Raw genomic sequence first — 64,269 nt, 5'->3', positions numbered from 1 at the left:
ACTTCTTTGAAGGTTATGAAATTAGATCTAAGGAAAAAGCCTCTCAAATTCCAAACAAGGAAAGTAGAATCTGCCAGTCACGGAGATTATACCAACATTTACCTTGAAGAATCAGTTTAGAAAAGGTGGGGGCAATTGCATAAGTGACCTTTGGTTCCAATGTTTCTAGTAGCCAAACGTTACATTGATTTTAACAATAGCCTTTCCAAATTGGAATTTGTCATTAATCTCAATGAATGTCGATAATATCAACTAACTTGCCAGATCCCCCAAATTAAATGACCAATTTGCTTTTTCTGCAGGATCCTGGTTCTGTGCTAGAGATCTAATCCATACACCAGAACACAACCAGTTTTGATCCATGAAAAAGAGTTCCCTGAGATCAAATGATAAGCAAACTGCCTCTTCACACACTCAAATTTACTTAATAGTATTCAGGTCATATATTGGGTTTATATGTACAATATTTTATTGATAAGGCCCCAAATATTCATGCAATTTAATACGTATGTTTTAATTTCTAGGAGAGGAATTCTTTTCCAATTGTTCATGTGTTATCTGGGGACTTCCAGGATTGACAGTCTGCTATCATAACACGTGGTATCTACAGTATGACAATAATAGGTTTTATATAAGAGGTGGTTGATAAATTCCTCTCTAACCTCAGCAAACAATGAAAAACAATGTAAGAGCTAAAGTACAAATATACAATGGGCTGTTGTGTGGCACTTAAAAAGTTGTTGTTGATTAGTAGAATCAGCAGCAGAGATTAAGTACCGAAGCCACAGATTAAAAATGACCTGGGCAGGCTCTGTCTTCTATTCATGAAAGACACAGTGTGTTGTTCTTTACCTCTAATGTATTAAAAACAACCCAAACTAAAACCAAACAGAAAAGCCCCTCAACATAACTAGATTCTATTTGCAGCCCCTCCTCCAATCTCCTAGGCAGAATTATGGTAATGTGTATGTGCATTGCTAAAAACAAACAGAAGATATAATTAAGCAAGAACCAGAGGCCATTGTCCAACAAATAGTGATATACAAGAGAGCAGGCAGAACAAAAAGGAAGACTGCTTGTCTGGAATCCACACATACAAAATAAAAATATAATTTTTCCTCTCAAACCACTTTATTGAAAACAATGTAAACTTCAGAAATCCAAATTCCTCTAATTATTTTTATTTGTTCCTACTATAATTTTCATCATACCTCTGAATTTCATATAACCATCTTTATACTGTTAGATATCTGTTAGTGACATATTGTTATACACATTAGATACTATTCAGATACCGTCCTTGGTCATGATCTTAAGGCCACAGAAAACCAACAATCAACATTTATATCTCATTCCTTCGAGTCTTGAAATATACATCCAGTGTTAGTGTTGCTCCTCTAGTGGGGTGGATACTTGGCCAGAACTAAGAGCGGAAAGACCAAATGAACTAAATGACCAACTGGCCCTGCGGTTTGCAGCTGTTCAGTGAGTACATTTTTAGATGGGCTTGGTAGACTGAGTAAGCTACTTTTGCAAATCTAAAGCCAGACAAAGCGACAAGCAGCAAGCTGTTTCCGCAGCGGAAACTTTTCATTTATTCCCACCTCTACCTCAAAGAAAATGCTGTTTGGATTTGAAACTTTGAATGTTTTAGACAGAAAAAATGGAAGAAAACTTTGCTCATGCCCAAAGAGGCCAGCTGTTTAACACAGGCCTGGGAGAAGCATGGGCCCTTGGCATCAAGACATCTGCGCTCAGCCCAGCCATTAGAGAAGGAAGAGCTCAGGTGGCCAGGGCCTCCTTCCTTCCCCTGGGGCCTGGACGGAGGAGTCACATGGCTCCCTGACTCTCCCCAAGGCCACCAGCGCCCACAGCCCAACCCCTCCAGCGTTCAGTCTTCTGACACCTGGCGACCGAGAACAGGCTCCCCGCCCGCCTGTGACAGCCGCCGGCCCCGCGCCCAGTCCTGGCTTCGGCTCGGGGCTCGGGACTGGCAGCCGTCTCCCGGGTGCAGGAGCGCGGCGTGGGCACCGGCGAGGAGCTCGGCCGCAAGGCTTCCTGCGGGAGCCGCGCCCGCGGGCGAGAGGCCCTGGGACGCCAGCCCCGCGCCCCACGCCGCCAGCCCCACCAGAGGCCGCGGAGATCCCAGGCACTTTCTTTTTCTTCTTTGGGACAGCTGGACTCCAGCAGTTAATTTTGTCACTATAGATAAACATCCTACGACTTAACTTTTTAAAAAATTGATTTTAGAGAGGAAGGCAGAGGGAGAGAGAGACACATCAATGATGAGAGAATCATTGACCAGCTGCCTCCTTCCTGCACGCCCCGCACTGGGGATCGAGCCCGCAACCCGGGCATGCGTCCTGTCCGGGAATCGAACCATGGCCTACTGGTTCACAGGCTGACGTTCAACCACTGCCACCCGGCCGGGCGGCTTCCCCTAGGGTTTTTAAAAGGCGCGCCCCGCTAAGAGCGGGGAAGGTGAGGGGAACCCGGGCGCGGGCGCCGGCGGCCCCAGCGAGTAGCGCCCGGCGAGGTGTCCGCCCGTCGGAGCGGAGCGCCCAGAGCTGCGGCCGGGCCGGAGGGACCGGATTTGCGGGAGGAGGGAGCGTGGGCGCGCTCACCCCGCTCCCCGCGGCGCCCACGGCCTCGGGCCAGTCTGGGTCAGCGCGCGCTCCAGCCCCGACGTGTCCGGCAGGCGGCGCTGCTGCCCCGGCGGAGAGGGCTGAGCCGCCCCGCCCCGGAGAGCCCTGTTTCGGGGCCCTGACGAGAACCCGAGAGGCGGGTCGGGGAGCCCGAGGGCTGAGCGGGGGAGGCCGGCCGGGGCCAGCATCCCAAGGAGACCCCGTGGCCCAGCCCGCCCCGCGGCTGCTTCTGCGGCCCCGGCCAGCGCCCGAGCGGGGGTCGGTGGCAGGAGGCATCGCCTGAAACTGCGGGCGCAAACGAACCTGCACCTGTCCGCCTTCCCCGCCGCGTTTCGCACGTCCGCCCCTCGCAGCCGCCGAAAGGGGGCCCGCGGTCGGCTCTGGGGGTCGGGGATGGGGCGGAGGCCATCTCCCCTAGAACCGGGTCGGGACCGCGGATTCCGTCGCTCTCGCGTTCATCTCGGTAACAAGTCAACGTGCTCTGCCCCCACCAGCCTCCAGATTCTTTACGGTAGATGGTCAGTGGCGGTTCCAGGGCTGGTCCCCAACCCGCGCCAGCTTCGGGGGTGTGGGGAAGGGGGATGGAACCTTCTTTATCTCGGCTCACAGCTAAATAATTTACTCCACGTCCTCCAGGCCTGCCAGTTCCCTTCCCCGCACCACTGCCCTGGACTTCCTGCTTCGTGCAGCCCCAGGACAGAAAGGCCAAGTGTCAATAAAAGTTAATATTAATAGCGGTGGCGGCGCTGTGCAGGCACTTCTCCCACACTTCATCTCCGCTCCGGCCCTTTCTCTAAGCCCAGCCCCTTCCTCTGGAGGCGGGACTGCACATTGGGGTGCATTCCTGAAAGAAGGACCCTTGGGCCCCATTCTTTGCAAATCTCCTCCAGGTCTCTGAGCGCGGGGGTGGCAGGGTAGAGAGCGCACACAGTAGCCGCCACTGCAAGCATCCTCCGCCCACTGGCTCCGGCTGGAAAACGCAGAGTTGAGATAAGTGTGCGGGGCGGCGAGGTGACCCGAGGGGGACCTACTGGAAGGGAACGGGCAGAACAAACTAAGGAGAGGGAGGTGGGAGGTTTTGGGGAGAAAAATTTACCTGTAACTGTCAATTGTTCAACAAACACAGAATTAGACAACAAACCAATACTGCATAAAGAATACTTAACAGTGTCAAGGACACATTTTTCTAACCTGCTGTCTTTCCGGGAGCGGAGTCTGGTTGGGCTTAAGTTTTCATTCATGCAAGTTATTTTGTATTAAGAAATTACAATTCCTGACCTAGCCGGTTTGGCTCAGTGGATAGAGAGCGTGCGGACTAAAGGGTCCCAGGTTGGATTCTGGCCAAGGGCACTTGCCCGGGTTGTGGGCTGGATCCCCCACAGTGGAGGACTGCGCAGGAGGCAGCCAATTAATGGTTCTCTCTCATCATTGATGTTTCTATCTCTCTGAAATCAATAATAAAAAGAAATTACAATTCCTTCCAACGAATTTATATATATATATTGACTTCAGAGAGGAAGAAAGAGGAAGAGAGAAATAGAAACATCAATGATGAGAGAGAATCATCCATTGGCTGCTGCCTCCCGCACCCCCCACAGTGGGAATAGAGCCCACAGCCCTGGCATGTGACTGGGAGTTCGTAATTGGCTGCTCAGCCACTGATCCAGCAAGCCAGGCCCTTCAAACAAATTTAAACCATGCAGAGAAGTGAAAATGATTAATAATTTCTTTCATTCTATCAATCCAGCCCCCTGGGTTACCAATGTTAGTGTCCCGGTCCACATCATTGCAAGATTTTTTTCTGCTTACACAAACATATATTACATACCACTTTGTTCTGCCTTTATCTTTCCTTTAAATAAAAGCACCAAATAAATAAAGTCATACTTTACATTGTTATTTGCTTTTATCACTTAATAATATATCATGGGCATTTCCCCAGCCCATTACATATAAATCCAACCGATTCTTTTTAAAGGCCACCATATTTTATAAATTTGGATATACCAGAATTTTATTCAGTCATTTATTCAACAATTTCTTTGAATGTTTCTTATGTTCAGGTGCTGGGAAAACAGTATTAAGATCACAGATATGAATCCCTGTCCTTGTGAAACTTAATTTCTAGTGGAGAGAGATGTATTTCTTTAACTCCTTCCCTAATGATGGGTATTCAAGTTGCCAGAGGTTTGCTATTATAAACGGTACAGATGTAAATATCTTTTTACATATATCTTTTTGTATCTTTGTATTTTTTGAGTTTTTAAAAATATATTTTATTTATTTCAGAGAGGAAGGGAGAGGGAGAGATAGAAACATCAATGCTGAAAGAGAATCATGATTGGCTGCCTCCCAACCTGACCAGGAATCAAACCATGACCTCCTGGTTCACTAAGCCACACCGGTTGGGCTATTTTTCGTTTTTAAAAATTGTTTTTAATTATGGTAAAATATACATAGCATGAATTTAGCATCTTAACTATTTTAAAAATAATTTTAATTGATTCTTTCAGAGAGAGAAGGAGGGAGCGGGATAGAGAGATAGAAACATTAATGAGAGAGGAACATCATTGATCAGCTGCATCAGCTGCCTCCTGCATGAACCCTATTAGGGTTTGAGCCCACAACCCGGACATGCACCTTGACCCGGAATCCAATCAGTGGTCTCTTGGTTCCTTGGATCTCTTGATGCTCAACCACTAAGTCACACTGGCCAGGCTTTTGCTTTTTTGTGGCAGCAGTGGGATCTGAAGTTGACTATTTTTAAGTGTACAATTTAGTATTGTTAAGAACATTCACATTATTGTGCAATGAATCTACAAAAAATTTTTCATCTTGCAAAATTGAAAATCTGTAACCACTAAACAACAGTCCCCATTCCCCCTTACTCCCAAGTACTGGTAGCCACCATTTTACTTTTTGTCTCTATTAGTGTGAAAGATAATACACCATGACCAAGTGGGATTTATTCCAGGGATGCAAGGATGGTACAATATCAGAAGAAATAAAAGAGAACCACAGCGTTATTTACTACTTTATTTTATTTTATTTTTAAATTTTATTTTGGCCTGTAGTTCTCTTTTTTTGTGGCGTCTTGATTGGTTTTGGGATTAGGGTAATGCTGGCTGCATAGAAAGAGCTTGGAAGTGTGCCTTCCTCTTGAATTTTTTGGAATAGTCTGAGGAGGATAGTTTTAGTTCTTTGAATGGTTGGTAGAACTCCCTTGTAAAGCCGTCCGGACCAGGGCTTTAGTTTGCTGGAAGATTTTTGATCGCTATTTCAATTTCTTTGGTAGTTATTGTCCTATTCAGGTTTTTTGATTCTTCTTGGTTGAGTTTTGGGAGCTTGTATTTTTCTAAGAATATGTCCATTTTGTCTAGGTTGTCCTTTTTGTTGGAGTAGAGTTGTTCATAGTATTTTTTCATAATCGTTTGTATTCTGTGGGGTCTGTTGTTATTTCACCTCTTTCATTTCTGATTTTGTTTATTTGGGTCCTCTCTCTCTGCTTCTTGGTGAGCCTGGCTAGAGATTCATCAATCTTGTTTATCCTTTCAAAGAACCAGCTCTCGGTTTTGTTGATCTTTTGTATTTTTTTTTTTTTTTTTTGGTCTCTATTTCGTTTATCTCCACTCTGATCTTTATTATTTCCTTCCTTCTGCTTATCCTGGGCTTTTCTTGTTGCTCTCTTTCTAACTCTTTCGGTTGTAGGGTTAGGTAATTTTTTACCATTGTTTCTTGTTTTTTGCGGTAGGCTTGTAGAGCTATGAACTTCCCTCTCAAGACTGCTTTCACTGTGTCCCATAGATTTTGGATTATTGTGTTTTCATTATTGTTTGTTGCTATGATGCTTTTTATTTCTTCTTTGATTTCTCTGATAACCCAGTCATTGTTTAATAGCATGCTATTTAGCCTTCAGGTGTTTGATTTTTTTAATTGTTTTTATTGTAGTTGATTTCTAGTTTTATGCCATTGTGATCTGAGAAGATGCTTGATATGATTTCTATCTTCTTGAATTTGAAGAGACTTTGCCTGTGACCCAATATATGGTCTATCTTTGAAAATGACCCATGTGCACTTGAGAAGAATGTATATTCTGTGGCTTTGGGGTGAAATGTTCTGAAGATGTCAATTAATTCCATCTGATCTAGTGAGTCATTTAGGATTGATGTTTCTTTGCTGATTTTTTGTTTAGAGGATTTATCCAATGGTGATAGTGGGGTATAAAGCTGTCAATCTCTCCCTTGATATCCTCCAAAAGTTTTTTTTTTAATGTATTTGGGTGCTCCTCTATTGGGTGTATATATGCTTACCAGAGTTATTTCTTCTTGTTGGATTGCTCCCTTTAGTATTATGTAGTAACCTTCCTTATCTCTTTTTATGTCTTTCACTTTGAGATCTAATTTATCAGATATAAGTATTGTTATCCCAGCTCTTTTTTTCATTTCTATTAGCCTGAAAAACCTTTTTCCATCCATTCACCATCAGTCTGTGTGAGTCCTTTTTTCTGAGGTGGTTTCCTATAGACAGCAAATATATGGGTCATGTTTTCTTATCCACTCAGCTACCCTATGTCTTTTGATTGGGGCATTTAATACATTTACATTTAAAGTTATTATTGATAGGTACTTGTTTGTCACCATTTTTATTCTTTACGCCTGTGTTCCTTCTTCGCTTCCTATTTCTTCTTTTTATAGCAGATCCTTTAGGATTTCTTGCATTGCTGGCTTGGTGGTAATAAACTCCCTTAGTCCTTTTTTGTCTGTGAAGCTCCTGATTTCACCCTCAATTTTGATTGATAGCCTTGCTGGGTATAGTATTCTTGGATTCAGACCCTTCCTTTGCATGACTTTGTATATTTCATTCCATTTCCTCCTGGCCTGATGTGTTTCTGTTGAGAAATTAGTCGCTAGTCTGATGGGGGATCCTTTGTAGGTAACTTTCTGTCTCTCTCTGGCTACTTTTAAGATTCTTACTTTGTCGATGGTGTTTGCCAGTTTAATTATAATGTCCCTTGGCATCACTTTTGGGGTTCATCTTGTTTGGGACTCTGTGAGCTTCTTGGATTTGTGTGCATTTTTTCTTCCCTATATCAGGGAAGTTTTCTGTCATATTTCTTCAAACAGGTTTTCTAATCCTTGCTCAGTTTCCTCTCCTTTTGGCACCCCTATTATGTAGATGTTGTTTCATTTCATGGTGTCCCATAGTTCCCTTAGGCTCTCCTCCTGTTTTTTAAGTTTTTTTTTCTAGATGCTGCTCTGCTTGGGTATTTTTTCCTACCTTGTCTTCTAGCTCACTGATGCAGTCCTCTGCTTCTTCTAGTCTACTGTTGATGCTTTCTATTGAGTTCTTTATAGCAGCGATATCATATTTCATTTCTTCTTAGTTCTTCTTCATTTCCTCTTGGTTCTTACACATATTGTTGAATTTGTCTTCCATTCTTTTCAGCGACCTTATGACCATTTCTCTGAATTCTTTATCTGACATATTGCTTGCCTCCATTTCTTTTACTTCCTTTTCTAGTGATGCCTCCTTTTCTTTCATATGCAGGCTGTTTCTTTGTCTCCCCATGATCTCTCTTCTCCAGGTGTCTGGCTATGTAGCTCTCTCTCTCCTTTCCCTAGGCAAAATCTGACCTTTCTGTGAGAAGGTGCAGAGCTTGTCCGAGCCTGCGTATTCACACTGTTTGAGATCCGGTGTTCCTGGGTTTGCAGCTGGTGCCTGGGTGTTGTGGTTTTAGAGTCCCGGGATGTATAGGCCTAGTGTGGCTACTTTAGGTACCTCATGTATGTGTAATCATATAGTATTTGTCTGTTGTGTCTGGATTATTTCTTTTAGCATAATGTCCTCAAATTTTATCCATGTTGAGGCATATGGCAGAATTCCTCCCCCTTTAAGGCTGAATAAATATAGCATTGTATGCATATGACACATTTTGTTTATCTCTCCATCCATTGAAGGACATTTACAACTTTTGGCTATTGTGAATAATACTACTATGAGCATGGGTGTACAAGTATCTCTTCAGGACCCTGTTTTTAATTCTTTTGGATATCCTATATAATAAAGATCTAATATGCAAATGGTCATCACACCCTCATGCAGTCACGCCATAATGGCTCAGACACTTAACACTGGGGAGAGAGGAATGGGGAACAGCCAGGGACAAAGGAGCTTGCAAGAGAGGAATGGGGACCAGCCAGGCACAAATGAGCTCACAAGAGAGGAATGGGGACCAGCCAAGTTGCAGCCCAGGAGAGGGACAAGCTACCTGCCCTGTGGTCCCAGGTGCCAGCGGCTGTAGCCCGGGAGAGGGACAAGCCACCTGCCCCATGGTCCTGGGTGCCAGCACCTGCGGCTGTGGCCGGGCTGGGTGAAGCCGGCCTGGGTCCTGGGTGCCTGCGGCCAGCCAGAGGGAGGGAAGCCTGGGTCCCAGGTGCCTATGACCAGCTGGAGGAGGGTATCCTGGGTCCCGGGTGCAGGGCAAGGCAGAGGCAGTTAGGGGCGATCAGGCCAGCAGGGGAGCTGCTAGGAGTGATTAGGCAGGCAGGCAGAGGTGGTTAGGGGCAATCAGGCAGTCAGGCAGAGGGGTTAGAGGTGATCAGGTAGGCAGGCAGGCGGTCCCAGATTGTGAGAGGCAGTCAGACATCCCCTGAGGGGTCACGGATTGGAGAGGGTGCAGGCTGGGTTGAGGACCCCCCCCCCCCCATGCACGAATTTCATGCACCAGGCCTCTAATATATACATACTCTCCAGAAATAGATTTGTTGGATCATATGATAATTCTGTGCTTAATATTTCACATAACCATCAGACTATTTTTCATAGCAGTTACACCATTATACGTTCCTATAAACAGTGCACAAGGGTTCCAATTTCTCCACATCCTTGCCAACTTACTACTCAAATATTTTTTGACAGTAGCCATCCTAATGGGTTTGAGGCAGTATCTCATTGTGGTTTGAATTTTTATTTCCCTAATTATTAGTGGTGTTATGAACATCTTTTCATGTGCTTATTGGCTGTTTGCATATCTTCTTTGGAATAACGCCTAGTCAAGTCCTTTGCCTGTAATTAATCAGATTGCCTTTTTGTTGTTGTTGAATTGTAGGAGTTCTTTATATATGAACCCCTTATCACCATTTGATTTGCAAATATTTTCTCCCACTTCATAAGTTGCCCTTTCCCTTTGTTGACTTGTGTTCTTTGATACACAGAAGTTTTTAATTTGAATGTAGCAACTGTACCAATTTTTTTCTTTTGTTGCTTGTGTTTTTGGTGTCATATCCAAGAACTCATTCCCAAATCTAACGTTATGAAGCTTTCCTCCTATGTTTTCTTTTAAGAATTTAACATTTTAGCTCTTAGGTTTAAATCTTTTATCCATTTTGAGTTAATTTTTGTATATAGTGTAGGGTAAGGGTCCAACTTTATTGTTTTATATGTGGATATCTTATTTTCCTAATATCTATCTGAGATTTTTTAAAATAAGTAAGTTTGTACCATTAGCACTTAATGATTTGCCAAACATCTTTGGTCTCAGCTCTGTCATCTTATTTAATATAAAACTTGCTTATATACTGCTTCTTTAAAAAATATCTTCCTATATAGCCTGTATTTTCTATAAAATTCTTGGGTCATGCTTTTTCCCTGAGTTCTTCATAAGTACAGCTTTCTTCTAGTATTGGACACTGATGTACTAGTTGCACTAATGTTCACAACTATAAAAATAGCCCACAAATAGATGGTGGTTCACATACAATAAAAATTTATTTCTTCTCACAAAATACTATGAAGCAGATGTTTCTGGCTGACAGCGAAGCACTCTTCCATGTGGTAATTCAGTGACCTAAGCTTCTTTCATAATCCGCCAGTCCTTAGAATCTAGTTTTTGCTGGCATCCGGTTGGCAGAGTGGAGCACAAGCAGGGAGCAAAGCTGCTTCTTTGAAAGGCTAGGCCCCAAAGGGCACACATCACTCCCACTAGCTTATTGTTGTCCAGACCTAGACAATGCCCCACCTATCTACATGGTGTATTAGGAAACGTAGAAATGCTGTGTGTCCAGAAAGAAGAGAACATAAGATTTTCTTGAATATCTGGCAGGCTCTCCCATGGTGGCTGACAAGTCTAAGTCAAGTATTACTATGTTACTCCTTTTAAGACAGTTGATCTTTTTAAAGTAGATGCCCAAATTATTGTTCCTTTATTTTTGAAGTTTAAGTACTTTACCAGGAATGGCTCCGTGATAATTTTTTTTGTAGCATTCCCCCCAGATAATAATATTTTTGTAAATCTGCAGATTTGGTTCTGTTATTCCAGGAAAAAATGGAATAATTGTTTTGAATACTTTTGTTTTGAATAGTTTTGCAACTTTTGTTTTGTTCTCTTCTTCAGGCAAATACACTCAATTTCCTGTAATAAATATACTTGAGAGATTTGTTGTTGTCACAAAGTCACATTTCTGCAGATTCCAAAAGTATTTGTAACTTTAATTTCAGTAAGTCTGTGTTTTTCAGCTTGTAGGTTGCAAACTATGAATGGGTCATGAAACCCATCTAGTGGGTTGTGACCTGCTGAAATAATTCATTTTCTATTGTTACATAAAAATTACCACAACTTAGCAGCTCAAAACAGCACACCTTTGTTATCTCACAGTTTTTATGGGTCAGGAGTCTGAGCACAGCCTGGTGGGGTCCTCTGCATGGGGTCTCACAGGCTGCAGTCCAGGCGTGGGCAAGGCCCTAGTCTCATCTGAGGGCCCAACAGGGGAGTCATTCACTTCTAGGCCCACTCAGGTGGTTGGTGAAGGTGACTTCCTTGTGGCTTCGTAGCCAAAGGTCCTGCTGTGTGCTGCCGGTTGGCTGAAGGCTGCCCTGGGATCCTAAAAGCCCCCAACAATCCCTAACCCATGGGCTTCCTCAATATGGTCCTTTATTTTATCAACCTAATAAGGAGACACTCTCACTCTCAGAAGGAAGGAAGGCCCAGAAATTCTTGGGTGGGACTAAAGGAGGCAGGAGGCAGCTGTGGGTTCAGCTGGTGGTTACATTGATTATGTGGTTCCCTCTGGTGTGTTTGCAGCTCACTTTCTTTCTTTTTTAAAAATTTTATTGATTTCAGAGAGGGAGAGGGAGAGCGAGATAGAAACATCAATGATGAGAGAGAATCATTGATTGTCTGCCTCCTGCACTCCCCCTACTGGGGACTGAGCTTGCAACCTGGGCATGTGCCCTTGACTGGAACTGAACCTGGGACCCTTCAGTCTGCAGGCCGACGCTCTATCACTGAGCCAAACCAGCTAGGGCTCTTCTTTTTAAAATATATATTTTTTTATTGATTTCAGAGAGGAAGGGAGAAGGAGAGATAGAAACATCAGTAATGAGAAAGAATCATTGACTGGCTGCCTCCAGCATGCCCCCTACTGGGGATCGAGCCTGCAACTCACCATGTGCCCTTGACAGGAATCAAACCTGGGACTCTACAGGCCAATGCTCTATCCACTGAGCCAAACCAGCTAGGTCTGCAGCTCCTTATTTTCTTTCTTTTTTTTTTTTTTTAAATGGATATCTCTTTTTTTAAAAAAATATATTTTATTGAGTTTTTACAGAGAGGAAAGGAGAGAGATAGAGAGTTAGAAACATCGATGAGAGAGAAACATCGACCAGCTGCCTCCTGCACACTCCCCACTAGGGATGTGCCCGCAACCAAGGTACATGCCCTTGACCGGAATCGAACCTGGGACCTTTCAGTCCGCAGGCCGACGCTCTATCCACTGAGCCAAACCGGTTTCAGCAGCTCCTTATTTTCATAACCAACTCTGGAGACTGCCATGCAAGGCTGCTGCCCAGCCAGCATAGGGCCCCTTCCATATCTTTGTACTTCTATTTTTTTTATAATTTTTTAAAATACCCAAGGATATTTTTCCGTTGATTTTAGAGAGAGTGGAAGAGAGAGGGAAAGACAGAGAGGAACATTGATGTGAGAGAAACACAATGATTGGTTGCCTGCTGCACATGCCCGGGGGAGGAGACTGCAACTGAGGTACGTGCCCTTGATCGGAATCAAATCCAGGACCCTGCATTCTGCAGGCTGATGCTCTATCCACTGAGCAAAATTGGCTAAGACTTTGTACTTTTAAAATATAGATTACTTAAGTTGGAAATGCTATGTCAAAGAAAGGAAATGTTTATTTTTTACTTTAATAAATATAGTTATTACTTTCCAAAACAGTTTAATAATTCACAATACCAACAACAGGTGCCTACGAGTGAGTTCCCCTTTCTTCAAAGCCTCTTTGCAGTGTAAGTTAGTTTTTAATCTGATGGACAGAAAATGGTAACTAATTTAATTTTACATTCCATAACTATTCAGCAGGTTGAGTGCATTTTCATGTTTATTGGACATTTGCATTTTCTGTGATTTGCTTGAACCTATTATTTTTAGATTTTCATTTAATCTTTGTAACAACCAACATCTATCTCTAGGAGATAGAGTCTAATCCAGGCCTTTCTGACATCAAATACCATGCTATTTCCACTACTATTGAGTCTGATTTCTGAATGTGCAGACCTTCTAAGTATAAAGGCAAAGTAACAAATTATAAAGAAAACAATAGATAGCTATCAAAACCATCATTTTCAAAATTTATAGCAAAAAAAAATTTGCCTCTAAAATGACAGAGGATGTTATCCTCAACACATAAATAATTCAATGCAAAATGATAAGAAATATCATGAAATAATACAAAACTTTAAAAAATCCAATACTCAATGCTAGAGAGGGTATGATGAAACAAGCACTTCCCCGATTGATGAGAAAACTGTCAATTCATATATTTTTATGGCAATTTGGCAATATATTTTATAAGTCTTAAAATCTAATTGAGTTCAGTAATTCCACATCTAGAACTAATCTAAGGAAATAATCAGAAGTAGGGAGTTAGAAATAAGTGTCTAACATTAAGATTTTGGAAAACTAATCTATGGTATACATTCATTAGAATCTATATACATTAAAGCCTAAGCAACCGAACGACTCAACAACCCAACGACTGGTCGACCAGTTGCTATGACGCACACTGACCACCAGGGGTCAGACACTCAATGCAGGAGCTGCCTCCTGGTAGTCAGTGCGTTCCCAGAGCCAACCTCCCATGGCCAGCCAACCTCCCACAGTCGGCTGGCCAACCTCTTGTGGTCCTTTCCCCTATCCCCTTCCCTCCCGCCCCCTTCTCCCCCCGCCAGCTGGCTCTGATTGTCCGGATTGGGCAAGATGACCCCAATCGGCCCTGATTGCTGGCCAGGCTGAGGGACCCCATCCATGCATGAATTCATGCACCGGGCCTCTAGTCTATATATATATAAGGCTAATTTGACTCATGCATGCATGATACATATAAAGCTCTCGCTGGCGCCAATCTCACACATGTGTTTTCAATCTGTCATTGTCTATTGTGAATTTGGTTGACACTTCTATTATAGAGAAAGGGTGAATAGTGATATTAAAATATTTCTTCTAATTAGTTTCCTTTCAATGTGCACGAATCTGTGCACTGGGACACTAGTATTATATAATCTTTAAAGCTGCTGCTTTCAGAGTATTTGACGATCTGAGGGAATACTTATTCCTTTTGGTTCATACATCTAAAAAGGTAGAATACAAAAGAATCTATACAGTATGATCTTCTGTAACTATATAGTTGTGATAGGCTGAAAAATGGCCCTCTAAAAGATATTTATGTCTTAATCCTTGAAACCTGTGAATGTTACCTTCTATGGCAAAAAAACAAAAGAAGGCAAACCAACAGCAACACCAAAAAACCCCATCCCTAAAAGTCTTTGCAGATATTATTTAATTGAGAATTTTGAGATGGAGAGGTTATTCTGGATTATTCATGGATTATTCTGGATTATTCATAACCCTAAATGCCATCACAAGTGTCCTTATAAGAGAGAGGCAGAGGTAGATTTCACACACACTCATGATATGAAGGGGCAGTGACCGATTTGATGTTGGCCAATAAATGTCAGCAGCCACCAAAAGCTGGAAGAAGCAAGTAACAGATATTTCCCTATAGTCTCTAGACCAGGGGTGGGCAAACTTTTTGACTCGAGGGCCACAGTGGGTTCTTAAACTGGACCGGAGGGCCGGAACAAAAGCATGGATGGAGTGTTTGTGTGAACTAATATAAATTCAAAGTAAACATCATTACATAAAAGGGTACGGTCTTTTTTTTTTTTTAGTTTTATTCATTTCAAACGGGCCGGATCCGGCCCGCGGGCCATAGTTTGCCCACGGCTGCTCTAGAGTGTAGCTCTGCCCATACTTTGATTATAGTCAAGTGATCCTAATTTTGGACTCTGGCCTCCAGACTGTGAGAGAATAAATTTTCATTATTTTAAGTAATAGAATTTGTGATAATTTGTTACAGTGGCCACAGGAAACTAATATAGCTGTGTTTTTATTACTTATTAAAAAATGACCCCAAACTTAGTGTCATACAGCAAGCACTTCATTATGTTTATGGATTCTGTGGGTCAGGAATCTGGACAAGGTACAGCAAGAATGACTTGTCTCCACTCTACAATGTCTGCATCCTCAATTAGGAAGAGGGCTAATCCCCAACCTGGGCCCACTTGAGTGTCTGGTATAGAAATCATCTATTCTAGAGGTCTCTTTACTCATTTCTTTGGTGCCTAAGTAAAATGAGTCAAAGTTGGGCTCATTTTGGATTGTTAATCACCGTTTCTTTTCATGTGGCTTGGGCTTCTTCACTGTATGGTAGCCTTGAAAAAAGAACAAAAAAGTATTTGCTCCTAAAATGACAGAGGGTTGTTATCCTTAACACAAAGAATTCAAGCTTTTACAGTTAATTCCATGCCCACGGATGATTTACATTCCTCCACATCCAAGTTCTCTCCTCCTGAAGCTTCATCTCCTTAAGGCATTGAGCGTAGGTGCAGGCTCAGGGTCCAGGATCGCACAATGTAGATCAAGTCCAGGTGCATGTTGGGCTCCTTGAGTTAAGTTCCTTGGGTTTGGTTCCACGTAATCTGAAAACTCATGAATTAGAGACAAAGTTTTGGCCATTCCTTCCTCAAATAAACCCAACATACAGTGTTGGGACAAGTGTAGGATAACTGCTATAGACACTCCTATCCGAAAGTGGAGAAAACAGAAACACAGCAGTCATTGGTTTACATTAATTCTGAAATCCATCTCAGCATATATGACCCATTTATTGATTACGACTTTGTTCTGCTCCCAGGGAGACACTATCTGGGACTTTCCCCTCGACCGTGTAGGTCTTTGTTCCAATTCTCTGAGTCACATTCCATTTCCCATAAAAGATAACCAATGTTGGCAATATTTAAAGCTGAATTTCTGCCCAGACGTTTGGGGAGCCCAAGGCCTCATTTCATTTTGTACTGTTTCTGTTCCTTTTAATTCAAGCTGATACAATTCCTTTTATGTTTCAATGTGTAGAAATCCATTCCATTAGCTAAAACTACCCACGAATCAGACATAAGCCTTCTCCTTAAGCTCCCATGAAGCTTCTGTGCAACAACACCTTTAAGATTTTTAGAAACCCTATTGTTTAATAGAGGTTGTATTGCCCTAAAATCTGTAGAAGGCTGAAAGGTGCAAAATATGCCATCTTAAAATATGCCACTTTGGCATAGGAATTATGTTGAACTGCAGGCAATTGAAAGTCAGCAGATCCAGGGATAGTTCTTTGCCCTCCGCTTTCCTGCCTAAAAGGGCACACATTTCCTTTTGCAAAGGCACCTCCCCTCTCCTGTAGCAGGAAGAGGCAAGCAATTCTTATATCACCAAAGATGGAGAGTCAACAGTAAGATGCGTCTGCATAAACAAACCTACTATAATAACCTTAATCTCCAACATATATTTTCTAGTCACTTCCCCACAATTTATTATCTCTTGAAGCCCAAACCCTCTTTCCTTTGTTAAAATGGTGGGTAAGACCCTGAGTCTAGTCACTTTGAGTTTCACTTATTTTTTGTGAACCCCCATGCAGGTAAAATATTAATAAACTTTTTTCTCATGTTAATCTATCTTTTGTTAGTTAGGGAGGGTAGAAGAAACAATTTTCTTCCCTTAAAAAGACTTTATCTGGTTGAAAGATTCTTTCTATACTTTTCTTAGGTCCTAACAAAGGGCTTAAAGCAGCCGTGGGCCGGATCCGGCCCGTTTGAAATGAATAAAACTAAAAAAAAAGACTGTACCCTTTTATGTAATGATGTTTACTTTGAATTTCTATTAGTTCACACAAACACTCCATCCATGCTTTTGTTCCGGCCCTCCGGTCCAGTTTAAGAACCCATTGTGGCCCTCGAGTCAAAAAGTTTGCCCACCTCTGGCTTAAAGTCATACTGTTGGGCTCATTTTTATTCTGAAAACATATTTTCTTGAACAGTGCCCTGGATTTGATCTTTGCTCAGAGGTCTTCTCTTATTTTGAAAATCCTTTACTTAATCGGTTGCTCCTGGTACACACCCCAACCCCGGGGACCGGGCTTGCAACATGGGCATGTGCCTTGACAGGGAATCAAACCAGAAATCTTTAGGTGCACGGGATGACGCTCAACCAACTAAGCCACACCGGCCATGGTTACATTTCCTCTTAATTATACTTAAAAACCAAAGGGTGCATTCTTTAGTTCATCTTTATCCTTTCACATTTTATATAGTCAGGTAGAATAAGTTGGTGGCACCTTAATACCCTGTCCAGATTACTGAATTTATTAAGTAGATTTTCTATTTTCCTCATGACCTCAGATGACAGTGTTGCCAAAAGCTCTGCCAATACATAACAAATATCTTCTTTCCTCAGCTTCTGATAACATTTTTCTCACTTTTTTTTTTTTTTTTTACCATCAGCTTTCCCAATGCCTGTCTGGCTTGTCATCCAGTCCCCAAACAAATACCACATGTTTTAGCCATTTTTAAGGCAGCAACTTCTTTCCAAGTACCAAATTCTGTTCCTACCATTTATTACTGGGTGGCAAATTACCTCAAAGCTCAAGTAACTGTTTTAAAGTGTTAATGGATTCTGTGAGCCAGCAATTCAAACAGGGAATAGTAACTTCCTTTTTTTAAAATATATTTTTATTGCCGAACCAGTTTGGCTCAGTGGATAGAACGTTGGCCTGAGGACTCAAGGGTCCCGGGTTTGATTCTGGTCAAGGGCATGTACCTTGGTTGCGGGCACATCCCCACTGAGGGGCCTGCAGGAGGCAGCTGATCGATCTCTCTCATCGATGTTTCTAGCTCTCTATCCCTCACCCTTCTTCTCTGTGAAAAATCAATAAAATATATTAATAAAATAAAATAATATATTTTTATTATTGATTTCAGAGAGGAACGGGGGGAGATAGAAATATCAATGATGAGAGAGAATCACTGATTGGCTGCCTCCTGCATGACCCCCACTGGGATTGAGCCTGCAGCCTGGGCATGTGCCCTGACCAGAATCGAACCATGACCTCCTGATTCATAGATCCACACTCAGTCACTGAGCCACACTGGCCAGGCGGTAACTTTCATTTGTCCACAATGTCTGAAGCCTCAGCTAAGAATTCCTGAATGGCTGGGGGCTGGAATCATGTGGAGGCATCTTTATTCATGAATCTGGCACCTTTTCTGAGATGACTCAAAGTCTAGGCTCATCTGGAGCTCTCAATGGGAGTCTCTACACTTGGTCTCTACATGTAGCTTCCTCACAGCTTAAAGGCCACAGGGTAGTCAGACTTCTTACAAGGTGGCTCAAGGTCCCAAGAGCATGGCCTTTAATCACACTGAGTCACTTCTACCATATTAAATTGGGCCAAGCAGCCATGCACTCATCCAGATTCAAGGAGGGAAGACATAGACTCCATTTTTTTTATGGGAGGACTGTCAAAAATGTGTGGTCATGCTTTAAAATAGCCATAGGTACACACATGTATTTATATGTGTGTGTGCATAGAACACAGACTGAAAGAAAACATACCAAAATACAAATGGTTAAGAAATAATCACTGCAGTGTTATTTGGGGCATTAATTTAATTTATTTTTTTTGTTAATCCTCACCAGAGGCTATTTTTCTATTGATTTTTTTTTTTTTTTTTTTTTTAGAGAGAGTGAAAGGGAGGAGGAGAGACAGAGAGAGAAACATTGATGTGAAAAAGGCGCATTGATTGGTTGTCTCCCACATGCGCATCCTGATTGAACCTGCAACAGAGGTAGGTACCCTTGACAAATCAAGCCCAGGACCCCCAGTGGTCGGCAAACTCATTAGTCAACAGAGCCAAATATCAACAGTACAATGATTGAAATTTCTTTTGAGAGCCAAATTTTTTAAACTTAAACTATATAGGTAGGTACATTGTTATTAACTTAATTAGGGTGCTCCTAAGACTTAGGAAGAGCCACACTCAAGGGACCAAAAAGCCGCATGTGGCTTGTGAGCCACAGTTTGCCGACCACGGCTTTAGTCCATAGGCCAACTGTCTATCCACTGAGCCAAACCAGCTAGGGCATTTTTTTTTCCTTTTTCTTACTCTTCTACATTTCTCAAATTTTCTATAATTACACTTATTTGCAATAAACAATTATTTTATGTTTTACTTTTTATTATGACAAATTTTAAGGACATAGAAAGACAAATGGTCTAACAAAGTCCTTGCACTCATCACCCAGACATAATACTGATAAACTCACTGCCTGTCTTGCTTCATTTACATTTTCCCAATATTCTAAATAAAATGCCAAATATCATATCCATTTATTTCTAAATATTTTAGAGTGTATCATTAAAAGATATGGGCACTTTTACCATTATCATACCTTAAAAACAGAACCTCTGTGCAGCCAAGGAAACCATAAACAAAATGAAAAGACAATCTACTGAATAGGAAAAAAATATTTGGAAATCATATATCTGATAAAAAGTTAATATACAAAATATATAAAGAACTCAAACAACTCAATAGTAAAAAAATCAAACAATCTAATTTAAAAATGGGCAAAAGACCTGAATAGACATTTCTCCAAAGAGGACATATAGATGGCCAATAGACATATGAAAAGGTACTCAATATCACAAATCAATATCACAAATCATCAGGCAAATGCAAATTAAATATATATATATTTTTTATTGATTTCAGAGAGGAAGGAGTGGGAGAGACAGAAACATCAATGATGAGAGAGAAATATTGGTCAGCTGCCTCCGGCATGCCCGCCACTGGGGATGGAGGCTGCAACCCGAGCATGTACCCTTGACTGGAATCGAACCTGACGCTCTATCCACTGAGTCAAACCAGCTAGGGCCAAATGCAAATTAAAACCACTATGAGACATCACCTCACACCTGTCAGAATGGCTATTATAAAAAAGACAAGAAATAGCCCTTTTGCCTAAGATCTTACCGAGGTAGTAGTGGTAGGAGCTGCTCTCCGAGTTCCCTATGCCACCCAAGGACGACAATAAGCAGAAAGATACTGGAAAGTTGGCCAAGAAAGACAAAGATCCAGTGAACAAATCTGGGGGCAAGGCCAAAAAGAAGAAGTGGTCCAAAGACAAAGTTCGGGACAAGCCCAATAACCTGGTCTCGTTTGACAAAGCAACATACGACAAGCTCTGTAAGGAAGGTCCCAGCTACAAGCTTATAGCCCCAGCTATTGTCTCTAAAAGATGGAAGATTTGTGGCTCCTTGGCCAGGGCAAGTTTCCAAGCATAGAGCTCAAGTAATTTACGCCAGAAATACCGAAGGTGGGGATGCCCCAACTGTTGGTGATGATGTATGAACAACAGGTCTCACCAGCTGTGCATTTTGAAAAATAAAATGTTATTTTAAAAAAGATAAAAAGTAAAAAATGTTGATTGTACAACTAAACATTGCTGTTTGCACACAAAAGTGTTGGTGAGGTTAGAGAACCCTTGTGCATTGTTGGTGGGAATGTAGCTCAGTGCAGCCATTATGGAAAACAGTATGGAGGTCCTACAAAATAAAAATAGAATTACCATATTACTCAGCAATCCCATTTCTGGGTATGTATCCAAAGAAAACAAAAAAACTAATTTGAAAAGATACACCCACCCTCATGCTCATTGTAGCATTATTTACAACTAGAGGCCCAGTGCATGAAATTCATGCACTGGTAGGGACCCTAGCGGCTGTAGGCCGCCAGCAGGGTACTCCATCCCTTCCCCCGACTGGCCCTGGCCCTGCCCCCTGGTCAAACTCCCAGAAGAACTCTGGTCGAGGAGACAATTTGCATACTATGCTTTTATTATGTAGGATAGCCAAGATATGGAAGCAATCTAAATGTCCATGAATGGATGAATGGATAAAGAAGATGTGATATATATGGAATATATATAATGAAATATTATTCAGCCATAAAAAGAAGCAAATCTTGGCATTTGTGACAACATGAATGGATGTTTGCCTGAGCTGGGGGTGGATGTGGCCAAAATGGGAGAAGGGGATAAAAAGGTACAAATTTCCAATTATAAAATGAGTAAGATTTGGGATTATAATATACAGCATGGTGACTATAACTTATAATACTACATTGCATTTTTGAGTAGCCAAGATAGTAGATCTTAAAGTTCTCATTACCTACAAGAAACAAATTTTTGTAACTATGTATGTGATGAATTTTAACTGGACTTACGGTGTTGATAATTTTGCATTGTATATAAATACTGAATCCATTATGTTGTACACCTGTAACTAATATAATGTATGTCAATCATACTGCAATAAAAATAGCAATTATTCCTTAATATCATTAAATATCTAGTTTGTGTTCAAAGTTACAATTGTCTCATAAATCTTTTAAATGTTTTTATTTTATAGTTTTGTTTGTTTATACTAAAATACAAAGAAGTTTATAAATTATGATTGGTTGATATGTTTCTAACGGTTTTATTAATCTATAGTAGATATTGCCCTTCAATCTCTTTGTTTACTTTTAATCTTACAATTTATTTGTTGAAGAAAACAGGTTTTTTTGTCCCATGGAGTAGTCTACATTCTGGTTTGTTAGTTATATTATCAATATGTATATATTTCCTCTTTCTGAGATAAGTGATAGTGTGCTATACAAATACAAAGTTGTTTTGAAAACACTTTTGTAACAGCCAGAATTGCAGGTCTCCTAAGTTTAGTCAGAAGCTATATTAAAGAGGATCAGAAAGAAAAAGTGGTAGACAAAATAAAAAGCATAAAGAAATCCATGGATAATGGCATAAGGGAGAGAAAAGAAAGAAGGAAGCAAATATGTTGAAAAAATTATAAATTAATAATGAAAACAGTGAGAAGCATAAACAATAAGATGGAAGAAGGAGATGTTAGTTATATTAAATTCATTTATTTGTATATTCTTTTAATGAGTCATTTCCTATTTACTGAGCACCTGCTAAGCACAAGACACTATGTTGTGTATTATAACATTGATAAAACAACTAGGGAAAAGTCAGAATGAAAAAAGGAAATATTTGGAAAAGAAGTATAACAATTCTTTATATAGTTCCCTGGACATTTGTTTGGCTTAGCACGTCCCAGAATTGGAGGCCAGGAAAGAGGGGAGGAGGGGGATGCAGTAGGCTTTCATGAACGGTGGGCCTTTGTCAGAGCTGATATGAGCTGTGACGTCCATGCCTGACAAACCCTCTGGGGCAGAGTCTTTAGTTTCAGGCTTGAAAACTGGCATTTATAGGAAACAAATTTAGGGAATTTTGATAAACTTCTATTGATTTTTTTAAAAAAATATATTGATATTTTTCTTCCAAATGTCAGTCATTGAGAAAACTACAAACCATCAGAAACAGACATTATTAGAAGTGAAAGCCCCACCATCAATCACTACTAAGTATCTTCTAAAATTTTATTCATATTATTCTTTTTTTCCTACTTGAAAACATTTATAAAGCTCTGAACAACTCTGACAAAAAATACTATTTTTCCTTTGGAACTTAGCTAATGATAGATAACTTTTTTTTTTTTCATTTCTCTTTCACTTTATTAAAACAAGCTCAATCACAGACAAATGGAATCTTTAATCAGGAGTGAAATTTCCCCAGCCAAATCTTCTGCTGTCTTTGTTAACTAAATATGCAGAATGTCCTTTAAGGACAAGAAAGACATACGTGGACATGATGAGACTGTGCTACACCAGAACCCTCTCCCCAGTATGTTCTGCAGTCCCCACAGTGGGTAAGAATCCGAGTTCCACAAAGCCCTGAAATGTATTTCAATCCCAAACTCCTCAATTCTATGGTTTTTTAAAAAGATCTCTTTCAAGGGCATGCACTGGAAAGGAAGAGACTGTGTCCTCCTCCCAGTCTGTGAAAATTAACTATTTTAATCTGCCAAATCTCCCCAACTCCATGGAAATAAGTCCCAAATTGAGTGAGGCAACACTAGCTCTTACTACTATCATCTTGGATTTATCTCATATGGTCATAGATGATTCCTTTACTCATTAGTTAAACAGACAGTGAGAGCCTGCTATATACCAGGCACCATGGTAATATGTTGGTGTGTAAAACAGGTATGATACTCTTCTGAGGCTCCAGGGAATGGGTTAGAGGCCCACAAAGCTTTTTCCCTCCTGATGATTCCTCTTCTCACTTTTGCAGATGCCAACTTGTTTTCAATCTCTTCAGAGCCATTGCTACGCAGTTTTTCCTTCTTCTGGTTGGCTCCTAGAGCTTGGTTCTTTCTTCTAACCTCACCAGAACAACAGCTTGAGCTTCATAGGATGCCTCTTTGTTCTTTACTCCGTTCAGGAGTGAAAATTCACTGGTTTCTCGATGACCACCAAGACCAAGGACCAGCTTTTCTCCACTCATCACTCTGAGATACCCTTCCTCTTTCGAAGTGCCAGAGACAACGCCAGTCTGTAAAGGGTGGGAGAGCAGATACAGCCTCCAAATGTGCCAGGGGCCCTGCTGGTTTTGCTTAGTGGACAGAGCATTGGCCTGCAGGCTGAAGGGTTCCCCCCTCCCCCCCCCTCCTCCCCCCCCCCGCCCGGGTTCAATTCTCGATAACTTTTTTTTTGAAAGAAGTAATTTGCCTAAGGTCACACAACTAGTAAAAGGTGGACGACGATTCAAACTACAGTCTAACCTTTAGAGCACATACTGTAAGGGCTTTCGAGGGCAGTGCTATAATCTGAATCACATATGTAATTTAAAATTTTTAGTAATTGATGCTAATATATTTCATTTCACCCAACATATCTAAATTATTATTTAAATGTGTAAACAGAAAAAAGTTTTTTTAAGAGGAACCAAGATGGCGGCATAGGTTAACGCCGGAGTTTGCTGCTTTGAACAACTACTTCAAAAGTGAAACTAAAAGACGGAACGGACATCACGCAGAACCACAGGAACGCTGGCTGAGTGGAAGTCCTACAACTAGGAGGAAAGAGAAACGCACACGGACATTCAGAGGAGGCGCAGTGCTGAAGTCAAATTCTGAGGTGCGGAGTGCGTGGAGCGGGCTGGCAGCGGAGGGCGCGGTTGGCGTTTTCAATCGGGAGGGAGTCGCAGACTCTGAGCTCCAGATCCGGGCGAGTCTTTAGGGACCCAGACTCAAACGGGAGAAGCGGGACTGTCTGGCTTTGGTCAGAGCGAGTGCAGCTTTCTCTCCGAGCTTTGTAGTGGGTGGTGGGACTCAGAGAGGCAGAGCCCCTGGGGACAGGACTGAGAGCCGCCATAACTGCTCTCTCCGGCCCACGCTGTTGATCCTGTGCGACCCGCCCCGCCCAAGCCCTGCACAGAGGCATTTGCCGGATAGCCTCAGGCAAAGGCTAGATTAGCACCTCCCTAGAGGACAGAAGTTCTCTCACTGCTGACACAGCTGATTCTCATAGCCACTTGGCCTGGAGGTCAAACCCTCCCTGGAATTAGCTACAACAATCAAGATTTAACTATAAGACTGCGAACAAAGACCACTAGGGGGTGCACCAAGGAAGCATAACAAAATACGGAGACAAAGAAACAGGACAAAATTGTCAATGGAAGATATAGAGTTCAGAACCACACTTTTAAGGTCTCTCAAGAACTGTTTAGAAGCTGCCGATAAACTTAATGAGATCTACACGAAAACTAATAAGACCCTCGATCTTATATTGGGGAACCAACTAGAAATTAAGCACACACGGACTGAAATAACGAATATTATACAGACGCCCGACAGCAGACCAGAGGAGCGCAAGAATCAAGTCAATGATTTGAAATGCGAGGAAGCAAAAAACATCCAACCGGAAAAGCAAAATGAAAAAAAGAATCCAAAAATGCGAGGATAGTGTAAGGAGCCTCTGGGACAGCTTCAAGTGTACCAACATCAGAATTATAGGGGTGCCAGAAGATGAGAGAGAGCAAGATATTGAAAACCTATTTGAAGAAATAATGACAGAAAACTTCCCCCACCTGGTGAAAGAAATGGACTTACAGGTCCAAGAAGCGTGGAGAACCCCAAACAAAAGGAATCCAAAGAGGACCACACCAAGACACATCATAATTAAAATGCCAAGAGCAAAAGATAAAGAGAGAATCTTAAAAACAGCAAGAGAAAGAAACTCAGTTACCTACAAGGGAATACCCATACGACTGTCAGCTGATTTCTCAACAGAAACTTTGCAGGCTAGAAGGGAGTGGCAAGAAATATTCAAAGTGATGAATACCAAGAACCTACAAGCAAGATTACTTTATCCAGCAAAGCTATCATTCAGAATTGAAGGTCAGATAAAGAGCTTCACAGATAAGGAAAAGCTAAAGGAGTTCATCACCACCAAACCAGGATTATATGAAATGCTGAAAGGTATCCTTTAAGAAGAGGAAGAGGAAGAAAAAGGTAAAGATACAAATTATGAACAACAAATATGCATCTATCAACAAGTGAATCTAAGAATCAAGTGAATAAATAATCTGATGAACAGAATGAACTGTTGATTATAATAGAATCAGGTACATAGAAAGGGAATGGACTGACTATTCTTGGGGGGGAAAGGGGTGTGGGAGATGTGGGAAGAGACTGGACAAAAATCGTGCACCTATGGATGAGGACAGTGGGTGGGGAGTGAGGGCGGAGGGTGGGGCGGGAACTGGGAGGAGGGGAGTTATGGGGGGAAAAAAAAAGAGGAACAAATGTAATAATCTGAACAATAAAGATTTAATTAAAAAAATGTGTAAACAATATGAAAATTATTAATGGGATATTTAATGTTATTTGCTTCATGCTGAGTCTTCAAAATTTGATGTGTATTCTGCACTTTCAGGGCATCTCAGTTTGGAATCACCACATTTTAGGTGCTCAGTAGCCATGTGTGGCTAGTGGCTACTCTATTGGTTGATGCAGGACTAGGGCGTTTGATTTGTTCATTCAACAGGTGCTTAGTGCAAGCCTACCAGGTGCCAAGCCTCATGCTGGGTGCTGAAGAAGCAGTGCTCAATGGTGCTTATGCTGTAGTGAAGGAAGTGGAGGAAAGACACTAAGTGAAGTACACACCACATACACAATAATGTTGAGACTGTGACCATGATTATGAAAAACAAAAAAGAAAGAAAGAAAGAAACAGTGGTACGTAGAGAATTACTAGAGGGACTACTTCAGATAGGGCAGCTAGGAAAGGTGTTTTTGCAGAGGTGATACTAGTATAGAGACCTGGGTAACAAAAGCAATGACGGCAACAGGCCTTTTACGTTGGAGCTTTTTATACTCCAAGTGCTGCTTTCCATACATTAACTCATTTTCTCTTCACAAAAACCTAATAGGCTGGGTCTGTTATTATCCCCATATCCCAGATAAGGAGACTCAAGTGGGAGACGTTCAGTAAACTGCCCAGGTTTACCCCATAACTGCAAAGGAGCCACTTAAACTGACCCGAGGGAGAAGAGCTGTCCAGATGGATGAATTAGGGTGTAAAAGTCTCAGGGTGACAGTGGCGGGCTAAGGAATGGCTCTAACCATCTCCAGGTTCTAATCCCTGGAACCTGTAAATGTTGCCTTTTGGGGCCAAAGGGACTTTGCAGATATGATTAGATTACAGATCTTCAGATGGGAACATTATCCTGGATTATCTGGGTGGGCCCAATGTCATCACAAGTGTCCTTACAAGGGGGAGGAAGAGGAGGATTTGACCTCAGACTATGAAAGCAAGAGGTTGGAGTGATGGGAGAAAGGGCGGGGTGGAGGGATGCAGGTGGCCTCCAGAAGCTGGGAAGGCAGGAAGCAGACTCACCCCGAAGTCTCCATAAGTAACACAGCCCTGCCGACCCCTTGATTTCAGACTTCTGACCACCAGAACTACAAGAGAATAAATTTGTATTGTTTTTTTTTGTTTTTTTTTTTTTTTTTGCTAAAAATGAAGATCCTTTTAATTTTTGGACACAGGTTACTTAGAGAAGGGAAAAGTGCTTAAAACACCTTGGAACCAGGTATTTGCATTTCAAATAACTTAATGAAACATACAGTCAAATGGCACTTTATCATACATGATACTTGCATATGGAAATAATTTCTTGATGCCTTTAAAATTCCCAATTTCCATGAATACTTCGGTTATTAAGATACTATAAAATGGCAAGAAAGATTTTTTGAGATCTCAAAGTAAAAACAAGCTGGAGGAAAGTATACATTAAAGGGCTTCACAAATAGAAAGCGTGATTGTTTGAATCTTGATAAAAGTAACTATTTCCTAGGTCGAAGGCTCAAGTAAATTTGTATTGTTTTAAACCACTGTGTGGTCACTTGATGGCAGCAATGTGGTAAATGCAGGAACTGCATGTGTCCTCTCTCCACACTCTTTCTGGCCTCCAGGTCTTTGCCTAGCGGTTCTTTGGCACCAACTCCCTCTCCTATCCCCTCTCCTTGGACTGTTTACTTCAAACTCTGCTACAATTTTCCTGAATCCCCCAGACTTGGTTTTTCCTTCCTCTATATTTTTTGAGCACTTTGTATAAACCAAGATATATCACTTACGTTCCTATATTGCAATGTACCCTGTTACTTGTCTGAGTCTTGCTTTTGATGATGAACTTCCTGAGGGTAGGAAACCTATATTTTGCCTCTTTCTATCAGCACAGGGCCTGGTAAATAGTAAGCAGTCCATTCAAGTTTATGGAATAAAAACAAACAGAAAAACACAATAAGGAATCACATCATATAAAGTTCCCAAAACAGAGGCAACACGCTCGGTCCCTGGCATTCTCTGGCCACGTTCTGACAGCCACAAAAGAATGGGGCAGTGTCCCAGGAAGACTTCTCATTCCCTTCCCAGTCTGACCTTGAATTGTCCGGCCTGATGGATCCTAAGTCAGACAGCCCCCCCAGGTACTGTGCAGTGTGACCCCACACCATTATTTCTGGTTTGCGGAGGTTCCTCAGATCTACCAATGATTAATGAGGTGAAGAAGGTTTTACCAGCTTCTGAGAGCACACTGAGTTGTGACTTAGTACACTTGCTGCACTTTCTGTAGGAAAAGTGACAACAGTGTAGTCAATGTTCTTTTAAAGCATGCACATTTTTCCCCCAAGAAGTTCAAATAAGAAAAAAAATGTAAAAATCATCTGCAATCCCTCTACTCAGAGTTAATCATTGATAACATTTTAGAACGTTTATTGTTAATTTTGAAAATGCTATACTCCAATTGTAAAAATATAAACAAGTCATAAGAACATAAAGTAAAACATAAAGGAATGATGCCTGATTCCACTCCCCAGAGTTACCTACCATTAATATTTGGTTATAGTTTTGACTAGCCTTTAAAAAAAAAGACTATAAAACAACTCATAAAAAAATCACAAGATCTCAACAACAGCAATGGAAGCAAATAACACAATTCCACACAAAAAATCCCCCTAAAATTCACCTACTATAATCAACTTCTTTTTAAAAATCCTAGTCATGTTTTTTGTTTTTTTAAAAAAAATATTTTTTATTGACTTTAGAGAGGAAGGGAAAGGGAGAGAAAGATAAAAACATCAATGATGAGAGAGAATCATTTTGCCTTCTGGATTAGGAATCTAGTAAAGGTATTGAAGGGCTGCACGCTCCACACTGGGGATCAAACTGGCAATCCGGGCATGTGCCCTTGACCAGAATTGAACCTGGGACCCTTCAGTAATTTTAAAAAAATATATGTTTTTATTGATTTCAGAGAGAGGATGGGAGAGAGGGGGGACGGATAGGAACAACAATGATGAGAGAGAATCATTGATAGGCTGCCTCCCACACTGACTGGGAATCAAACTGTGACCTCCTGGTTCATAGGTCGATGCCCAACCACTAAACCACACCAGTTGGGCCCTGCTCATGCTTTTTATGAAAAGCTAAACTAATCATGTAGCGATGTGCTTTGTAACTGCTCATGAGCCCTGTGAAGCTCAGAGATTCAGTTTACAGTGTATGAGGATAATGGGGTGGGTGAGAGCTCACCCAATATTTTGTCAGCATTGTGTGGTTATCCTATCATACCTGCATTTTATAAATGGTGAAAAAAACAAAGGTGAAAACGATCTTAATCCATCTTTATAGTGAATGGCTGAACTAAGAAACCAGAAGTCTTGAGTTCCTGTTTCTGGTTTCTGCTCCACTTCTCATCTCAAAAGACAGTTATGTGGCACTGTGATAGCTTGGATAAATAAATAGTATGCATGAAGTGATTTTATTTAATCTCCAAGGTTAAACAAAGTTCAAAGTGAAGCCATAGAGTTCAGTTGTCAATATGGCCTTCATTGTGACTATTTTCAAGAATATAGACTTTGTGGCCAATTTATTTTCTTTAAACATACTCTATGCATACTTTCCAGAATCAGCTACTGCACTGGTCTTGAAAAAGCAACTTCCTTACTTCTGCAGAAATTGATTGCATTTACAAAACAGGTGAAAAGGTTAACATCTAAAATGAATTTTGTATTTGCCTATCGACTTTCATGATAGCGCAGAAGATATGAAATTCACAGACAAAGTGAGAATGTTACAGTTCAGCTCTACCCTTGGATTTTGCTTTTGGGAAATATTTTTACCATCATCTTCTTGGATGTGTGATAGCAGTGGTAGCCCAGCAGTTTCCAGACCTCTGTATTACAACTATGGTGACACGACCTTGAGCCCAAAAGTCTAGCCGGCGGCATGCTTTCCAGTGATTTTGTAAATATCAAATCACCATTTACTTGAAATGCCTCAAGTGGTTTCTATTTTCTATACTGAATCTTTTCAGGTGAAAAAATAAATAGAATGCAATTGTTGCCCTTATGCAACTTACTGTTAGGGGAGACAGACAAAATTTGATTAGGAATATAGTAAAGGTATGGATGGAAAAGGTGCTATGGGGGGAAAGAGTGAGAGCATGGTGTGGTGAAGGGGCATTTCAGTTATCTGTGCCACAGAGCAAACCACCCCAAACTTGGGGGCTCATTTTTTTCACTTTTGTGGATTGACTGGGCAGTTCTGTTGGTCTCATGTCCTGCAGTCAGATGGTGACTGTGGCTGGAGTTCTCTGGAGGCTCATCTGGGACCCTGGGTTGGTGGGCCTTTCTCCCTCCCCATGTTTTCTTAGAGCCTCTCCTCTCCATGCAGCCTCTTCATGTGGCACTCCGTGTAGTCTTTCCAGCACGGTGGTTGGGTTTTGACACGCAGTCTGGGGCTCCCCCAGCACACACATGGGTCTTCCTAAGAGTTTGGCCCAGAGCCAGCACAGCATCAGTTTTGCTTCAGTTTCCTGGTTGAAATGAGTCACAGGCCCAAGCCAGATTTCACACGGATAGGGACTACACAGATGTGGGTACTGAGAGGCATGCTCCATTGGGGGCTGTCTTGGCAACTAGCTACCACGGAGGGACACTGCGGAAGTTGTGATATTTCCTGGAAAACACCCAATGAGTGATGAGGTAACAGACTTGATTAGAAGATCCAAAGCCTAGCAGAGCTATTACTCCATAATTGCTAATGTAAAGAATAATGGAAGAAAAGAAGGAAGGAAGGATAACATAGGAAGTATAAGTTGGTGGGCCCGTCTAGCTAGAGGCAAAAGAACATTGTTTAGTGGCAGTACACTGGGCTTCAGGACCTGCGTGTCTGGGCTCAAGAAGGCAGAGGCCTGAGAGTCCAGGCTAGGGAATTTAACTTGACCCTTCAGACTATGGAGGCTACTGACCAGTGTTCGGTAATGGAGAGGCACTGATCGTATCCACATACAGAAAGAGCTCTCTCTGGCCTAAGTGAAGTGTGGGGGTGGCCTGGGGAAGATGGTGCTAGAGATGAAACCAGTTAGGCTGTTGCAGCGACCTGGTGAGGAAGCAAGAGAGTGTTTGGAAAAGCCGGGGCCAAGGGGAAGCAGAGGACGACACAGATTGAGGGAGTCCTGAAAGAGAGAATGAACAGATCCAATAGTCTGTGATTTGTCATGTGACCAAAGGATTTGAATACATATGAGGACATTTACCTTAGCTGCATTTTCCTCCATAAATTTATTATAAAATAACACATTATGTGAATATATATATGTATATATATATATGACTTTAAAATAAACACAACATGAGAAATAGTATGTTCCCAAACTTTGTGATATAAAACGAATGTGAACTTTGTGCTGCTAATGGAGTAAACTGCCACTACCAGAAGCACTGCCAGGCTCTCACTGAAGGGAACAGGAAGCTGAAAGAAAGAAACAAGTCCTTCCCCCAGCCTTCAGCTTTCAAGCCTCCCTCTAGTGCCTCCTACAAATCCCAACCAGGAGCAAGTTGTCAAATGAGAAATGTACTAGTTTTCAGTCTCAGCTCAGCTCCCACATCGTAAAGGAGAGATCTGAAGGGTGGGTTTGAGGCTGATAAATAAGAGCTCAACAATCATATCTGTATGTAAAAGTATTTGACATGAGCTCCTTTCTCCTCCTTCCCCCAATTTCTCTTTCATTTCTAGCTCAACTTTCTCCCTCCAAACAGGATTGAGTTGGTTTCCGGTAAAGGCACACACTGAATAAGACATTTAAACCAAAAAAGGTTTAAAATAAAGATCATGCACATTCAGAACAGTGTTTTCAAAACTTTGTAGGCAACCAAATTAAAAAATATTATGACTTCTTAGACACATATAACCTAAAAAAGTTTCCTGAAGCAACCCTTATCCTCACTATGCGTAATGCACTCGGATATTTTCAATTTTATTTAATTTTTAAAGTCTGATAATGCCCCATGGGTGTGGCTCAGTGGTTGAGCATTGACCTATGTACCAGGAGGTTACACGTTCGATTCCGGGTCTGGGCACATGCTGGATCTCCAGTGTGGGGCGAGCAGAAGGCAGCTGATCAATGATTCTCTCTCATCATTGATGTTTATATATCTCTCTCCCTCTCTGAAATAAATAAAAAATATATTTTAAAAAGAAAGATAACAATCCACTGAACTGACTTCATCAGTTACTAATAGGTTGCAACCTACGTTTGAAAAACACAGATTTATAGAAAGGGGAGGTCCAGTGTTTTATAATCACATAGAACATTTGGGGTCTATTTTTCTATCAGAAAGTACTTTCCACATACATTATTTTATTTAACCCTGATAACAATCCTGTGAAGTGGGTTTACTCATGAGAAAAGGGATTTAAAGATACCAAGTCATTTGCCACATAGTTCAGAAGGGTGATTAATGGTGAACACAGAACTGGAAGTCAATTTTTCTGACTAAAAATCTCAGCCTCCCTCAATAGGCTATGTCAGGATGAGAGACATAGTTCAGCTCTATCTGAACAGGAATTTCAGTCTTGAGCTTCCTGATAGACAAAGCAGACCAGGGTTGTGTAGCACTCATGGTCTGATTTCCGTGTTCATGTCCTTATTTGGCTAGAGACCCTTCTCTTTCTCCTCCACTGGATCTGAAGACAAAGGGCAGCATGAGTGTTGGTGTGTGTTTTATCAAAATCTGTTTGTGCCTCTGTCCAGGGAAGAAGTAATCTGCTGTAGACACTTCCGGTCTAGGAAATTAGGCTTTCAACGTGAACAAAAACAAACCATGAACTTGTTTATTGCAATAAATTCAATTTCATAGACTTTTCAATATTAAAAAAAGTTGAGTGTTATTTTGTACATTTTATTGGGGTCTAGAGCTGCTCAAGTAGAAATAGTTCCATGTAATATATCAATTTCAAATTGACAGTATTTCTAGACATATCTAGAGGTGTGAAGCTTCTGAATTTTTTAGAGCATGTATAAATAAGAGAAATGATTTTTCAAATTCCCCTCCCATTAGAATTCAGACTAATTTAGAATTCAGAAAAATTGTACAACTTATTTAAACAATAGACAGCAGAATTATTGCTACAATCTTTGTTGTGTGGTGGTCACTAGAAGTGAGAGCTCAGTGTGTTCTGTAATGCAGACAGGAATCTGGCGTGCATGCTGATGAGATGGCATATGCAGGGTGTCCCCCAAACAGGCATACACATTGTAACAACTGATAGCGCAATTAATGCTTCTTTCTTTTCAGCCAGACTAAGCTTTGAACAAAGAATATTTATCCACTAAACTTTTTTATGGGGATACATTAAAGATAAAGTTTATGGAACAAAACCGGCAACAGTTGATGAATTGAAGGTGCAGAAATACCAAACGAAATAATTCTTGATGCTTGCAATTCCATTGCTTTGGGTTATCAGCAGTCCCTGGACCAGAATGGTCATTCTTTGAAAACAGGTGTTGACAAAAACAAAACAAAACAAAACAAAACAAAAAAAACACATGCATTCATTTCTGTAGATGCTTTTAAATTTTAAAAATGAACTGTATGCGAATAAACCTGACTTTATAATCATCCAAAGTGTGAATACATTTTTGGGGACAGCCTATATTTAAGGTATTCATATGCTCTGTGTGGAATGACTTGAAGCAATTCAACTTGAAGTTGAATTATAAAATGTTTTATACAATTATAACAGGCTAGAGCTATCTATGTTTTCAAAGGCCATGACATTTTGTTTATAGAGAAAAATAATTTTAGTGAAACAAACAGTACTAGCATTTTATTATGCCCATTCTAGCTCTTGATTATAAACAGCACTCTCTAACACGAGAACCAGGCATTGAGGAGTTATCACCAGGTAGCCCACAACATACACATCAGCCAGTCACTTTCTCTCGTAGAACAGCTGTTGGGAGCCACTGTTTACAGAGCTTGACCTCCCTTCCTCCCCAGAGTTGTCTGCAGGTCAGGGAGCAGTTTCCTGAACGGGGTCTGCACCACTTTCTTTGCTGGGAGGCCTCAGTTTCCCGTTAGATGTTTTGCTCCCACGTCTAGCTTGTCAGCGTTGGGTTTGAGTAAAATTTGGTTCCGTGTCAACCCAGAATTTTCCCTCTTTTGACCCTTCTTCAGGAGGGTTTCTATGAAAGACCTCAGCCTTGAACTTGTTTCTTAGAAAGAAAAAAATTGAAATTCTTCATGTCAGCTTCTACCGAAGTTCTAACCTATGTTTTCTAAAGACAGCTTTTCCTGCGTCAAACATGTCAACACAAAGACCGGAGGCAGTTACCTGAGTAGATGGTTAGCGCGGCAGCAATGTCATTAGACACTTGAGAGATGGCCGTCCTGAGAGCGTTGAACGGAATTGGCTGAAGGAGAGGATATGGAGAGGGTGACAGCACTAGATGAAGGGGCCAGAGCATTTTGGGAAATCAAAACCAACTGTCTTTGTTGTTCAAAAGGAGAAATTTGGGAAACCCAACTGACTCCTATTTACTCTGGTAAATTCGCTGATAGCCAATCCAATCGCTATGACCCAGCTTTTTAAAAATTGTGAGCGCTCCCCGCAAGCAGGGCACAGAGTAGAAGCCCAATAAATGCTGCTGAATCCATTCAGACGATGGTCTGAAAAGTGCCAGTGAACTCCCCGCATCGAACCTGCTGACAAACGATAGGCTGAACCTGAAACCATCAGCAGCTCTCAGATGTTATTGCAACGTATGGTTTTAGCTTTTTAAAGCTAAATGTTTCTATTGACTTGAAAGAGAGAGGAAGAGAGAGGGCGCGAGAGAGAAACATCAATATGAGAGAGAAACATTCTGCGCGCACCTCAACTGGGGATGAACCTGCAACCTGGGTATGTACCCTGACCGGGAATCGAACCCGCGATTCCGGGACTTTTCCATGTACGGAATGACGCCCCAACCAACTGAATCACACCGGCCAGGGGTGCATTTAGGTTTTAAGGTGAGAAATTCTTTAATAACCTACAAGGAGAGACGTATCACAAAAGAAAAGGAGTGTTGCTGCTGTTTTGCCCGCGCCATCGCGGGCGCTGTTCGGTGCTATATCATCACAGGAGTCAGTCCCGCGCCGGCCAGGCGCTCCCGGGTCTCCGCTTCCCGCTCCCACTCTCTCGGCGGCTTCTGTGGGAGAGGGAGTGTGGCGGGGAACCCCACACAATCCCCCCCGAACCCCGGGACCAGCCGCTTGCACACAGCGGGCCCTGCGGCAGCTTCCGAGAGCGCGGGGAGCGCGGGGAGCGCGGGGCCGGGCTCGGGGTTCAGCCGGCGTCACACCGTTCGCAGCGCCCCGCGGCCTCCCGAACGGGCCTCACCTCCTGCCAGCGATTCGGGCAGAATGATGGGGCTTGTGGCTTCAGCTCCGAGAATGTTCGGGAATGGAGGTGCCGGCGGGAGCGCCCCTAGATTCCTCGCTCGGTACAGCCCGGGGGTCCCGGGGTCCCCGGCACAGGGCAGGCGGCGCGACTTTGCGCCCGGAGCTGCCTGCGCGCGCCCTGCGGGGACCCGCTCTCCCTCGTGCCCTGGGGGGCCCCGGTGTCTTTCCCGCTGGAGAGGAGGCGCCCAGCGTGAAGAGGGGCGGCCGTCACCTCTGCGGCTCGGGGAGCCGGGAAGCCCCTGTGCCCGGCGGTTCGCCGCCTGCTCCCTCGGGGGACCGCCCCGTGCGGCGGGGGCGCCCTGCCCTCGCCCGTTGCCCGAGAGCCGAGAGCGGCAGCGCAGAGTTGGATTCACAGCCTGAACATCGTCCTCTCCTCCAGGCCGCCTGGCCAGCTGGGCTTCGCCCTCGGCTGCCGCCCTAGGGTCCCCCTGGAAGGACGGCCTGTCCTCGCAATACCACCTCCCCAGCACCCTACCCTGGGGGCCGCGTAATAAACGCTTCAAACACACCGTCTAATTTCATCCTCGTTCTGAGCCCATTTTGTGGAAGAGGCAACGGGAGAGCCAAGTGCCGAGCGGAGGCTGAGAGGCCAGCCGGCAGCCTTCTCCGAGGGAGGCGCGGGCCGCCTGGAGAGCAGCCCAGGGCGCTTTCAGGGAATCCCAGCGGCCAGGCCCTGCGCGGACAGTTGGGGCCAAGCGCCCGGCCCAGTCGGCACCTGCGCCCTCCGCACCCCGGCCGCCACCACTCCGCCCTGGGTGGAGGAACCCTGGAATCCGGGAGGAGAGGCGGCGCCTGGCCAGCAGCGCACTACGCCTCGGTGGGACCAGAGCCCCCAGAGGACAGCGGGCTTTGAGCCCAGAAACCTCCTTGGCCCGCCTCCCCCATCCGGAGGACCAAGCTCGGCTCCTCCGCGGGGCACTGCTGAGCCCCAGCTGGTCCTCCCGGCTGCTCAGCATCCGCCTCCCCAGTGTAGGACGAAGACAGTCTCTTACCTGGGGATGGTCGCTGCGGGAAATCAAAGCAGGTTATTTGGGAGGAAGTGCGCAGTCAAGAGCAGGGGTTATGTGAACTACGGTCACATCAACAGCGATAGCGTGGGGATTTGTCAAAGGAGCGGTCCCTCCGGTGGCATTAGACCAGGACAATCTCTGCAGCAGCATCCTTCCACCCTCCCCCGCCCCCCCATTCCCGAAAACCATAAAATAGAGTGACGTTGTGGAGGGAGAGCTACTTTCCAGATACTGAATCAAGCGCTTCACATGCGCTCTCTGGTTTAACAGTTCTCCTCCACTTCACAGATGAGGAGACTGACACAGGGAAGTTGCAATAATTGCATGGGGTCATGGGCCAGTGTCACAAAGTGCGAAGGCACACTTCCTGGACTCCGGAGTCCAGGGGGTCAGGTGAGGGGTGGGGAGGCTGCGGGTTGAGGGCCAGCTCCCTGTGAGGCCTATCACTGATGAGAAAGTTCCCCTTTCTGATCCACCGCTTTTCTTTTCCACCAAGGGGTGAGTGATTCGACTTCTCTCATAAATAACAACAAAACAAAAATAAAAACAAACCCCAACCACTAACACAAACAAGTCCCGTGTCTTTTTGCGAAAGAGAATACTAGGAGCCACTCCTGGGAGCCAGCCAAGGGTCCCCCAGGGTGGGAGGGCTCAGACAGGTGAGAACTGCAGGCGGAGCGGGAAGGCCCAGGCCAGTTGTCCTCAGCACACTCTGGCCCTCAGGCTCCAGGGGTGGGGACTCTCCCAAGCAGGACTCGGAGGTGAGCTAAAGGAAAAGGCCTCTCCCAGACCAGCTCCTCAGGAAGAAAGAGGAGACCCAGCCAAAGCTCTGACCAGTTCTGCGGCTACCCAACCACACTCCCACCCTCAGGCCTCTGGGCTATCTTACTGACAACATCCATCTTGAGCAGCGACTCTTAAGTTAAAAATGAAACAAAACAAAACTGAGAATCCACATGCTAACACACGTCCCCAACCCCAAACCCAACTGTGGTGTTTCTTAAGTATGGGTTCTTCCCTAGTTAGTACCGAAAAGATACATGCTGCTTTAATTTTTAAAATGAAAATGGAATCATTACGCCATAATGAAGGTTGGATATAAAGCAAAGGAATCAGTTTTCGTCTTTTCCCACGTTATCCGTATTTATTAAGCATTTTCCACAAACATCACCTGCATGCAAGGCTCAGACTCAAACCAAAACTGACTTGGAAACCATAGACGTATTTGTTAAAAAACTGTTAGGTAGTTTTACAACATTAAATAAAAATAACCAGTTTCCCAAACTTCTCAACCACGTGTTTTTATCATTTGTAAAGATGTGGAAATCACACTGGCTTTGTGACTAAATTCCAAGGAGGGTCAGGCCACCATGCTTGCCTTCCACACAGCCTCCCTGCCCTGAGACCAGTAATTAAACGCACATCTAAATAGAAAGCTCACCTGTGGGTCTATCTTTCTCCCCTAAACTCCTCGCTCCAGGCCTCTCACTCTCTGCTCTCTCTGAAGCGCTGGACCAAGGGGGTATACAGGGCCTCTTGCTCTGCCCCCATCCCCTAGCCCTGCTGCGACCCAGTTTCCATTGCAAGATGTCTTCTTCAGAGGGAAGAGGTGCAGGCTGAAGAAAGGATGTGCACTGGGGATTGGCTGTGCTAAGCAGATTAACAAAGAAAGAGGAGGAAGAGAAGGAGAAGGGGCTTGGATTATTCAGGGGCATCTATTTCACTGGGTCTTTGACACCTCCTTTCAATTATTTCTAAACTGTTAAGGCAGAAACCTGAATCAAAATGGCTCTGTTTCTGGGCAGATAATAGCATCCATTTAGCTGCCGGCCATGTGTTGGAGAGGGTTCCAATTAGTACAGTTTTTCCTTTTGCAGAGTTGGTTTCTCTAAAGAGGTGCTTGGTTATGGAGTGCTGGGACCTGCACAATAGTGGCAGCCGAGGCCGATTCAACAGTATCACCAGAAGAGGCCTCAGATTTACAGGAACCTGTCCCTTCTTCCGGAAGGTCAGCCAGCGCTACCCCACCGGCCCCCACAGGCCCGGGCCGGGGAGTGCTTCTCCCCTCCCGGCAGGGTGGGCGCCGCAGTTCCAGGCCCCCTGCAAACCGCGCCAGTGGTCCTCACCGGGCCCTAGGCCCGCTCCCTCTGTGAGTGGTCAGTGCCACTGACAAGGAAGAGACCCCGCTTCTCACCGATGTTCCTGCGGCCGCAGGGCTGCGACACTGGAGGGCTGCGGCGACGCACTGAGGCCTGGGGGCAACCGGCCTTCTCGGGCCGCAGCAGGAACCGCTGGCGGCGCGGCTCCCCCGGGGGGCGGCGGCGGTGGCAGCGCCAGCAGCTCCTCGCCCGAGGTCACCGCGCAGTCCTGCTCCGGCCCCGGCCCCGGCCCCGGCCCCGGCCCCGGGTCCCCGCCACTCCCGGCGGCTGTCCCGCAGCCGCGCTTCTTGTCCTCCTCCTTTTTCCACTTCATGCGGCGATTCTGGAACCAGATCTTGATGTGCCTCTCGGTCAAGTTCAGCATGACGGCCAGCTCTACCCTGCGCGGCCGGGAGATGTACTTGTTGAACAGGAACTCCTTCTCCAGCTCCAGCAGCTGCGCGCGAGTGTAGGCCGTGCGCGTCCGCTTGTTCTCCTCGGGTTCTGCGGAGTAGGCACTGCCTGCGGGACACAGGACGTGAGCGGGGGCTTCCCTACCCCGCTGCCTCCTGCGGGGCGGGTGTGTGTGTGTGTGTGTGTGTGTGTGTGTGTGCGCGCGCATGTGTGTGAGGCTCTTCCTGACACTGCGGTGGGCTCTCTCAACAAGTGGTTCTTGAACAGGTTCCCTTAACTTGTGTATGTATTGATGCTGATTAAAATGTACATAATAGATATCTAAACCAATTTGATCCTACAAAGGCAATAAAATGACTGTAATACAGAACTAAAAAAAAAACTTTCTGCCAATAACGCACAAGAAAAATACATTTCAGACCACTACCTAGTTCATACAGATATATAACTGACACAAACACTTTGAGGACATAAAACCAACTTTTACCACATACGATGCTATCTAGCTTTTCCTATTGATTACTATTTCATTTTTTCAAAGAAAGGTCTCAACCCAGTACATTGATTCCATTACCCACTAACAGGTGTAACCCTCAGTTTGAAAAACCTTTGGCTAATAAAAATCCCAAAAACCTTGAGTTAATATAACAATATCCATATATCCATATATTGTTATATCTGACCATAGTTCTCTGTATAGTTGTAGAGAGGGCCAGGAAATTTTCTGTAATTGTCCTCATTTTAACTTCCGCCGGGCCCCAGTCCTGGAAAAGAAGGGAAACTATTTTGGGCCTCTAAGAAGGTCGCTATCAGCCTCCGCCTAGGTCTGGACCCCAAATCCTGGTTGAGGGGCGGCTCAGAGGCCTGCGCTGAATCCCGTTTGGGACTGGAGGGGATGGGGTGGCGGCAAGGGCTCCCAGTTCTAAGCTGGGTGAGAAGCAGCAGTCAGGCCTGACCCTGTGGATTAGCTCACAACTGGTGTTTGCCGCTGCGCTCCTCGAGGGTCCTGGGCTTTTCCTTTCTATTCGAGATCCTGCCTGCACGCGGGGCTGTGGACTCTGTTGGGGCAAGTTCCACAGAAACGCTGGGAAGAGGCCTAAGTCTGTCCTTGGGGCAGAGTATGAGACATTTCTCCCGAGACTGTTGGCTAGGCCTTAGGGAGCTGAAAAGCTGGTGTGCGTGTCTGTGGAGGAGGGTTAATGACACCATGGAACCTGCCGGGCTAAGCGTTGGCTCCCAGCAGCCAGGGCGGAGGCTCGGCCTGAGTCAGCGAAGGACGCTTGCTCGCTTCAGGGCATCTCTGGGTCTTGCACTCCCAAGCCTTCCTTGGCCTGGGAGGGAACGTGGAGGAACATTTAAAGCATTAAAAAGGCCCTCGGGGTCTTACATTCCACCCACACCCTCCAGGCCCCCTTCTGCCAGAGGCGCTGTGAAGGCTGCGCTGGGCGCTACCCATCAGACAGACGCTAGGAGAGTTGGCGGGAGGTGGAGGTGGAGGTGGAGGCTGTTGTGCTGTTATTGGGAAACGGCAACAGGAGAGCTGGCCGGTGAGGCTGAGACAGTTCACTTTTTAGGTCAAGTTTTTCAGAAGTTCCTGTTGTTAGTATTCATATCTGTGTTCCGAATGAATAAAGGCCCTTCGGTCATCCTGCCCTCCCCACGCGTGGAACCCCACACGGAGTGGGCAGGCGGGTTCACAGACCCTGGAAGTTTGGCTCCTTTGAAAGTTTCCCCTGGAAGGACCCCCTCCCCAGGCAGCTTCCAGGAAAGAGGGGTCGCGCCCCTTCCCGGGAGGCTGAGCCTGCCCGGGGCCGGAGGGCGAAGGCAGAGGCCCCGCCGGCCCCGAAGCTCCAGCCTGGGGATGCCACCTTCCCGGTCCCTCGCTGCCCCGACAAGGCTGCCGATTTTCCTTCGGGTTTTACTTTCTGGCTTCTTGGGCCCCTGGAGCCCAAGCTGCACCAGAGCGAGGGGGACACTCCTGCGGGAGGAGGGAAGGGATGTGGCCCACCTCAGGGCCTCCCTCGCCCTTTCCGGAGGAAGCCGCCGGGAGCGCGGGGAAGGCCAGAAACTGTGTTCCCTGCGCCCTTCGGGAAGGGAGCCCTGGAGGGAGCGCAGCTCCCGCAGGAGACTACGGGCTGAGACCCCCACCTCCCCCCGCCCCCAATAGAAGGACGCGGTCCTCCTGCCTCCCCGAGACTCCGGCCCCTGGCCTGGCCGCAGGGGAAGTGTGTGCAGAAGCGGCGGTTTCGCCGGAGGTGGGAAGGTTGCGGTTGAGTGGGGGCCCTGTCCGCCCCGGTCTCACACTCAGCTTTCAGAAAAAGTGAACAAGAGAGGCGAGCCCCGAGGACCCCGGGCGAGCCCGGACCCCCCAAAGCCCTGCTTGGCTGGCCAGGGTCAGGGTCAGGCAGGGGCCGGCCAGACTCCGGGATGGGGGGAGGGGCGCCAGCTGAGTCTCTCCCCCTACTCCCGTGAGTTGGGAGGAAAGAAAAGTCAACTATTTGCAGTGCAGGTGTGACCAGAAGTGGCTGCGACACGATAACATTGTGTGGCGGGGGCGGCACAGGCCGCGCCGGAAATCTCGGCAGGTGGGGCGGGGAAGGAGCCCGGCTGCTCGGCTCTTAGCCTCCGGCTCCGGGGAGACCTTCTGCTACCGCCGCGGCCCGGGCCCTGCTCCCAGGGCTCCCCGTGCCTGGCCTGGCTGTGCGGAAAGAGCATCTCCTTCCGCACACGGACCTCCGGGAAGCAGCGCGGGGAGACCCCTTCACACGCTTCTGTTTGGTCAAAAGTGAACTTAGCATCGCAGGCGCCTGGCCCAGCTGCCTGGCTCTAGGTGAGCGGCGTCCTCGGCCTTGCGGTGAGCCCCCACCTGGCCTCGACCCCTGCCTGCAGCCTCCCCGCAAGGCCGGCCTCCGGACATCGCTGCTTCCCTGCCTCTCCTGGGCGCCCGAGGCTGCCGCCGCGCTGCGGTGAGGCCCACAGACTCAGGGCGCGGGCGGCCCGAGACCCGAAGGCGCGCTCCTGCGGCTCAGAGGTACCCCAACCCGGCTCGGCTTCCTGCACGCGAACTCCCGGGAGCCCGGGGCGGGCGGATCCTCCGCCGGAGGGGGATCCGAGGATCCGAAGCCTTGCGTTCGGCCAGGGGTAGGCTCTCTGGGAGCGGCCCTGGGCGCACGGGGCTCCCGGAGTTCAGTGTACAGAGGGGGAAGGGATTTAAGCTCCCAGTAGGAGAGCTCAGAAGCAGAGACTCTCCAAATTGGACCAGAGAAGCGCGTCCGTGCGGTATGGCCTCGTTGCTCCCTGTGCACTTTACTCCGACCCCGGCTTATCGGCTTATCCGTAGGGGCCCGAACAGGAGCTCGGAGAGGTCCTGCGGAGTGATCGGAGGTAGGGGCAGCCGGGCGAGAGAGGGTGAGGACAGAGGGGCCGGGTCCAGGCTTACCTGCCCATTGGCCTTTCCACGCGTGAGCCTTGGTAGACTTCATCCATGGGAAAGGCAGCTGGACGCGGCTGGGCTCCTCCAGGGCGCCTGGCACGGCTGTATCCGGGAAAGGCCCGGAGGGCGGGTGGGGGAGCGCGAGCTGAGCAGGGAGATGGTGGTGGAGGTGTGCCACCGTGGGGTCCTCCGCGAGGGCGGGCACCTCGTACGGGGAGATGTCTGGCGGGCTGCCCTGCTCCAGCGCGCCCAGGGTGCTGGGGAACGGAGGCGGTGGCGGCGGGGGCTGGCGGCCCATGTACAGGCACGCCGGGGGGCTGGCGCTGAACTCGGGCGCCGGGCCCCGCTGGAAAGCGCATGTGTCCTTGTAAAGGTGCGTGGCCGCGTAGTATTGCTCTTCGCCGTTCATGGCTGCTACCCGGGTTTGAGGACCCAGAGTGGGGACCTGGAGCCGGGGACTCGGAGCTGTGCAGCTCTCCCACTCCCGGCGCCACCCCTACTCTTTTTGACAGCTTCGCTCTGCTCTCAGAGAGAACCCGCTGTTGGCGGGGACTCGCTGGCCGGCTGCCCCGCCATAGGCTCCGCTGTGGCCCACGTGGCTCTGCCTGGGGCCATTATTGGCCGGTCTGACTGCCTTAAGAAGCGAGGCCCAGGTCCCCGCGAGCACCGCCGTTGTTTCGATTTTCTCTCAGCTGCGACTACTGCACACACCTGCAGCGCAATTGGCAGCTCGCTCCAAAGTGGGGCGCGCATGAAAATCTTAGAAGTCTCTTCTGTTGTAGAAGCAGTTCCATCAGATTTTAAACGATCTATTTTTCTTGTATGTTTGATAATGCACATAATATATTAGTAAATATATTTCTACATGATGAGGTTGTACACTTAAACTTGTTAGGGAATATGGTCAAAAAAGCTTACAGATCCCAGCTCTAAAGGTCGGACGCAGCTCGTTCTATTTTGTCTACGCATTTTGCACGCAGCCACCAAGGGTTCCAGGAGCCAGCACACACAGATCCAGCATTCGTTGTATGTTTTTATCTGTGGCTGTGCTATGGAACTTCGGAAGAATAAACTAACTTCTGAAGCATTCATGGTGGCTTTTTAATTTAGAAAATCATTAGGCATTGTTAATTTTGATTTAGATAAATTGGGGCTCATTTGGTCAACTCAGAATGGTTTCTTTTTTTAAAATATATTTTTATTGATTTTTTACAGAGAGGAAGGGAGAGAGATAGAGAGTTAGAAACATCGATGAGAGAGAAACATCGATCAGCTGCCTCCTGCACATCTCCCACTGGGGATGTGCCCGCAACCCAGGTACATGCCCTTGACCGGAATTGAACCTGGGACCTTTCAGTCCGCAGGCCGGCGCTCTATCCACTGAGCCAAACCGGTTTTGGCCAGAATGGTTTCTTAACGTGGCAGGGGCAAGAAGTAGCGTCCCCTCTTGTGGCTGGGAGGCGGGAGCAGGGGGTTGGCCCGGAGTTTCCAGACGCTTGACGGCTCTCCACGGATCCGGATGATCCGGGCCGCGGAGTCCGTCAGCTGGAGACCGCACCAGGAGATGTGGGCAGTGTTTACAAAAGAAATAAAAGCGTTTTTATGACAACGACAGCTTTTCACTTCCATGGGTTGGGTAGCTTCTGAGCACTCTGGGGTCCTGACTTAAATAGAGACGCCTTTTTTCCGGCCCGAAGGTACAGACTGCCTCTCTCCCGCTCTCGTGGCACCCACCCCCTGCTGACCGCCGCCTCTGATCATTTTGCCCTGAGGGTGGGTCCTGGGCGGCCTCAGACTGGGTCCTGCCGAAATGATCACATTCCTGGAACCGCAAGGTGGGGTTTTAGAAAAACTAGACACCTTTGCAGAAAAGCTTAGGCAAAAGGGAGCGTGAAGCACAGGAGCCAGCAAGAGAAAAATCACTGCAATGTGACCTTCCTCAAGTACTAACTAACCCAGTCCTTTAACAAGTATATTTTAATATATTTTTCCTGTGAAAAATATTTGTGTTTCACAGTTTTTTTAAAACTGATTGTCGAGAGAGGAAGGAGAGAGAGAGAGAGAGAGAGAGAGAGAGAGAGAGAGAGAGAGAGAGAGAGAGAGATTTTCTGGCTCGTGCGGTGCCCCGACGGGAATGGAACCGCAACCCTTTGGTTACAGGAGGACGCTCCAATCAACCGAGCGAGCGCGCCGGCCAGGGTAGACATATTTGTTTCAAATGCACACGGACTGAGTGCACTAAGCAAAAACCAAGGTGGGATTTGACTTCTCTGCAGAGACCATTTAGATGCTGGTGTCATCTCAGAACTGGCGTGTGCTCTGTATCGAGTGGTCCGCGCGAGTCTGGGAATTCGCGTAGCTACCAGGACGGCCCGGGATGGGGGGTGGGGAGTTCAGGGATTTCTTTAGGGAAAAGGACCACCTGCTGGGGGGGTGGGGAGGGATTGAAAGGCTGTGGGACCTGCGCAGGCCCCCGAGTCAAAGAGTTCATTGTTCCTGGAGTCAGAGAACGAGGAGAACCCGCCGCTATCACCAATCACCGAGCCGCGAATGGCTACTTCGATCTGAGCGCAGGGCCGGCGGGGGTTGCCTGGCCGCGGCGTGTTGACCCTCGGAGATAATCTGCCAAATCACGGTGGGTCGACTTGGCGACGCGGTTATGAGCGGGCGGCGGCGAGCTCCGCTCGGGACAAAGATCGGCCACTTTCCCTCCCCTTCTCTGGTTTCCGCGTCCCACCCCCTCCCTCGGCAACACTCCCCTCCCCCCTCCGGCGGTCGGCAGCCCCCTCTCTGGCTGTCCGCCTCGGCTGCCACCCTCCACCCAGAGTGTTTACTTTGCACTTCTCGCTAATTGCACGTTTCTGTAAATTGGTCTCCATTTCTTTGCTTCATTTGCTCCCATTTACTGTTTTTGCTCGGTCCTGCGGAAAGAGAAGAGGCGCTCAGCAGAAAGCAAACCCACTCACCGCGCAGGAGGGCAACGCGCCGGCCGCCGGGTGCTGAAGGGGCACGTTCTCCCCCATACATGGCATGCCTTGCTGCTTGCTACCTAGAAAGTGACCCAGGCAGCCAAGATCAAACAGCCATTTAGTGTTAGTCTCAGGTGGGACAAAGCCGACTATACTGGGTTGGCTAATTACTAGTATAACCTACATATATACAGAAAAACCTCAGCCCTAGAGCCCTCGGCTAAGCAAGGTCCCGTGTTAATGTCTCCTGTGCGTGTAGCTCCTGGTATCATAAAATCGCCAAGTCCATTACAGGTGAATGCGTTTCCGCTCCGCATCCCCGCTGACTCCTGCGCCCCTTTCACCTCCCACTGGCCCAGAGCGTCACAGAGCCATTAGCCCAGCGCAGGCCTTCCCGAGCCATTTAACAGCAGCTCTTATGGATAAATAAACAAGAAAGGCTGTAAACCAATTATAGTGTGGACAGTGAAAAAGTCGTTTATTAGTAGAACGTCCTGATAGTCCTCGCTGATATTGGAGGTCCTCCTCTACACTCTTCCCTCTTCAAGTCCTTACCGCGTGCGGTTCCGCCTGGAGAACACGGGCCACCTTGTTCGGGTCTTCCTTGGGCTGAATTTGCCTTGGTGTTAAGATTTTTTAAGCCATCCTATCGCATGTTAAAGGAAAAAAACAAACAAACAAAAAACCACCAGATGAACCTTAACTCCAAGGATATGTTCATAAGGAATTTAATTTATTAGAGCGTATTTGTTTTTATAATTAATTTGCTGTTAAAATACAAATTCGATTCTATCCCGAGTTGAAACACGAAAGCGAACGATGTGATGTGTGCAATGAGAATATTCCCGTAATTTCCCTTGAACTTTGGTAGCTAGCCTTTCCTTCAGCGGGCACTTAGGCCGCTTTTGTTCCCCAGGGCCAATGACCCTTTCCTCCTCCTGCTGTGGGGTTTCCTCAGAGTCTGGGACAAACCTATCTCGTTCAGGAAAAAGGACCTAGTAAGGCTCTCCGTTGGCTTCTAGGGCAAAACAATCCAGCAAAACTAAGTGGAAATCAGTTTCCAGAAAATCCAGCCACCCTCACTATCCCCCTCTCCCCCAGTTGTGTAGATAAATGCAGCCTAAAAATCTAATTTAAGTGGACACTTGTCTTGCTCTCTACCTCACTGGCTTTCTCTATCCAGAGCACACAGCACAAGGGAGGCTCCCACGCCCCAGGGCTATGCGCTGTTTACTCACTTCTCTCCTGAGCAGGACTCCTAGACTACCAGCCCCTTCGTCTTCTTTTTGTTCCATCCTCTGAGGCCCCCAGTTTACTTTGCAGCTGAAAGGAAAGTGTGAAAGGAAGTAAAGACTCCAAAGGGTCTAAGAAGCCCCCTACTTGTCCCTTGTCTGGACTCACTATGGCCCATCCTTGCCCTTCTGGACTCATCCCTTCCTTACCCAGGCTCCTATCTGAGCTCCGCCATCCAGATACGCAGCCTCCAGAAATCCCAGCCTTTATCGTTTCCCTCCTGGTCTTAGTCCTGGATAAACTCCTAGCTTCCATCAAAAGTCCCTTCTTTGCCTTCCACCCTACTCCCATCACCATTTCCTGTGACTAATCCTTTGTTTTCCGGGGAACCATTTCTTACCTCCAGGCTCCTGCCTAAGCCCAAAGAAGACTTGACCCAGCTGCCTTCCTAAACCAGCCTGCCTTCCACAGGGTTTATTAGTTGAAGGACGAATATTTTCAATAATATATTTATTTTATTTTTAAAAATTGATTTTTAGAGAGAGGAAGGGAGAGGGAGAGAGAAACATCCATGTGAGAGCGATCTGCTGCCTCTTGCACACCCCTATCTTGGGATCCAGTCTGCGACCTGTGCATGTGTCCTTACCGGGAATCCAACCGGCAGGGGATGACGCGCAACCAACTGAGCCACACCAGCCAGGGCTCTAATACTATTTCTGATGAGACACTTACACAGCCCTTCCTGTGTGACTGTCTGCAATCTCTTTGAGGGACAGAAACCCAGTAGTAAAAATATGTTTTGGCTTCGGTGGGTGATGGAAAGCTCTTGGGAACTGTATATAGCCCTCTTCCAAATCTCTCTCTGTCCTGCACAAGCTGTGTGTCCCCTGACAAGTTATATCAGTTCAATAAGCTTCCCTGTCCTTATTTGTAAAGTGGACACAATATACTGCCCATAAGGTAGATCCACTGCATACAGTAATAACAACACGCACATGGAGCCAGGCTTTGTTTCAAGCTTTTTACATATGTTAATCCTCATTAAAATGCTGTGAGGTAAATACTTATTTCCACTTTGCTGTGGAGGAAATAGGCACAGAAATGTAATTTGCCCAGAATCACACAGCTAACAAGTGGCAGAGCCTAGATCCCAGCTGAGGTCTTAGGATTCATTTTCTTGAATGTGAGACTATACTATCATTGTAGTGGGTAGTCAAGACATTTAAAAAATGTTGTTGTTTTTTGAGAATTCAGTGAGATAAAATGTCTCATGTTCCTGGCACTCCGTAGGCACTCAATAAATGGCCATCTCTTCCTTTCTCCCACAGCATTGTTTTCAATGCATCTACAAGCATTTAATTGTTGGTCATCCTTGCATACAAGGGCACGGGGTTGCGATATCCCTGTGTTTTAGGGAAATATGCCCCAAAGTGTTTAAAGAGGCAGTGGCTGGGAGAGCTGGATGGCATTCTCTGAGGCCAGCCCTCCACACACCACAGAGAAACAGGCGCGGGGGCTTCTCCTTTTCCACAGCTCGGAACGCCGGAGAAAAAGGCTTGAAGGGTGAACTAATCACACCCCCACGGGATTAGCTATCCTAGTAGGTGTGGAATCCAGCATCTGAGCTGTGTCTTATAGCCAGAGGCCACTCCCACTGCATTTTCTATGGTTCTCCCATTCCCGTGGTTGAAGAGGAAGCTATTGTCATAATCCCAAAGAAACCCTCAAATAGTTCAGAAGAGAAGGGAATGATTCTAGTGTCTGGGTTGGAGCAGGATACAATCTCCAGGTTGGGAAGGTGGTCACGTGCAACCCTGGTTTTCCTCGTGAAGATGCAGAAACACCTTCTTCAAAGTGATTCCTCTGTGTGTCCCTATATCCAAGACCCATAGAAAAGTGTTAAAATTAGAAATCTGTGGGAATTAAAGTGGGAGAGTTAGCTCCAAACTCAGAAGGGCACCACTGAAGGCCCTCACTCTGGACTTCCTAGCATGGATCCATTCCTTTTTTGCAGTGACTTAAACAAAGGCTCATTGTTTGACTGTGGTGTCAACTTCAGTGAATTTTCCTACTTGTAATTCTTCCTATGGCAGAGATCTCTTAGCAGTATATTGTTGTGCTGACAGAAACTGAATTTGAATACGTTTATTTTGTGTATTTTCTCCAATTACACATTAAAACACATTTACCTTTATAGGCAAATGTCACAAAGGTACAGACTCCTACTATCAATGAAATAACCTGGAGTAGAGTTTCTGGAAGTGTGATTGTTGGACCATGTGTATCAAGATCATTGGGATGCTTGTGGGGAACACTACGTAGTATAGACAAATATTGAATTATAATATTGTATACCTGAAATGTACAATCCTGTATACCAATTTTACCACAATAAAAAAATCACTGGTATTCTTATAAAATGCAAATTTCTGAGCCTAATTCCATACCTACTGAATGACCCTATGTGGGGTGTGGTGGGACCTGAGAATTATGCATTTAAACAAACCCTAGGTCATTCTTATGCACATTACAAATTGAGAACAACAACAACAATAAAAAATAAACAATGAAATTATAATTTATTTGATATGTGAAGACTCATTGATAGTCTTAAAGAATAAACATGAAGCATGGGTATTCAAATAAAAATATACTTCTCTGTCATAAGGTTGTTGTGAATAAACCAGCTAACTCATACAATTATAAGCATAGCCCATAGATACAGGCAATAGGGTAGTGAAGACATGGGGGTGGGTGGGTAGGGGCTGGGAGGAGGGTGGTAAAGAAGGGGGAAATGTTGGATATCTGTAATACTATCAATAATAAAAAGCATATTTAAAAAGTTTGTGAGATTTAAATGAGGAAATATATGGAAAAATGCCTAAGTCAGTGCAGAAAACATCATTTTTTTTTTCCTCTCTATCCATTCTCCATCCCTCCTTTTTGGCAACCATCAGCTTGTTCTCTATATTTATGGGTCTATTTATGCTTTGTTTGTTTGTTTGTTTTTAGATTTCACATGTAATGAAAATATATGGTATTTGTCTTTCTCTGTCTGACTTAATTTACTTAGCATGATACCTTCTAGGTCCATCCATGTTGTTGCAAATGGTAAGATTTTATTCTTTTTTATTGCTGATTAATATTTCATTGTATATATGTACCACATCTTCTTTTATATTTTGGTTATTATAGATAATGCTTCAGTGAACATGGGGTGCATATGTCTTTTTAAATTAGTGTTTTAGGTTTCTTCTGATAGATACCCAGAGATAGAATCCTTGGGTCATATGGTAGTTCTATTTTTAATTTTTTGAGACCTTTCCATACTGTTTTCCATAGTGGCTGCACCAATTTACAATCCCACCAATTTACAATCTCACATCTCGCCAGCATTTGTTACTTGTTGATTTAAAAAAAATTGATTTTTAGAGAGAAAGGAAGGGAGGAGAGAGAAAGAGAAAAACATCGATATGAGAAAGAAGCATTGACTAGCTGCCTCCCACATACCCCAGACTGGGGATTGAACATGCAGCTTGACCGGGAATTTGGTACACTGGAGGATGCCCAACCAACTGAGCCACACCAGCCAGAGCTGTTGGTTTTCTTCACTTACATACTTACTTACTTTATGTATGTATGTATGTATGTATGTATGTATGTATGTATGTATGTATTTATTTATTTATTTATTTATTTATTTATGGTGATATTTATTCTGACAGGCGTGAGGTTGTATCTTACTGTTTGTTTGTTTTGTTTTTAGAGAGGGAGGATGGGAGAGAAAGAAACATCAATTGGTTGCCACCAGGGATTGATCCTGAAACCTAAGTATGTGCTCTGACAGGGAATCGAACCTTCGACCATTCAATGCATGGGATGATGCTCCAAGCAACAGAGACACACATCGGCCAGGGCCTTACTATGGTTTTAATATAGATTTTCCTGATGATTAGTGATGATGAGCACTTTTTCATATGTCTGTTTGCCGCCTGTACATCCTCTTTGGAGAAATGTCTATTCAGGTCTTCTACCCAGTATGTAATTGGATTTTTTGGGGGTGTTAAGTTGTATGATTTTCTTATATATTTTGGATATTAACCTCTTATCAAAAATATCATTTGAGAATATCTTCTACCATTCAGTAGGTTGTCTTTTTTTTTTTTTCAGTAGGTTGTCTTTTCATTTTGTTGATGGTTTTCTTCACTGTGCAAAACTTTTTAGTTTGATGTAGCCCTACTTGTTTATCTTACTTTTGCTTTTCTTGCCTAAGGAGACATATCTAAAAATCGCTAAGACCGATGAAAAAAAGTTTACTGCCTATGTTTTCTTCTAGGAGTTTTATGTCTTCAGGTCTTATTTAAGTCTTTAATCCATTTTGAATTTATTTTTGTATATGGTGTAAGAATGTGGTCCAGTTTCAGTTTTTGCATGTGTCTGTCCAGTTTTCCCAACACCACTTATTGAAGAGACTGTTTTTGCCCCATTGTATATTCTTGCCTCCTTTGACATAGGTTAATTGACCATATAAGCAAGGATTTATTTCTGGACTGTGTTGTATTCCAGTTTTTATGTATGGTACTATTTTGTTTATTATAGCTTTGTAGTATAGTTTGAAATCAGGGGGCATGAAACCTTCTACTTTGTTCTTTTTCAAGATTTCTTTGGCTTTTGGGGGGTCTTTTGTGGTTCCATATAAGTTTTATGATTAGTTGTTCTAGTTCTGAGAAGACTACCATTGATATTTTAGTAGGGGTCACATTGAATCTGTAGATTGCTTTAGGTAGTAAAGACAGTTTAACAATATTAATCCTTCCAAGTCATGAACATGGCATTGTCCTTTCATTTATTTGTAACCTCTTCAGTTTTTTTCATCATTGTCTTACAGGTTTCAGAGTACGGGTTTTTCCCCTCTTGGCTAAATTTATTTGTAGGCATTTTATGCTTTTTGATTCAATTATAAGTGGGATTGTTTTATTAATTTCTACTTCCAATTGGTTGTTATTGGAGACAAGAAACTCAACAGATTTCTGTATATTGATTCTGTTTATTGATTTTACAGAAATCATTTATTAGTTCCAATAGTTTTTTGGTGGAGTCTAAAAAGCATGTTATTTCAATCTCTACATGGGAAAACATATAAATCCTGAACATTTTATTAGTAGGTTATAAATTCCAAACATTGTCATAGATGTTCTTTCCTCTCTTATGCATCCATTCTTTTTTTTTTTTTAAATCCTCACCTGAAGATACGTTCGTTTTTTGGTTGATTTTGAGAGAGAGAGGAAGGGAGAGAGAGAAACATTGATGTGAGAGAAACATCAATTGGTTGCCTCCCAGATGTACCTACCTGGGGATGGAACCTGCAACCTAGGAATGTGCCCTGACTGGAAATCAAACCAGCAACCTTTTGTTGTATGGGACTATACTCCAACCAACTGAGCCCCCCACCCAGGGCTTACACATCCCTTCTTTATGTGACTAAGGACTTAGAAAGTTCAGCTGTATCTTATTTTATTTTTGTGCTTACTCCCACTGAGCTACTTAGAAACAGTAAGACTCTCCTTGGGCTGTTAATGTGGCTCCAGTGTGGGTTCAGAGAAGTTGAGCCGAGTGTTTCCAGCCACAGTAGCTAACACATTAGGGCAAATAAAGGGAGGCAATAAAACCAAAGCAAATTGATGCATCTCCTGGCAGTACATTAGCTTGTGTCTTAATGCCACACTCTCCCTACACTGAACATGACCAAATAGCTTCCTTTAAAGGTAAATGAATTTTATATAATTCGCAGCTAATTCCATTTAATTCTGCCCACATGAGCATGTGATAAGGGAATGTTAGGCTGGTTAACAATAACAGGCTAAAAGGGGCATTCAGGAGGAGGCCAATGTTTGATTTCCAAGTGCTCTGGCTCAGCGCTGAGAAATCCAGATTATTATGAGTGTGTTGGTTTCTTGGTTATTTGCTTTCTGTTCTCCTAGCTCCTGAGTAAAGGGCAGTGAGAAAACACTAGGATCCCATCTGTCACGAGGCCAGTTACCACAATAATAGCTACTCCTTTTTATAAAATCATTCTTGTTCTGACAAACTCCCTTTGGACTGCAGGGAATCAGGAAGAGTAAAAATAATAGAATCAATAACAACTTTGTTATCTAGTAACTTAAACAATCCTCGTCTGCTAGGATGGCAGAACAGGCTCTCTTATCTTGGAAACAGGAAAACTTTCTGGATAGTAAACTGTTTTTCACTAAATGTTTCTAACTGGATTAGGTTCCTAGAGAAAGTGCCTAAGGTAGGAATCGTGCCAAATTCTAATCACTTAGACACAATATTTTAAAGCACGGAAAAGAATTTGCATCTTTAAATCTAATACATATTATTTCTTCTTTTTATTTACGAGAACGTCAATGGTTGCACAATTATATGAATGTTGAAAACCTTAAATAGGAAATTCTCATTTAAATGTATGCATCATCTGGTCAACTTGGTTTTTGTTCCTGTATCAGTACTTGTCTACACCAGTACTTGCCCCATACAGTGCTCTTCTGAGAGCTTTCATAATGCATGCCCCTGTCTTCAAAGCCAAGAAATGCTCTATCTAAAAAACAGCAGGGCTTGATTAGTTTAGATTAGGTTACCCCATGTTTATTTCTTTGCCTGTAAATATTGATGACTTAGTTCAAGAGTCATGAAATATATCTTGGTTTGAAGAGAACTATCTCTCTCACAGTGCAGGTGTTCATAACAACAACTAACTAGATAATACACACACCACAGAGATTGTCCTGCCTGACCTGATTCATTTAGATAACTGAAGGGAAATAGAAACTGAGAAACTTAAAAAATCAAGTTAGTGTATCTTTACTGCTCCAATTTACACCCAAGTTCATCATTCATATGCTGGGCTTCCAGTACAGACTCAATCATTTCACATTTACTCTAACACCTTACATAACACCTTCCTTAAAGTCTGGACATAAATAAATACAGATAATAGTTTGTATTCTATGTATATAAAGTAAAATAATATTATCTATGCATCCCAGACTTTATGGCCAGACTGTATATAAACTAACCTGATTTCCATTGGTATTTCTTGGGAAAGAGGCACCTAAAATTCAATTTAGGGAAAGAAAATCTTTTCTCTTTTTACTAATGCTGTATTGTAAAACATAATCAATCAGCGTTGTCTACTCCATTTACAAAGCAATTTATTAGACTCTGCCAACAGAGTCACAGTCAAGCCTTGAAGTTTCTAAAAGTTGGAGTTAGAGATTGTTACGAATCCAGATAAACAGCAGTGTTTTCTTACCTTCCCAGCAAATTTTGACAGGTGATAACAAAAAGGCAAACAAAAGTCTCTAACCCCTACCCTGGTGTTATCTGTCTCTTGGCTTGTAACTACACAGAATTTGGAGTTTTCTCAAGAGAGTAGAGTGACACTATTTACCTTTTTGTATTTATATGACCAGTAGCCAAACTTAAATATAATAACTAAAGAAATTCATTAAGGAAAAGTATTTACTGGGAAACCTTCAAAATTTCCCCCCTTTTCTGCTGCTGCATTTCCTTATAAACCTCTTCCCTGCAAGCCCTAGTACCATTTTTTAAGAGCATGCCAATCAAAAAGGTACTTGAAAAGTTACAATTTTGTTATGTTCAACCTCTATAAAAACCACTAATTAGGGCAATACAAGCAACTAGCACCTCAGCACCAAATTTTGCACACAACCCTCATGACTGTCAAGTTACTGGATGTTTCACAAATTTCATTTTCTTTCTTTTACCTTCTCCACTTCCCCAGAGCATAGGGCTTCAGTTTATACCAAGAAGTCATTATAATTTTCCCTCATTTGAGGCCTAGGAGGAAAACATTGTACTACAATAGGTGAGCAGTGATTCTAAAGCCATAGCTCTGAGTTTGTGGTTTTAGTCAAATGGCTCTTTGAAGTTATCATGAATGCTATGAATCATCTCCCCAGAACACACACATGTGTGTCAGCACACAAAATTCGACATACGATTTTAGGAAATTCACAGTCCCCTGGGTCCTCAGCTCACCCATTGCCATCCTTCACACAGCACAGTTTCCCTGCATCCAATCCATGCCAAACGAGTGCTTTTCATCTCCACTTCTGGAGTTTGGGTTGATGGTACTTTGCTCTACCTGGAACTTTACAAAAGTTGCTTCCTTGTAAATATTCACAATGACCATTTTTTTGTTTATTTGATTGGATACTCGTGCTAGGTACAGAGGATTTATATATTGGGTAATTATTGCTCAAATTTATGACTGTAGGCCCTTTCTCTGGAAGGATAATAAGCATAATGAGGTGAGCTTGGAAGAGGTGAAATTATAATTCTAAGATTTATTAGAAATTCACAGACTTACAGGCACATTGAGCTGTGGCATTGGTCCATTGCCATAATGGTAGTTGGACTTAAGATTGTTGTTTCCCTTCCTCCCTTCAATAAATTCTTGTCTAATTATCTACTCTGTGCCAGGTACTATGACAGGCTGTGGGGACATAAAAGAATAAGACATGATCTTTATCCTGGAGGTTTTATTCTAGCATTGGGAAGAAAGCATGCACATAAACACACACACGAAACTCTGTGCCCTGAAAGTGTGGTTCTCCTTCCTTTTAATGGAAGCTTATGAACACATTACTCATATTGAGACAGTCTGGTTTTTCCTTCAGGCCAAGTTTTCAGTTATTTCCTGAAATCAGATACGGTATGATATGGCCTCACCACTTACTAGTAGTTTGACTTTGGACTTTCAGCTGACCAGTGCTTCAAATTTCTCATGTACCAAATGGCAGCTCAGTGAATGATTAAAAGCATAGACTCGAGCTGGACTGTCCTGGTTTGAATCTCAGCATCACTACTTCTGAGTTGGGTGACCTTGTAAGTTTTTTAACCTCTCTGTACCTTAGTTCCTTCTTCTGTAAAAATGGGGATATGTTAATACTTACCACGTAGCGCTGTGACCCATAAGTTAATATGTGGAAAGCACTCCTAAAAGAACACATATATAGAGTGCCTAGGTCATCCTTCCCCCTCTTCTTTCCCTTTTCCCTTGCTACCTACCTTCCTTCCTTTCTTCCTTCATTTTGCATACTCCATATTACTTCATATTCTATAAATATCTATAGAATGCCTACTCTGTGCCACACACTATGCTAGGTATAGGGGATGCCATAGTAAAGAGGTAATCTCTGCTTAAAAACCCCGCTAGTCTAGTAGGGAGTCAGGCAACTAGAGAGGAAATTCAAACGCAACTAGATGATCTCTGTGATAGACACAAATGTAGGCTATGGAGGGAAAACCATGGCAAGGGCACCCCCCAAATCTAGGGGTGCTTTCCTTCTTGCTTTAGTAATTCCCTCGCTAAGGCACATGCCTTCAGCTCCTTTAGGATTTTTCTCACAGTTTTCTTTTTTTAAGAAATTTAAAAAGGGGGGAGGATGTGTTTTTTGCACCCTCCCCCTAGCAGTTACCTCACAGGGTTTTATAACTTTCATGCATGTTTTATATTATGTTAATTTCTCAATGTTTTATCATTATAGTTACTGTCAATGAAATATCATCTTCCATCATGGATTCCACATGGCTTGAGACTTTCCTTTAAAGTCATTTTGCCTTTTCCCTTTCCATTGTTCTCTGGAATTCTATGAATTCATTAACTTTGTGTCTTCCAAAAAAGATATTGCTGTAAATTGAGCAATGTTCTAGGAACAGCCTTGTTAATTACTGGGCTGATGGCCGCGTTGACTGAGTGCTCACTGCTGATTCCTGAGCTCACCTCTGTAGGAAGATATGAAGGGAGTGGAAGGCAACAGAAAAGATCCGTTTCACTTAAATGATAAGAAAACAAGTGTGTGAGGAAGCACACACGTACACATGTGTTAGCCGTATTTATCTGAGTACCCAGCTTGTGCATGCCAGGGATATCTGACAGGATGAAAGTGATCAATGTTTTAGGAATACAGATCTGGCAACATGGAGTATGAACAAGAATACACTAGACGAAAGTAGTTAGAACAGTTCTGAGACTGTTAAAGAATGGTTGAGAAACGAGAACATGTAATTTAGAATCATACTGGAAATGGAGAAAGAAGGGAAAATCCAGAATTTAACAGGAAGAGACTATAGGACTTGGTGACCTGTTGGATAAGGAAGGAAGGAAAAGGTGTAGGAGTTGGGAACCCACAGTTGCTGAGAGCTTACTTTGTGCTAGGTCCTGGGCTGGGCCTTTGTCCATAGGGTCTCATTTACTTTCTATAACATTCCTCTGAGTTTAGTGTTATTACTCCCATATTCCTACTGAAGAAGCAGAGGTTTAGAAAGATTAATTAGCTTGCCCAAAATCACATGATTAGTAATTGGTCAAGTCATATATTCATCCAGAATGTCTGATTCCAAAATCTATGCTCTTTTATTTCTAAAATGGTTTCAAGGCTGATAGTTTGGGAGAATGAAAAAAAAAATGATAAGAGGGCATTAATAGAAGGGCCAGTTTTTGTGGAAAGGTAATGTATAGTCCTATTTGAATATGCTGAGTTTGGGATGATGGCGGGGCACCTACAGGCATTTGGAGGTAAAGGTCTGAGTGAAAGAGCAGGGCTGGGAATGTGGATAGCTAGGGGCCGCAGTGTTGGTTGATTTATTGAAAAATTCAATGTAAAAAGGACATATTTCACTGCGTCTGGGGAGAGGGGAGGAGAGAGAGAGGAGAGAGAGAGAGAGAGAGAAGAAGAAGAAGAAGAAGAAGAAGGAGGAGGAGGAGGAGGAGGAGGAGGAGGAGGAGGAGGAGGAGGAGGGGAGGAAAGATAAGAGAGAACAGAGAGAAACATTGTTTGGCTGCATCTCATATGCACTCTGACTAGGGATTGAACCAGCAACCTAGGTATGTGCCCTGACCGGGAATCGAACCCATAACCCTTCAGTGCACAGGCCGATGCACTAACACACTGAACCAACTGAACAGGGTGATAAATTCTTGAGGATATCTCCAAGTAGGGGGCAAAAAAGAGAAAAGGGTATCAGTAAAGTGAGTAAAGAAAAGTTCATGGGACTGTGATTTGGTAGAAAAACAGTACTTGTGCTTCAGTATAGAAAAGTGAAACAAGACATCAGGTTCCAGGTTGTCAATCATGAATCAGGAAAGTCATTTAAGAGTTCTGTGTAGCCCAGAGCACTATCCAATCTCAGTGCAAATACCACAATTCATCGATGTCCTTGATTTCTTCTTTATTCCAGTATCCACTAGGTTCCCAATTTCTGTCCAGTCTGCTGGTTTTTAAAAAAATCTTTATTGTTGAAAGTATTAATATGTCCCCCCACCTTTTTTTTCACTCTGCCTCTTAAATAGCTATTGAACTGGCCTTTCCTTAGTATCCTTGGCCACTACCTTAGTGAAGATTGAGTCTCATTTGGGCTGTTGTGACAGGTGTCCACCAAGGCCCTCCGCTGCCTGTTTCTTCATTAGATGTGTACTTTACCACTAGAGTTATTTTCCCCACAATATGAATTTTATAATTTTTCCAATCTAAAAATAGACTTTTCTCCACTGTCTATAAAGTCAAACCCTTTTTTTAAAAATGTTTTTTTATTGATTAAGATATTACATATGTGTCCTTATCCCCACGTTGCCCCCTACCCCCCCCCCTCATGCCCTCACCCCCCTGTTGTCTGTGTCCATTGGTTAGGCCTATATGCTTCCATATAAGTCCTTTGGTTGATCTTTCCCTTTTACCCCCACCCTCCCCTACCTTCCCTCCAAGGCCCGACAGTCCAATCAATGCCTCTCCGTGTCTGGATCAGTCCTTGTTCATCAGTTTATGTTGTTCATTATATTCCACAAATGAGTGAGATCATGTGGTATTTATCCGCTCTCCAGTTCCATCCATGCTGTGGCAAATGGTAAGGGTTCCTTTTTCTTCTTTCTCTTCTTAAAGAATACCTTTCAGCATTTCATATAATGCTGGTTTGGTGGTGATGAACTCCTTTAGCTTTTCCTTATCTGTGAAGCTCTTTATCTGACCTTCTATTCTGAATGATAGCTTTGCTGGATAAAGTAATCTTGGTTGTAGGTTCTTGCTTATTCATCACTTTGAATATTTATTGCCACTCTCTTCTGGCCTGCATGGTTTCTGTTGAGAAATCAGCTGACAGTTGTATGGGTACTCCCTTGTAGGTAACTGACTGTCTTTTTCTTGCTGCTTTTAAGATTCTCTCTTTGTCTTTTGCTCTTGGCATTTTAATTATGATGTGTCTTGGTGTGGTCCTCTTTGGGTTCCTTTTGTTTGGGGTTCTCTGTGCTTCCTGGACTTGTAAGTCTATTTCTTTGACCAGGTAGGGGAAGTTTTCTGTCATTATTTCTTCAAATAGGTTTTCAATATCTTGCTCTCTCTCATCTTCTGGTACCCCTATAATTCTGATGTTGGTACGCTTGAAGTTGTCCCAGAGGCTGCTTACACTATCTTCATATTTTGGGGATCTTTTTTCTTTTTTGGTCAGGTATTTTTTGTTTCTTCGTATTTCAAATCTTTGACTTGATTCTTGGGATCCTCTAGTCTGCTGTTGGATCTCTGTATATTATTCTTTATTTCAGTCAGTGTATGCTTAATTTCTAGTTGGTCTTTTTTCATATCCTCCAGGGTCTCACTAAATTTATCAGCGGTTTCCATAAAATTCTTGAAAAACCTTATAAACGTGGTTTTGAACTCTATATCCAGTCGTTTGCTTTCCTCCATTTCTGTCATTTGTGACCTGTTTCTTTGTCTCCGCATTTTTTATGCTTCCCTGTGTTGGTGGAGTGGTTTTGTGTGCTAGGTGTCCTGTAGGGCCCAGTGGCTCAGCCTCCCCAATTACCTGGGGTGGACACTCTTGGTGCACCCCCTTGTGGGCTTTGTGCACAGTCTTGTTGTAGTTATGCCTTGATTGTTGTAGGATCACTGGGAGGAATTGACCTCCAGGCCAATTGGCTGTGAGAATCAGCTGTGTCTGCAGTGGGAGAACTGTTCTGGAGACACCCTTCTGGGGCAAGACTTGCTTCAGTGGGGCTTTGGTGCTCACTGAGCCTACCCCCTGAGTGTGTCCCTTATGGATCTGAGGAGTTGTAATCTGGGTGGTCCCCCTCTGACCACTGGGTACACTGGCTCTTGGATCTAAGGAGGTGCTAATTTAGCCTCTGCCTGAGGTTACCCAGCAGGAGCTAAGAAGAGAACTGCAGATTCCCCTTCCTTTTTTGGAGTTTGGAGGTGCCCTGATGAGGCCCAGCTGTGAAGCAATGCAAGCTGCTGTGGGGCCTTGGGCCTTCTCTTGGAAGTTCTGGGTCTGTCTGGCCTAGCTGTAATTTGTTAGGTAAATTTCAGGTTGCAAAGGGCCAGGACATTCATATGCAAAAGTCTCTGCCACAGCCTGGGTGGGGCGGGGTCTCAGGGAACCAAAGGGCGGAGCAAGCAGCTATGGCTGGTCCTCAGCCCTGCCGTAAGGGGCCATGCGTCTCAGTGTCCCAATAATTGCTGCAAGCACCTCTGAGGGAAAGCCGGCCTCAAGTTCAGAGTTCTGCCTGCTGCCAGACAGTCCAGTTTCTCCCTGTATGAGTCCTGGGTCCCCAGAGACTTCCCGGAACCAGAGTTCAGAGCAGTCAGGAGCTTGTGACTCCCTCCCGATTCAAAACGACAGCCGTGTCCTCAGGTACCAGCCCCTTTCCGCGTGCACTCGAGCCTCCGTACCTTTGCACTTTACTTCCGCAGCTCCTCTGAGTCTCAGTGTGCTTTTCTCTTTTCTTCTAGTTGTAGAATTTACACTCAACCAGCCTTCCTGTAGTTCTGGATGATGTCTGTTTTGTCTTTTCGTTGTATTTTTGAAGTTGTTGTGGGAGGCAGCAATTTCTGGTGTTTACCTATGCCGCCATCTTAGTTTCTCCCCCTAAAGTCAAACTCTTTAGCAAAGCCCAATGAGTCCTTCAATTTGGCACCAACCTTTCTTTAAGATGCCTTTTTCACAAAGCACCCCATATTAAGTCAAATGGTCCAGCATCTGCTGGCATCCTGCCCTCACAGCACCACAGCTACTTCCCAGGTCAGCCTGCTTCCATGCTTGTTCCTGGTAAACTTCTGTTTATCTTTCGAAGGCCAGCAACATGGAAAGTAGCATAAAAAGGATATTGGGATAAAGCAGAAAATAGTATTATATTAAAATTTAAAACCGAGACATAAGACACCTGTGATCCATGCTAATATGGTTATCATAAGATAAATACATAAGAAGATCCACTATATTTTTCTACTTTCTTGTTAGATTTCTCAGGTTGTATTCACTTCTGGGATGCTGATAGCCACAAAAAAGTTTTTTCCTTTGTTGCCATTGTCCTCTCTCTGAGTAAAACAACTTATTGTCATGAGCAGTTGTCCTCCTCATCCTTTGCTCAGGCCTTTGTTGAATGGTGGGTGCCCTTATTATTCTCTGACCTTTAGAATGAGTCCTGAAGGCCTAGATGGTAAACAGACAGATTTTGTACTTGACTGTTTCCTGGAGTCCAGGATGGTGCTACAGATGATCAGTGCACATGCTATGCCACAGGAACTGAACTTGGAAAACGTGAGAAAACCAAAAAGCTGAAATGGTGCATTGCAGTTAGAGCCATGACATCTGTATTTCAGACTTGACCCTGATACTTGGTGGCTGTGATCTAAAGAGAGTGATTTAAAGGTGGATGTGGGTGGAATGTCTGGGACATAGAATCTAGCAGGTGTTTCCAATGTGGCACATGCAAGATCAGCCATTAGCAAGACATTTGGTGGAAGGCCCTCCCAACCCCTGAAGAAGTCTGGGCATTCAAGAATCTGGTGACCTTCATGAAGAATTAAAGCTGCTGCCCATGGATGTGTTACTAAGGTAGATTTGCTAAAAAGAGCACATATGGGCTTAAGCTGTGTTTTCAACTTTCAGTAAAGTTAGCTGAGTGTAAGAGATGTATTTAGACAACCACCAGAAGCCAGGAGGAGCATAGCATGGTTTCTCCCTCAGCCTACAGAGGAAACCAGCTCTGCTGATCCCTTGCTGAACTCCTGAACAGTGAGAAAATACATTGATGTTGTTTTAAGCCACCCAGTCTGTGGTGATTTATAATGGTAGCCTTAGGAAATGAATAGAGACAAATCCATGTTTCTTACCCATGAAATAATGATGATAATGATGATGATGATAAAATAGCAATAATAATAATATCACCTTATGTGTTCATTGTGAGAACTAAAATAAAAATTGTTTATGGAGGCATATTGATATAATTTCCATAGTCTCTTCCCATTTTTTGTTTACTTTTGAGTAAATTAAAAAAAAATCAGATGACTTATCTCATCAGTTTTCTGTACTTCACCATTAGCCCCAAAGATGAGGGAAAAAACCTCCCAATGCAGAGGTAGATAGGTGAGTTTTAGACCATAAATGAGATCTTTTTGAATCCTCATCAGCTGAAAGATTCTAGTCTATATCAAGGTGGGTAAATAACTTCCTATGGTAGTTGCATAACAGTTGAATACTCATTTTCATAGCACAGTAGCTCCACTTCCTGTGATGCAGATGTGCCCTTTGATATACCTGTGAGCCATTTCTCATACTTGGAAGAGACATTCAAAGAATTTTAGTTTTTAGACCTGTTAGTGCAACATCCAGGCAATTTTAATGAGTTTTCTAAGGTTATAGAGCTATCTCAAGAAATTACCATTTGGCATTCTGAACGAGCATGTCAGGTATTTAATATTACATAGATTTTTTTAAAAATTAAATCTTTATTGTTCAGATTATTACATTTGTTCCTCTTTTTTCCCCCCATGACTCCCCTCCTCCCAGTTCCCACCCCACCCTCCGCCTTCACTACCCACCCACTGTCCTCATCCATAGGTGCACGATTTTTGTCCAGTCTCTTCCAGCATCCCCCACACCCTTCCCCCCCCCCCAAGAATAGTCAGTCCATTCCCTTTCTATGTACCTGATTCTATTATAATCACCAGTTCATTCTGTTCATCAGATTATTTACTCACTTAATTCTTAGATTCACTTGTTGATAGATGCATATTTGTTGTTCATAATTTGTATCTTTACCTTTTTCTTCTTCTTCCTCTCCTTAAAGGGTACCTTTCAGCATTTCATATAATGCTGGTTTGGTGGTGATGAACTCCTTTAGCTTTTCCTTATCTGTGAAGCTCTTTATCTGACCTTCTATTCTGAATGATAGCTTTGCTGGATAAAGTAATCTTGGTTGTAGGTTCTTGGTATTCATCACTTTGAATATTTCTTGCCATACCCTTCTGGCCTGCAAAGTTTCTGTTGAGAAATCAGCTGACAGTTGTATGGGTATTCCCTTGTAGGTAACTGAGTTTCTTTCTCTTGCTGCTTTTAAGATTCTCTCTTTGTCTTTTGCTCTTGGCATTTTAATTATGATGTGTCTTGGTGTGGTCCTCTTTGGATTCCTTTTGTTTGGGGTTCTCTGTGCTTCCTGGACTTGTAAGTCTATTTCTTTGACCAGGTAGGGGAAGTTTTCTGTCATTATTTCTTCAAATAGGTTTTCAATATCTTGCTCTCTCTCATCTTCTGGTACCCCTATAATTCTGATGTTGGCACACTTGAAGTTGTCCCAGAGGCTCCTTACACTGTCTTCATATTTTCGGATTCTTTTTTCATTTTGCTTTTCCGGTTGGATGTTTTTTGCTTCTTCGTATTTCAAATCTTTGACTTGATTCTTGCGATCCTCTAGTCTGCTGTTGGAACTCTGCATAATATCCTTTATTTCAGTCCGTGTATGCTTAATTTCTAGTTGGTCCTTTATCACAACCTTGAGGGTCTCATTAGATTTCTTGAGGATCTCACTATATTTATTGGCGGTCTCAGCAGTCTTTTTGAGGGCCTTACTAAATTTATCGGCGGCTTCTAGACAGTTCTTGAGAGACCTTAAAAGTGTGGTTTTGAGCTCTATATCCAGCATTTTGCCTTCCTCCATTTCTGTCCTGTTTCTTTGTCTCTGCATTTTCTACGCTTTCTTGGTGCACCCCCTAGTGGTCTTTGTGCGCCGTCTTGTTTTAGTTAAGCCTTGATTGTTGTAGGTAACACTGGGGGGGATTTGACCTCCAGGCCAACTGGCTGTGAGAATCAGCTGTGTCTGCAGTGGGAGAACTTCTGTCCTCTAGGGAGGTGCTAATCTAGCCTTTGCCTGAGGCTAACCAGCAAATGCCTCTGTGCAGGGCTTGGGCGGGGCGGGTCCCAGGGGATCAACAGGGTGGGCGGAGTGAGCAGTTATGGCTTCTCTCAGTCCGGTCCCCAGAGGCTCTGCCTCTCAGTGTCCCAGCGACCGCTGCAAGTACCTTGGAGAGAAAGCTGCCCTCGAGTTCCGACCAATGCCAGACAGTCCTGCTTCTCCCGTTTGAGTCTGGGTCCCCAGAGACTCACCTGGAACTGGAGCCCAGAGCCTGAGACTCCCTCCCGATTGAAAACAACAACCGCACCCTCGGCCGCCAGCCCGCTCCACACACACCTTTGCACCTTAGTATTTGACTTCAGCACTGCACCTCCTCTGAGTCTCGGTATGCTTTTCTCTTTCCTTCTAGTTGTAGAATTTCCCCTCAGCCAGCTTTCCTGTGGTTCTGGGTAATGTCCCTTCCGTCTTTTAGTTGTATTTTTGAAGTGGTTGTGCGAGGCAGCATTCTCCGGTGTTTACCTATGCCGCCATCTTGGTTTTTCCTACATCGATTTTTAAATCCTTCTT

The 64,269-nt window shown here is 44.1% G+C and overlaps 1 protein-coding gene and 1 pseudogene across 1 annotated transcript; one reads left to right on the top strand and one right to left on the bottom strand.

Annotated features, from left to right (window-relative positions):
* Positions 1-18,786: 18,786 nt before the first annotated feature.
* On the top strand, positions 18,787-21,335 carry LOC132226265 (small ribosomal subunit protein eS25-like; annotated as a pseudogene).
* A 16,117-nt stretch (positions 21,336-37,452) lies between these two features.
* On the bottom strand, positions 37,453-42,947 carry PDX1 (pancreatic and duodenal homeobox 1). Its single transcript, XM_059681053.1, has 2 exons — positions 42,298-42,947; positions 37,453-38,966 (listed from the first exon to the last, which is right to left on the bottom strand). The coding sequence occupies exons 1-2, from the start codon at positions 42,698-42,700 to the stop codon at positions 38,497-38,499; spliced, it is 873 nt and encodes a 290-aa protein (XP_059537036.1). The 5' UTR covers positions 42,701-42,947; the 3' UTR covers positions 37,453-38,496.
* Between the last annotated feature and the right edge of the window lie 21,322 nt (positions 42,948-64,269).

Source organism: Myotis daubentonii, chromosome 2 (genome assembly GCF_963259705.1).
Source record: "Myotis daubentonii chromosome 2, mMyoDau2.1, whole genome shotgun sequence".
Classification (NCBI taxonomy): domain Eukaryota; kingdom Metazoa; phylum Chordata; class Mammalia; order Chiroptera; family Vespertilionidae; genus Myotis; species Myotis daubentonii.
The sequence above is the reverse complement of the archived record's forward strand: the minus strand, read 5'-3'. Positions and strand labels throughout refer to the sequence as shown.

Coding starts and splice junctions, on each gene's coding strand:
- PDX1 (XM_059681053.1), bottom strand. CDS start 42,700: ATGAACGGCGAAGAGCAATACTACGCGGCCACGCACCTTTACAAGGAC. Junction 38,967..42,297: donor GTGGAAAGGCCAATGGGCAG/GTAAGCCTGGAC, acceptor TGTGTCCCGCAG/GCAGTGCCTACTCCGCAGAA.